This window comes from Pinus tabuliformis, chromosome 2_2 (assembly GCF_031772625.1).
Source record: "Pinus tabuliformis cultivar Carrire ecotype Pingquan chromosome 2_2, CPIR1, whole genome shotgun sequence".
Classification (NCBI taxonomy): Eukaryota; Viridiplantae; Streptophyta; class Pinopsida; order Pinales; family Pinaceae; genus Pinus; species Pinus tabuliformis.
This window is the reverse complement of record NC_142300.1, coordinates 917,294,276-917,366,364: the sequence shown is the minus strand read 5'-3', so window position 1 is coordinate 917,366,364 and position 72,089 is coordinate 917,294,276. Positions and strand designations below refer to the sequence as shown.

Sequence of the window (72,089 nt, the reverse complement as noted above, 5' to 3'; positions counted from 1 at the left end):
CATCCTCTTGATCTCATCAAGATCAACTTGTTTTGTTTCCTTAGTAAAAAGAGCCTTATCATAACCTTCCATGAATCAACTCAGCATATGTCATATCTCCAAGTAGTAGCACATCATCATATGTATGTAAAAACACCATAGTCATCATACAAGAACCTTCAATATATCAATCATGTATCATCACTAGGGAACATTCAACATTTGATAAGCATCAACCATGATAATCATACGTGAGTATCAACCTATCATCATAAGGTAAGAACTCATCATCATTATGTGGTTAAGTAAGCCACGTCTTCGAATATTCATGTCTTCAAATAGCTATGTCTTCATGCGACCTGCAATAACACCATTCTCTTGGCCAACCAACAATATGCAACTTAAGTAATCATCCATGTATCCATCATACTGTATATCCATCAAGCAAATCATGAGCTCATGGTCATATGTCAAGATTTCTTGATCTCATCAATAGCAACACTCCTCATCCATGTGAGAGCCAAGAACTATAGGAATCCTGCATCATAACTGCACCATATGAACTTTATGCATCTTTGAAGGCATGATGACAATAACATAAAGGAAATGAGTGGCTCATCATCAATGAAGTTGTGTACTCAAGCTTTTTACTTCTCCTTGTCCTTATGAGGATCATCATGTAAGCAACATATATGTACTATATGCATCATCAAAGGGTCATCCACAATAATAAAAAATCTGATCTGAATACCAACTATGTGACCCCAAGTATCATCTAAGATTTTATCATGGGCAACTCATAACCGTAACATAGCAAGATGTATCATTTAGCCATATAAGCAGCATCATCATTGATTAGGTACCAAAGACTTCTAATCATAATGCCAACAATGCTTTATTAGAAGCATAACATGTTCTCCCCCTGAACGTGTTCCACCTGTTCACTGTTACATTTGATCATTGCATATATCAGTAAGAAGTATCAAGGCATAATCATTAATCAAATATACATCAAGTTATCAACAACTTGTGAGGGTCAAAAAAATTTCTAAATAACATCCACAGACTATAGTCGTCTCTCATCATGACAGAAAAGATAACATATAATTGTTTGAATCATATCAAACCAGTTTTTTTTTTTTTTTTTTGAGTTTGCCCCATTGCATTTTTCTCAAACCACATATACACGACTGTGTAGCTTCGAACTCACATATATACACGACTTGTCTTCATGAAACTTGTGTATGAGATTTAGAACATTGAAGTTTCACACTTTCAGCTCCCCCTGAGTTTATTATGTCGGTACACTGTGCCATGCCACATTTTCTGACTGTGCTTCCTTCTTCTTCCATATCTTCGAGTGTGATGATGTTTTCTCCTTTTGGTATGGTGCTCGTAATTTCCTCTTGCATTCCTTTTCTATATGTCCAAACTTGTTACATGCATAACATCTTACATGTTTCATATTTCTTCTATAATAGTCAATGGCTTTGTGACCAAACATATTGCAAGAAAAACAATATCCCTTAAAGTACTTGGAAGCTGATGATCTTTCTGCGTGATAGTCTTGAACCGTTCTACTTCCGCATCTTGCTGCAACATGTCCAAGATTATGACATATAAAACATTCAACATTCTTCATTTGAGGAAATGACTGACTATCACTTACACATTTAGGAGTAAAATATTTTCTTTGAAGAATTTCTTTCCTTGGTTGTTGATGGGGTTGACCTCTAATCTTCTTGTTGAGAATTTCAGGTTTTACATTAGAGTTCCTTGCCTTAGCTTGTGAGCTAGATTCACCTTCAACAGATTCATGGAAACCAAGACTAGATTTGATGGTGGGAGACCTTTGACTACTAAGAATATCATCCAAAATCTTAGTACTACCTTGAAATCGTAAGAGCTTATCCTTTTCTTCTAATTTACCTTTTAGTATATTTACCTCAACCTGATATTGCTCTTCCTTTTCAAGATACTACCCCTTCATGATTTCTTTAGCTTTTCTTCCTTCTTCCATCTGTTGCCTTAATTCAAGAAATTCGTTTTCTTGTTTTTCAAGAGCTTGGAGTAGTTCTTCATTCTGATTATTTGATTTTTTAAGATATTCTTTTAGAGAGAGGATCTTAGCTTCAAGACTTTCATAGTAACTGGATCTATCTTTGAGTTTCTTGATTGTTGTGCTCCTTTCATTTACTTCAATTCTTAATGATGTCACTTCATCTTGTAGCTTTTGACATTGATCTTCCTTTTCCTTGAATTGCTTCCTTACTTTGTTTCCTTCCTCTAGTTGAGCTTTTAGTTTGGTAGCTTCTTCTTTGAAGGCACACTCCCTTTTGTCCAATAGATCTTGTTGATCTCTAATTTTGTCTGTGAGCCTTTTAAATTCTGCCTCTATTTGATATCTTTCTCTCTCACCCATAAAAGCAAATTCATTTGTTTCGCTATCACTTTCATCATCTTCAAATGGACAGAGAAATGCATCACCAGAGGATAACACGTTCATACCTAATAGTTATTTTGCTTGTTCATCTTCATTCTAAGGTGATTATGAATCTGATGAGTTGCTTCCATATAATCCCCAATCAACTTTCCCACTGTCATAGTTCCTTTGAGATGTCTTCTTCTTCCGATGCGCTTTCTTCTTTAGCTTCTTTCCCATTGTTCTACGGATCTTCTTCAAGCGATCAAGCTTCTACCAAAGGACCTGATCTGATACCAATTGTTGGAAATAATACTGAGAGGGGGGGGGGAGTTTGAATCAGTATTAGTCAAGTCAATATCTTTTTCTTTTCATACTCAAACTTATATATGCTACTTCCATGTGAGTAACCCGTGTGTACACGAAACTGTGCTTAAGGAAACAAGAGTATGTCCAACAAACTAATGATTCAGTTAATTCATCATATGTTGATCTTTAATCTATGCATCAATTCTTTATTTAAACATTAAACAGTAACCATGTGCAGTTAATAATAGAATGAACCATCACACATAAGAAACACACATGAACACCAAGATTTAAGGTGGAAACCCAATGTGGGTGAAAACCACCTGCTGTTGTCGTCTTTGTCTTCTTTTAATAATAAGAAAATCTGTTTACAACATTGTACTGGTGCAGACTCATACCAGTATGCAGGCTTCTACCTGCAGAAGGCTACAACCTTCTCTCGTTCTCCAGCTTCTACTGGAAGGGAGATACAACCCCCTAGCTCTTGTACTAGCCGATATGTTTACTAGTATGTAGGCGCTGACCTATAGAAGGCTACAACCTTCTCTCTTCCTCCAGGGACCACATTTCACAAATTTTCAGACTGGATGCTCCAGGTACACAACAATACACATGAAGGCCTCGTTTCATCTAATTTTCATACTGGACCCATCAACAACATTGAAGCTCAAAATCAATCACCACTGCAATAAAACCATCAACTATATCTGCATCAACCAATCACTGAAACTCAATCATTACTTTCTGAATCAACAAAACTCAGTCAATAACTGACAACCTCTGAACCTCTTACACAACTGAAATAACCATTCATTCATACTTAATCAACTTCAACAAATCTATTGGAACAGATAGATCATTGTAACTAATACAAAGATCTGAACCCAAAATACTACATCATCATGCAGAACCAATTGTGACCGCAAAAACATACATCAGAGTGTATACGCAACTTGGAACAGCTAAACCAACATATATACACAACTTTATCAAAGTGAACCAGCGTATAGAAATACTTACTTAAAACTTCGCTGCACTTCCCGACTTTAGACATACCCAGATCATCACATATAAAGGATAATTCGTGTGTTAGCAACCAAATCTAACCCATCAAATCACATAATGATAAGTCATTATGATCTTGATCCATTATTAGATCACATCCATCATCACTGAAGCAAATCACAATCATTCATTCTGAACACTGTTACCAGAATGTAGTCACTAGAACATAAATCAAAACCTAGAACTCTGCATCAACAACCAGAACCAACTGTAACTTCAAACATCATAGTTCATAAGGCATACGCTACTTAGATGTGTCGAACCTGCGTGTATACGTGCTTTTCTCAAAGTCAACTAGTGTATACATCTATAAATATTCATTCATAATTTTGCAGCTATTCCAAACTTCAGTTATACCCAGATCATAATATTTACAGTACAACACATGCATTAGCATACAAATATAAAATGAACATGATCAAACCATATAAAGATAATTCATTCCAAGCCTTAATATCCCGATCCATCATTAGATCTTGTCCTCGATCACCTGCTGAGGTTCCTCCTTGGTTTAGATCAAGCAGAGCATCATAAACCCATAACCTACATACTGGATCTCACACTTTATCAAATATTCGATGCTTGTCTGCCTTGGCCTAATGATCTTCTCCTCCTTATATAGTTTTAGGCCTTTCTCAATACCATGGACCAAAACCACTTAGGAGCAATACCTTGGATCAAATACCTAGGGTCAATACCTTAGACCAAATACCATGGACCAATACCATAGATCAAAATACCATGGACCAAACACTTCGGACCAGAAACTTAGTTTTCCAAGGTATATGCGTTTTTACTTTTGTGAAGGTGCGTGTGTATGTATATGCGACTTGTATACAGTGAACTCGCGTGTATACACAGCTTGGTCAATGGTGAAGTTGCGTATACCTCTATTTCTTCATTCTGTGAACACTGATATGCAATTCTTTTCTATTTACCTACTATACCGCGATCTTTCATTTGAGTGAGTTGCCTTCTGAACTGATTCCTTGAAGTTGCCCTGCATTTCATCACATCTATAAATACTACTGCCATGCATTCTGTCACATCTGATATCTCTTCTGTAGATTCATCTAGTTACCATGTACAAGTGAGTTGTTCTGCTACAAGTGGGTTTCCATCAAGTACAACACATGCATCATAATGCTAACAGAAACACCAAAGCTAAAGGATCAAATAATCAAACCATATGGCCCCAAAATGCATGGAGAAATCAAAACCTTCAATTTGTTTGATCCCTTGACCAAATTTGATCTGATTTTCTCATTATGCTACAATAATGGACACTATGAACAAAACCTCCCACTCAAAAGAGAAAAAGCATGTAGTGAGAATCCCAACATGGATAAATGTGGCCTGGCTCTATATGATGAAAATAATGAAAATCATTGGTTTGTGGATAGTGGGTGCTCTAGACACAGGATAGGGGACAAAGGAATTTTGTCTCATTGAGCAAAAAGGAAGGAAATGTATCCTTTGGAAGTGGATCTGGCAGAATTACGAGAAAATGAACTGTTACTCTCATCAATGGAAAAGGAAAAGCTCAAGATGCTCTGCTAGTAGATGGGCTCAAACACAACCTCCTGAGTGTCAGCCAAATCTATGATCAAGGACATAATGTTGTCTTTAGCACCAAAGACTGTGAAATAAGGAACTCTTCGTCAAGGGAACTTGTGGCAAAAGGGGTTAGAACACTAGACAACATTTACATTTTGAACAAGATTTAAGAAAATAAATGCTACCTGAGTCAAACAGATGAAATTTGGTTGTGGCACAAGCAACTTGGACATACAAGCTTCGAAACTCTGATCAATATCAACAATATTAAAGATGTACAAGACATCCCAAGGCTATTCAAACCAAAGCAAGGAGTATGTGGTCCCTGTCAACATGGAAAGCAAACCAGAACCAGTCATAAGATCAAGGAGCTCTCTACATCAAAGCCCTTGGAGATCATCCATGCTGATTTATGTGGACCAACTAGAAATCAGGCACTCTAAGGAGAAAGGTACTTTGTTTTATTTGTTGATGACTATACTAGAATGATGTGGATATATTTTATAAAATATAAATATGAAACATTTGAGTGTTTTAAGAATCTAAAAGCACTTGTAGAAAATGAAAAGGACTAAAAAATTAAGTGCCTCAGAATAGATAGAGGGGGAGAATTCACATCAAAAGAATTTAATGAGTTCTATAACATACATGGAATTAAAAGAGAATTCTCAGCTGCCAGAACACCCCAACAAAATGGGGTAGTCGAAAGAAGAAACCGACTAGTTTAAGAAATGGAAAGAACAATTTTATTAGCAGCAGCCTTGTAGCCAAAATTCTGGAGAGAAGCAGTTAAGACAACTGTCTATACCTTGAATCGAACTCAATTAAGACCAAATTGTGAAAAAACTCCTTATGAATTATGGAAAGGAAGACATGCTTCAGTAAAGTACTTCAAGATCTTTGGAAGCAAGTGCTTCATAAAAATCAATGATGGCTCACCAGGAAAGTTTGATTCTCGGGTTGATGAAGGGATATTCCTTGGATACTCTACACAGAGCAAAGCCTACAAGTGCTACAAATTTTGACTAAAGAAAATAGTGGAAAGCATTGATGTAAATATTGATGAAGATATTCCAGAAAAGGAAATTGAAGAACATGAAGATGATCCTCTCATTGAAGAAGAAGAAATAGATCAGGAAGAAGAAGAAGGGGAAAAAGAACCACCTCATACCCCTTCAAAGATGAAGTTTCTCTAGAAATATCATCTAGAAGAGTAGATTATTAGCAATAGAGATGAAGGGATGCAAACCCGAAGAAGGATGATAGTTACACCAAAGAGAAATGTTATTGCTCTTCTATCCATGATAGAACCAAAAACATTTGCACAAGCAAGGATCCTCATTGGGTAAAAGCCATGGAAGAAGAAATGTCCCAAATTGAGAAGAACGAGACATGAGAGCTGGTACCTAGTCCAAAGGACAAAACCATAATAAGAACCAAGTGGGCATTCAAAAATAAAATGAATGAAGATGGACAAGTTATCAGAAACAAGGCAAGGCTTGTTTGCAAAGGCTATTCACAAATTGAAGGAATTGACTTTGAAGAAACATTTGCACCAATAGCTCGTATGGAATCTATCATGATGTTCTTGGAATTTTCTCGCTCAAAGGATCTAAAATCTATCAAATGGACATAAAATCAACATTTATGAATGGAGAACTCAAGAAAGAAGTCTACATGGAGCAACCAGAAGGGTTTGATCTAACGGAAGGAAAAGACTTCATCTATAAGTTGAAAAAGGAATTATATGGGTTGAAACAAGCTCCCAGAGCTTGGTGTGCAAGATTGGATCACTATCTACAACAACAAGGCTTCAAGAAGGGAGTGGCAAGAAGTAATCTCTACATAAAGATGGATGAAGGTAATTTACTAGTCACACTTGTTTATGTTAATGATCTGATTTTTGCTTGTAATAATGATGAAATGAGCCATGAATTTTCTCAAAACATGTCAAGAGAATTCGAGATGTCAATGATAGGAGATTTATCTCACTTCCTTGGACTACAATTATCTCAAACCAGAGCAGGATTGCTTATATCTCAAGCCAAATATCTTAAAGACATGCTTAAAAGATATGGAATGGAAGATTGTGCACCCATGAGCACACCTATGACCACAAATTGCGAATTGAGCAAAAATGATGGATCCACTCTAGCAGATGAAACTCATTACAGGTAAATAATTGGATCCCTTCTGTACTTAATTGCTATAATACCTGACATAATGCAGGCAGTAGGAATGGTGGGAAGATTTCAATCTGCTCCTAAACAATCCCATTTGTTAGCTGTAAAAAGAATTCTCAGATATCTGAAAGGAACTCCTAATTTCGGTCTTTGGTACCCTAAGAGCTCAACACTAACTATAACTACATACAATGATGCTGATTGGGCCGGAAGTGTAGATGATCGGAAAAGTACTAGTGGAAATGCATTCTTCTTGGGAGACTGTTTAGTATCTTGGCTCAGCAAAAAACAGACATCCATATCATTATCCACAGCCAAAGCCGAGTATATAGCTGCAATAGACTGTTGTACTCAAATACTATGGATGAAGGAAGCTCTAAAAGATGTCAATATAGGTACAAATCAATCAATTACCATCTATTGTGATAACACAAGTGCTATCAGTCTCAGCAAAAATCCAGTGATGCACTCAAAGACCAAACATATACCAATCAAGTATCATTTCCTTCATGAACAATTAGCTGAACAACACAACATCTTGGAATATATCAATACTAAGGAGCAGATAGCTGATATTTTCAAAAAACCTATTCCTTGAGAAGCATTTGAACATCTTCGTCAAAATATGGGGGTTATCTCTTTAACATCACTCAAGTTCATTCATAAAGATGGTGCAGGACAGGGGGAGCAGTTCAACAAGGGGAGTCTGTATGCATTCCTTTGCAATTAATGTCAAAGGGGGAGAGAAGAAGAATATTGCCATCAATAACAATGGGGGAGATTGTTGACATAGATTGTCATTGATGGCAATATGGAAATATTCGCGGAGCCAGGGGCAGCAAACAGAGCCATCAGAGGAGCAAACAGAGCTATCAGAGGAGCAAAGAGAAGACAAAGCCATCAGAGGAAGCAAATGGAGCTATCGGAGCAAACAAAGCTATCTGAGGAGCAAAGAACAAACAAAGCCATCGGAGGAAGAAAACATAGCTATCGGAGCAATGAATTCCAAAGAATACACTGTCGGGACCTATTGGGAACAATATAGTGTACATGCATACAAATACACTATCGGAGGATAAAATACACTATCGGGAGCTATTAGGAACAATATAGTTTATATGCATAAAAATACACTATCGGAGGCAGAAAACACATATATGGATGCATTTACACTATCGAAGGTGGAAGAATTAGTTATATTAGAATACACTATCGGAGCGGAGAAAGATATATATATCGGTGTATAGAGGTGGGGTATATATATATCAGTGATATGATAATCGGTGGTTCGGTTATGTACCATCACCCCAAACCCCTGACAGTGACATATATGTGCGAACCTGACGGAACATATAAGTTCAGGTGCATAAACAATGAAGTCCGCCAAAAGTGTTCCGAAGCATGTTTTTAGTGTATTTCAGCTTTTTGGGCTCTAAGCCTTGGCACGTTAAAACATGCAAATTTGCATTATATATATAAATATCATATAACTGCGATACATGCAGACCCGCTAAAACACTAAAATATGATTTAATACCATATCGCATCTGCCCTATCGGTAATCGCATATCGCAATACACAAAGGGCTGTCCTCCTGTAAGTGCCGATTGCGATGAATGTTGTGGAACTGATGCAACATTACAGTTTGGTCTATTGTTATGTGGTATCTGACATATTGCAATTGCTTAAGGCCTTGCACCTCTGAAAGCGCCTATTGCGATATACACTACGGACCCGATAAAGTTATAAATGCGGGCGTAATAAATTTGAAGTCCGCCCTTTAGTGTTTTTCATATATTCTAGTGTATTACATTTGTGACCATAAAAAGGCGGGCCCGCATTACCTGAGCATCCAACCCTCCACCATTGATCATCCCTTCGTAGATCCAACAGTCTACATATATTTCGGGTGGACATGTAGCTCAAGGAATACCTACCCGAAAAGCAGTATCCTCTTCCTTCCCGCTGCTACGTGTCGCTTGTCGAGTGGAATCGGAAGCCATCCACTGAATACCAGTTCCCGCTTATGCCCCTTACAAAATACCACTTGAGGTAGAAGAATAATTGTATTCTGTGGGGTTTTTTAGGCCAAAAGGCTTATGATAACGGTTCCCATAGTTCAGGAGGCTTGAACGAAAGTCGATTGCAATTGTGATTGGGACGTGGCATGTGGGTCCATCCTGATTGGTATAGTCTCTCCGTTAAACAATAAAGTCCTGTGTATGCCTATTATCATTAAAAGAAAAGAGGGGTTCTGTTACAATTTTAACATGCAACAGTGAGCACGAAGAGGTAGAGGAAGCTATAGCGACCGAAAATCCAGGATGCCAAAGGGTAAGCCAGTGCAGAGGAAACCAAAAAGCCAAAGAAATGAATAAGAGGGAAGCCAAAGGACAAGCCATCGTAGAGGAAGCTGAAGCGAGCGTTGAAGAAGTTGAAGAGCCAGTGGAAAGTGAAAACGAATAGTCAGAGGCATTAGGAATACAAAGACAGGAAAAACAAGGAAGTGTGTGAATAATCAGTGTGAGAGGAAGTTGAATTTCAGGCAGAGGCAGCAGAGGCAAGAGAGGCAGGAGAAGCAGGAGAACATGAGTGAAGTAGAAGCTCAACAATTTTGGGAGCAGAGAACTACAACAAAATAGTTTATACCAGGTTAGGGTTGTAGCCCACGGGATTGGAGCCTCAGTACTAAAAGGATTGGAATCCTTGGGAGTTGGTGCTCCTAAGTGCAGAACTATTTCCTTGGCAAAACAGAGTTGGTGCTCTGGAAGTTGGAGCCTCACAAAAGTCCAAGTTGGTGCTTGGCAACTGATTGCAACTATTTATATATTGTATCTATTTCATTGCGCTAATTGTGTTAATAAAAGCATTTATTCCATCTATCTATATTTGTGTTCCATATATACATGTTTCGGTGATAAAAAGAAAAATTAAAAAGAAATACTAATTCACCCCCCCTCTCAGTATTTCCAACATTAGAAATATTTCTTGTGGATGTAGCCCCACATTGGGGTGAACCATGGTAGAATTGGTGTCTTCATGTGTATATTTTCTTATTATATGTTGTAGTGTAGCAGTTTATTACAATTTCACTTTATTTTAGTACGGTGATGATTTATGGATTTTTATGAAATGTTTAAGTGATTAAATGAATGCGGTGAAGTGATTTATGAATGTTAGGAATAAGAAAACATAAAAACACCACATCGCATCATCCTTCAAGGCTGTAGAAACCTGGTTCTACATCCTCCCATAGTCACTTCGGGTGAGACTACGATCTGCTTGCAGGTTGTTGCCGAAAGGGCCAATGATTGAGGGTTTTGTTGGTGTGCAGTATAGATCGAACCTGGATCAGCCCAACTATAACCAACAAAGCCCTAGGGGCTTGCTTTAGTCCATAAAGAGCTTTCTTTAATCTGCATAAATTGTATTCATTTTCTGATATTTGAAATACTTCTAGTTGTTCAAAATAGGCCTCTTCTAAGTCTCCATTTAGAAACACTGTCTTGATATCCATTTGAAATGCTTTGAACATTCTGAAGCATTCAAATGTCAGGAACATTATGATTACTTCAATTCTGGAAACTAGAGAAAAACTTTCTTCAAGTCAACACCCTCAACTAGCATATATCCTTTACAAACCAATCTAACTTTATTTCTTACAACTTGTCCATTCTCATTCAACTTGTTCCTCAATACCTATTTGGTGTTAATACATATCATTGATTTAATGATCATCTTCACTGGATTGTGAAAAATTATTGGGTTCTATTTTGGAAAATAGGGTAAAGTTTGCATGCTTTGATGTGATTATTAGTATCCTTATTTTCTAAACCCTTGAATCTTTATCACCAAAATATTGATTTATAGATGATTATTATGAACATATCTAGATGTAGTCTTTGAGTGTTGATGCTCTATCTCCTCCTCTTCTTCCTCTTGTTCTTTATATTATTCCACTTCTTCTTCTTCCTCTTCTTCTTCCCTTTCATGCTCTAGATTGATGATCCCCTTTGAATGTTTATTTGCTTATGGCTTATCCTTTTGATGTAATGCTTCGTCTACTCTCACACCAATTATTTCTACTACTTTGTGCAATATTTTATTCTAACATTTGTAGCCCTTGCTTCTAAATGAATAACCAAGGAAAATTCCTTCATCTGTCCCATAATCAAACTTCCCTAAATTGTCATTTTATCTTGATGTAGCATTTTCTTCCAAACACTTTGAAGAAATTGACTATGGTTGTTTTTTATTAACATATTCATAAGGTTTCTTGCTATTATTCACTATGATTTGAGCTATATTAAAATTGTAACTACTGTATTAAATACTTCTCCCCAAAAGGTGTCTGGGAGATTTGCTTCATTGAGTATAGTTCTTTCCATCTCTTGCATAGTTTTATTCTTTCTTCCAACAACAACATTTTGCTAAGGAGTATTTGTGACTAAGAAATGTCTTCTATATGACACATGTTTTTCACAAAATTCAATGAATTCATCATAGTTAAACACACCTCCTCTGTCTAATCTAAATCATTTGATATTTACATGATTTTCATTTCAATAAGAGCTTTGAAGGTCCTAAAATTATCAAATGCTTCAAAGTTTTCTTTAAGGAAAGTGATCCATGTCATTCTTGCATAGTCGTTAATCAGAAGCATAAAATATCTCGTACATGTTAATGTTTATGCTCTTATTGGTCCCTAGAAGTCTATATGATTCATTTCCAATGGATTTGTTGATGAGTACCTTTTTGTATTGAAGTTTATTCTGGTCTTCTTTCCATGCCATTATGGTTTGCAAAAAGTTTGACTCAATTTTGAAATGTTTGGCATGTATCTCATTGTCTATGATTTGCTGAGCTTTAATATATTATCAAAACTAATATGACCCATCCTTCTATGTCATAACTAAATTTCATCTAATTTCCCCCTACACCATTTTTCTCCCTTTACTTCATACATGATATATAAATTGCTTGAGATTCTAGTTGCATTTTCCACAAATATTCCTAATCTTGCTTTCCTTATTTCACATCCTTTAGGCTGAGAATTTGTGAGATTGTATACTTGATTAGAAATTTAACTAACACTTAGAATATTTCTTTTTAATCCCTCATAATTTTTTTTGGTTTTAATCCTTCTATTATCAAGAATAATTGTGCCCTTTTCCAACTATCCTTCTCGATTCATTATTTCCAAGAACCATACTGGCTCCTTTTTCTTCTTTTAGATTAAGAAATTTACGATGATCTCCTGTCATGTGCCTTGAGCATCCACTGTTAACATGCCATTGGATTTCTTTATTTGGAGCATAAAATGCAAAGCCACATTCTTCCTGTTTTTCTTGCTTCCTTTTCCATACCTTTATGTATTCATTCTTCTTGTTTTGTTGAGGAAACCTTATCATGCTTCTTCTAAATTCACTTGCCTCGTGACCATAATTATTGCAATTATAAAATTCAACATGATCCAATAGAGGTTTACAAAATTTGTAGTTTCTAAACACATTCCCATTAGAACTTCTAGGTTTTCTATTCACATAACCATTCCTTGGATTCTTATAGGATTTTCTATATTTATCTCTCATACAATCATTCCTTACATAATCTTTACAATTCATTTCTTTATGGACAAAATTATTACATGAAAATAAATAGCCCAAGAAGAGGTTTTCATACCTAGATGTGAAAGGCCTTCTTGAAGAAATTGTTTTTTAAAACCCATTCTGAATATCTTTGTGAAAAAATCAAGTCTCTACTAATCCTTAACTCAATTTTCGGTGTTTCTTGTATTTTTGAAAGGATCATGTATCTAATGGTCCTTAACTTCATTTCTGATAATGTTTGTGTTGTTGATAGAGCCTTTTTACAAGTCATGTTTTTTTTGGCCTTCACCTCCTTTTCTGGAACTACTTTCATTATAAATGACAAAAATCCTAAGCACATTAGAAAAGCCTTTTGGCTCTTCTTTACATTCCTTCCCCAATGCCTTTATGCTTCATTCTACCTTGGAGCATCCACTGTTAACATGCCATTGGATTTCTTTATTTGGCGCATAAAATGCAAAGCCACATTCTTCCTGTTTTTCTTACTTCCTTTTCCATACCTTTATGTATTCATTCTTCTTGTTTTGTTGAGGAAACCTTATCATGCTTCTTCTAAATTCACTTGCCTCATGACCATAATTATTGCACTTATAACATTCAACATGATCTAATATAGGTTTACAAAATTTGTAGTTTCTAAACACATTCTCATTAAAACTTCTAGGTTTTATATTCACATAACCATTCCTTGGATTCTTATAGGATTTTCTATATTTATATCTCATACAATCATTCCTTACATAATCTTTAAAATTCATTTCTTTATGGCCAAAATTATTACATGAAAATAAATAGCCCAAGAAGAGCTTTTCATACCTAGATGTGAAAGGCCTTCTTGAAGAAATTATTTTTTAAAACCCATTCTGATTATCTTTGTGAAAAAATCAAGTCTCTACTAATCCTTAACTCCATTTTCGGTGTTTCTGGTATTTTTGAAAGGATCATGTATCTAATGGTCCTTAACTTCATTTCTGATAATGTTTATGTTTTTGATAGAGCCTTTTTACAAGTCATGTTTTTTTTGGCCTTCACCTCCTTTTCTGGAACTACTTTCATTGTAAATGACAAAACTCCTAAGCACATTAGAAAAGCCTTTTGGCTCTTCTTTGCATTCCTTCCCATTGCCTTTATGCTTCATTCTACCTTGGAACTATATTATTTTCTTTATATCCAAGACTTGTTTTAATGAAAGGAGACCTTCGACACCTAAGAAATTCAAATAAGATTTCAATACTTTTTCGAAATTCAATCTCTAATTCAGCTTAGCATTTTCCTCTTCTAGGTCGTTCCTTAAAGAGACGACTTATACTTTAGCTTCTCTTAATTTCCTTTCTTTTCTTTTTAGTTGTCTTATCAATACTTCTATTATTTTTGCCTCTTCTAGTTTTGTATTTAGGAAGATGATTGTTGCTTCATTCGAATTATGGTCTTTCTTTTCATATTTTTGGAATAATTCAATCTATTTTTTAATATTGACTTCTCCTTTTCTATCCTCATTTCATATGTAATGAGGATCTCATGCAATTCATTCATCTTCATGATTCTAGATCTTTCACTTATTTAATAGCTGAAACCTTTGCATTAAGTGTCCAAGGAAGGGATCTTAACACATTTTGTACAATCACTAATTCCTCAACATTTCACCAAGTCCTCTAATAATATTGGAAATATCATCTACACGAAGGAATAAACATGCAATATATTCTTCTTCTTTCATATTCAAACTCTCAAAATGTCTTCTATGATTTTAATTTTTTCCCTCTTTACCTTTTCACCTCCTTCATTGTTGTTTTGATGCTTGTCTTAAATTTCTTTCACAATTCCACACTGCATTACCCTAACAAATTTTGATTTTTATAGGTCACACATAATGGAATTCATTGTTTTTTGATTATTTACAAATGCTTTTTACCATCTTGATAAGATGGAGGAATTATAGGAACTTTATAACCATCCATTGCAGATATTCCAATGTCAAGACCAAGAGACATTAGATAGGTCCTCATCCTCATCTTCCCGAAAGCATAATTTGTTCATCAAATTGTAGAACTATTTTTGAGAAAGAGTCATCCTGACTAGCCATTGGTCCCTAGATCTTCCTTCTAGTGGTTAGGGTACTTCCAAAGGAACCCGCTATTATACTAATTGTTGAATTCACACTTATACTAAGATATTGGGGGAGAGGGTGTGGGGGGTGCTGAATCAATATAAGACAATTTTTACTTATTTAAACAATAAAGAACCATAATAAAATAATATCATAAGCCGTTGGATAGAAAATAGACACAAGATATACATGGAAACATTTTAAGGGGGGAAACCCACAAAACTTCCTTATATGATAGTTTTTTGTAGGCACCAACCTATAAGAGACACCAATCCCCTAAATTTTATAAGTTTGTAGGAACCAACCTCTGTGAGACACCAATCCACTCAAATTCAAGAATTTGTAGGCAGTAGACTACAAGAGACATCAATCCCCTCTGTTACAAGTATTTGTGGGCACCAACCTATAAGAGACACCAATACCCTCTACTATATTCTTTGTAATGTTCTATGCAATGGTCTACTCTGCTTCTGTATATCTATGCATTCACCTTTTTTTGTCTTTGTCTTTGAAATAGGTGCTTCCTTCAACCCAAATGTTTTTGAACATCACTTTACCAATGCAACATTATGATAGTTGACATCTTCTTATTCCCAAATTTCAAAAGTACGCATTATCAATGTAACACTATTATAACTTGGTGCTTCCTTCAACCCACATTTTAGACTTGGAACACGTAACAAAAACATATTATATTATATGCCCTCAATGCATCCTTTATATAGTCAAAACACTGAATTTCTAGACAAACACCAAATTTGGCCTTTGCATCGGTATATCAAAAATTCCCCCAAAAGGATTAACATTGAAAATACCTACAAAGCTAGGTATTTTTGGTCCTCAAGTCGGGAATTATTTCTATCAATTATCTCCAAATTCTTCATCATTTAATAGATGACTACCAAAATATTTGATACCAAATGGTTTGCAGGAGCTCTACTTCATAATCTCTTGATATGGGATTGTCTTGAGTGATAATCCTTCACTTTTTGGCAACCTTTTCATTTATTGTCATTACCGAGGGTGTTGGGTCACATAAACCAAATTTCACTTTTCATCAGGATATCTACAAATTCTCAAAATTGTTTGATAGTAAGACTCCTCCCAAAACCTGTACTTTTTAATCCTTTAGATGACAAATCCTTTTGTTAGTTGTCAAAAAATTTTCTATCTATCAGGCTTGTCAGTTGACAGATACCGAGATATCAAAACATTGATGGAACTAAAAATGGTTGTTATGAATATCTATAGTAAGGCAAGGATTTGGTATAATGGGGTTCACTTGACGGCAATGTTTCTGTCATCTAGTCTTGTTAACTAACAATACTAGGGAATCATGATATCAATTTATACTAAAATCTTCCTTTTTTAATGCAATTCCAATATGGCGATATGTCAAGGGGCTTAAACCCTTAGGTGCTACACCTTAGCACCCTTGCAACTAGGGCCTGTGACCTGAGGCTTATTGAATATTGAGATATGATGAATCTGCAAAGGAATGAACTTTAATGTAAGTTTTGATACACAATATGGCAAGGGATCTAGCCTTCGGGAGTTGCAACTTAAACACCTTGCAACCAAGGTTGTATCCAAGAGCTATAATATACTAGATACTAGATAAACCACATAAGCTTCCTTCTATAAAAGCTCTGATGTGCTGAGGGTTCCATACATAGACTAATAATTGATAGAAATACGTCCATCATGTTAATTGATGGACACAACACAAAAAATTGGATTCTATAAATAATTCATTTATAAGAAAATCAAGGTTTTTGGTTAATTTCAATTGTTTACCTCATAGTTTCTTTTGTGATATAACCACCTACTCAGCTCTCTGTTCCTTCCTTAAGATATTTTACTCCTCGACCTTACTCCTCTTCTCCTCTCCTCTATGTCTTAGATCACATTGCTTCGACTTGATACATATCTTTAATGTGCTTCACCAATGAATTTATAGAGCATTGACTCTGAAAATTTCTTAGGCCAACTTGAGCATTGATAAGTTCAATTCAATCACGTGCACCCTTAAACATTGCTAGGCCTTAGAATTTGGATTATAGACATCTAAAAGGGTCCTCCATTAATATGATTTCCATATCCACATTAGGGTGTCCCCCTAAACTTGACATCAATGATAACATTTCAATAGCTTCATCAAAAGAAACTATATCATAAGAATGAACAACTTCACCCGTCAAAGCAATATTTACCTTATATGGTTATTTTTACCTTGTTCTTCTCTTTCCTTGTTTTATTTCATCTAGATTTTCATCTGGAAGAGGCCAATAGAACCATTTTGATCCTTTATGAGACTAACTTGTATCATTCAAATATTGACTACCATCCTTTTCTTTCAACTCCAACTCTACATTTTCTTTTTCCACTTCTTTGTCCTTTTCTCTTCAGGGCGTCCTATATGTAATTGAAGTTCTGAATTCATGTTCATCATTATCACCCTTCAAAGATCATTCACCATTCAATTTGGATGTATGGACATGTGGGATCCTTTCATAAAAAATTACACCGCTACTTATAAAAACAATTTTGTTTACTTGATCATATAACTTATATACATTTGATTCAATACTATACCTAATAAATATGCATTTTCTACTCTTAGTCTCCAACTTATGTTTATCTAACTTAGAAATATGTGCATATGCTAAACAACCAAACAATTTGATATTGGTTACCTATGGTTTCCTTCCTAACAAAGCTTCATAAGATATATGTCCATGACCTGCCTTTGTTGGACTACTATTTAACAAAAAAATTGTTGTTTACGTTGCTTCAACCCAAAATTGATCACTAAGATGACACCCTTTCAGCACACACCTAGTAATCTCCATAATGGATCTAGTTTTCCAAACTATTACCCCATTTTGTTAAAGGTTTTTGCAAAAAAAAATTTGTTTTTGAATGTCACGATGATAAAAAAAAATCACAAGAATCATTTGATTCATACTCATCTCCTTTATCACTTTAGAACATCTTAATGTTTTTACCACTTTCATTTTCAAACATAGCCTAAATTGCTTAAAAATGGAATTGATATTGCATTTGCTTTTCAAATAATACACCCATGTTTTTCTTTAGAAATCACCAATTAAAATGACAAACTATTTAGCACCTCCAAGTGATTGGGTTTGCATTGGACCACACACATCAACATGGATTAATTGAAATACTTGATTTGTCTTGGTTTTTGTTGTTATCAAATTTGAATCGATGTTTCTTTCCTACCAGACAGGCTTTAAATAAACCTCTATCTTTTTCAATGTTCGACAATCCATTCACTAAGTTATGCTTATGTGTCAACTTTAAATTTAAGTAATTAAGATGACTATATCTCTCATGCCATAACTGATTTTATGAAGTGGAACGTGTCCAAAAGGAATGTTGTTTCTTTGGAACACCATCAAATCTATACATATCATTACACTGCAATCCTCTAGAAATAATATTATTGTTATGATCTTTAATCAAACATCACTTCTTATCAAACACAATATTTCAATTTTAATTAGTAAGTTTACTAACTGAAAGAATATTTGTTTTTAAGACAAGAACATACAAAACATTCTCTATAACTTTGATGCAAACTCCCAAAACTCTCATACGTACATCACCTCTACCTTGTACTTCATGAGAATTGTGATCACTAGGAATAATAATAACATTATCACAGGAACAAGTTTTGAAAAAATTCTTGATTATGGGTCATATTCTTTGTGGCTCCCAAATTGATATACCATACACATTAATAAGTGGAGGTATCAGTATGAGAAGCCATAAACAAATAACCAGAGGCAAATTCTTGAGGAACAACTATATTGTTTTCAACAAAAAGACTATGATGCCTCCCCCCTCTAATTATTCCTCTATGATATCCTCTACCTTTAGTCCTTTTAGCTTCATGCTTTTGTTTAAGATAACACTCTTTTTCACTATGATTAATTTTTCTACATCAAGTCCCACTAGTAAAACCAATCGAGGATGGGCCTCATCAGCAAGGTGACCCAAGATCAAACCTCATAAGGCGATGGTTGTGCCTTGTGCTAGGGGGAGGAGACATGCTAAAAAAAATCCAGTCAGCTAAGGGTTGATGTGGCCCAGGCCGGGTGCGATCCACGGGTGAATTTGATGGCTTAGATGCCCATGGGTCGTGACTCCTCAAACCACAGGTCAAGCCTGGAGGATCACAAACAACTTGACAAACAAAATTAAATGATTATTTTTTCTACAATAATTGTAATGCTTAGAATTTTGGGAAGTACTTATCTAATTTGAAGAATTTGACTTCTAATTCTGATTTTGTTGCCAATTAGATCTTCTTCTTCGACGACCTTTGTCACAACCTCTTCTTCTATGTCTTCATGTAAAATGTAAAATATTGATATGGTAGAAGTTCATTATTTTTGAGTCTTTTCTCTTCCTAAAGGAGTGAGCCTAAATCTTTTTAAATGTGGGGGTTTCATTTTGAAAAGAGATACAAAGTGTTGATACTCATCAAATAAGCTATTAAACAAAATGGTGATAAATTCTTTATCTTTAATATCTAAGCCAATTGTTTACAATTCATTTTTCAATTTTTTCAACTTTTGAACATGTCCTGTAATGAAATTTCATGCTACCATCTTTATACTAGTCAATTTGTTTCTCAACAATAAAATTCAAAGTTCATTCAAAGTTTCATATAAATTCTTTAATTTTTTCCAAAACTAAAAAGCATTGGTAATACTACTAATGTGAAAAAGAATATTATATTTAAAAGCATTGGTAATACTACTCATGTGCAAAAGAATATTATATTTCAAAGGCATAAGTAAGAGGAAGTAATGCATTTTTGTTTCTATTCTATTGTCATTGCTCATAAGTTTTTGTTTTGAAGTTGTCTCCATAACGATTTCCTAGAAGTCATGATATGACAAAATTTGCTCCATTTTTTGTTTTCAAGTAGGAAAGTTTTTACAATTTAGCTTATGAGACTAAGAGATTATAAAATGATCAAAACTGACCATTTCTTGAAAAGAATTGTTTATAACTCCAAGATATCACAAACCCTTACAGCTAATTTTTTAAATTAAAAAAAAACTCACCTATTGTTCTCAACCAGTTGTTGATTTCTGAATGAACCAATGAGCCATTGTATGAATTGATTTATAGTCATTGTTCATACAAATTTATTTATACCTGTATTCTATACAAATTTATGCACTGCAACCATATGAATTATTCGACCACCGTTAATTTTCGGTTTTCAACTGTCATAAAATGTGTTCCACCTATTCGTCGTACAGTTCCAACAATCTATCCATCGTGTAGTTTTGTATGAGATTTGATACCATGCTAAACTATAGATAGTATGAGACCTAGGTAAGAGAATGAAAATGAATAATACATATTTATTATTTCAGTGTATCATTCGTTAAACAAGATAGCTATTGTCGTAGCGGTAGTCCCTGCCGGGGTTGAAAACCTGGGCTCTGCGCGTAATTATCTTGGCAGCAATGCGATGGGCTCTGCGCGTAATTATCTTGGGTTCTTTCTTTGCTCGTTGCCCTTCTTGCATGCAACCTAATCTTGTGATCCCTTTCCATTTTGTAATACCTAACCTTGTGATCCCTTTCCATTTTGTAATACATTTGAGCTTGTAACATCATCCCACCCTCACTATGCTAATTTGCTTCGAATGACAGATACTGATTATTTCATACATCGATTACAGCCAAACCACTATTTATTTAGCCGATCCACGGATGTCTTCCTGTGCCAGCATGACCAGCAGCGACAGCTTCGGCCTTGAATCCACTGCGCCTTTCAAGTTCAAGAACTACATTTTCATCCTCCTCAACTGCTCTCTTTCCTCCTGCCTTTACAGACCTGCAAACTATATGTGCGACACTGGAAGCTCCAAATCTGTACTGGTCTCTACAGCTGCCCTGGGGTGGTAGGCCTTGGTTTACAACCATATTCCCCAATTTCCTCCTGCTGTGTATAGTACGGTTATGCTTGTTTTATTCAGTATTGATCTAGGGTTTTTTGGCTTGAGTGCAGGACTCGTACTGGCGATTGCAAGTCTTTCCTATGTCTGACTTAATAATAATGTGTAATGGAGAACTGTGAGATTTGATTTGGAGAAACTTTGGCAGAAGCAAGCATTGCACTGCACTGCTGAATGACAGTCCCAACAGTGTTTGGAATGCTGTTCGAAAAGACAAATCCAAATAGTGAAATAATTTTGAGTTTATTTATGAATGTATGTATATTTTTACCAATAAGTTCATTCTTTTCACTAAATTTTTGTTGGGTTTCATATTCCATGGGGAAAAAGCACTGTAATTTCAAGGCTGGGCTCCTCTTCTTCTTAATGTAATGAATGTTTTACTTTAATTTTTCAGAATGTTATGAAAATGAAAAATGCATGCATCTGTTTTCATTGTTGTGCATTGGATACCTCTAGAAAGAATAAAGATATGAAATAAAATAACAAATCTTTTGAAATAAAGTGGACATGTTCTGCAACAGACAGTTGGAAATTGTCTGAAATGGACAGGCTTTTGATTTTTTTCAGAGGCCAAAGCTAGATCTTGAAAGGCAATAAAATCACAGATATTTAATTATAAGTAATATTTTAACAATTTAAAGATCACATGAAACTTCACAATTTATTGAAGTAGCAAAACCTTGGCAAGCATTCGGACACGCACATACCATGGACCCATGTGCACCCAACTACCATGCACCCACTTGCATGTATTACACGCGTTGATGTAACAATCAGAATCAGGAAGGCGGGGAAGTTGAGGAAGGGGCGGGCATTCGAATTATTACGCTCGCGGGGCAGAACAACAGAGCCACCATGAACTCGGAGCCATCGTGAATTTGCCGGGATCGCTTTATGTGATCGATTTTAACATAAAGAATCCCACTGGAACTTCAAGAGAAAATTTGCAGAACAAAACATAAAATTTTCTAGCAATTGAATGATAGCACGATAGACATACTTTCCTTTATAGACCTTTCCATAGGCACCTTCTCCAATTTTAGAGCCAACATATATCAGTTGTGGCTCGATTAGGAATCTTTCGTCAGCCGGAATTCGCAGGGAGGCGAAGGCGAAACGCTTTCTTTGAGAAGCAGAGGTAAAGAATTTAGCGCTGATATTTCTGCAATTCTGCTTGTTTTCAGCAAGGGCAGCCCAATAATTTCCTTCTATTTTCATTAGCCATAGGTTAGGAGATTGGAACCTGCTGTGTTCAATCAAAATCATTTCGAGTAGCTACAATGCATTACATAATGCTTGGTGGTATTCCATTCCTCTGTTTCAACTATGTACAAAGATATCAGACCTTGTAGACTGAGCTTTCTCCAGTGCTAAGCATCCATTTAAGTTGAGGAATTTAAGGTTTATGAGACTTGAAACTGTCTAATTCCTGGAAATTTTATTCTTGCTACTGTTTATGGCAAGGCAATATTTTGTGAAATGTCAATAGTTTGGAACCAAGGGTAAACACATTCAACCATCCCCATCTCTGATATGGATGCTTTCTTCAATGTGAGATCTCTTAAAACAGCCACCGATTCTTTGTATATGAAAATTCCAAATGACTTTGTTATTGCTATGTATATGTAATTAATGAATTAAGATCTCATTTTTATACAGCTTTATCTTTTAAGCTCAGATATAACACCATCTAGATTCTAAATCATATTCAACGGGTAGATTATATTCATTCTTAGCCATGGGTGTAATGGTCTGAAATTTATTATTATGCTGTTGTTTATACTTGGCCATTAATTTTTATAATCCTGTTTTGTATATATTATTTTGGCGCATTGTTTTCCCAGGGATTGTTTGCTTCAGCACTGTATTTTCACTTAAAATTGTTCAATGAATATTCGCGTGCCTGATATTAGCTATATATGAGTGAGTGGAGGGGTTGTGTCGCGCTACTAAAGAGTTTACAATTTTTTTGGTTAGTATTACAAAGTTTAAGAGGTCTGGTCAATTCCTATCCCGGTACTGGACCCAGGGCCGACAATGCAAATTCTGAAACTGCCTTGACTGGTTCCTCTACCATTTCTGATAAACCGATGGGAAAAGATGATGAAAATGTACGGCTGAGAGATAACGGCCAGGGACCTGATCATGCACAACAACAAAAGTCGTCAGATACAGGACAAGGCCAGGACGAGGATTTCATGGCTCAACCAGCCAGCGATGCAGAGTATTTTTCATCTCCAATCCCCTGAATTCTGCCTGCAAAATCCAATTCTGAAGCATTCACTGAATTCTGAAGCATTTAGTAAAGGTATACTTGCATTTCATTTCATAATTCAACTGTATGAATGAAAGTATAATTATTATTGCTTTTTTTTTAATAAGCCTATGACATTGTGGTTCGAGAGGCGGTATTGCAGGGCAGACCATAGCCATTCCCTCCCAACATTGTGGTTCCAAGAATCTCACGCAAATTCATATGGAGAATGTCACTTTCATTAGAAGCTATGTGCAGCTTTTTTAACAGAGGTATGAGCATAAATTTTTTGAGACAGTTATGAGCAGAACTAAGACTGCAATCGAAGGAGATGCAATACCTCAAGTATTTTGCTAATGATTTATTTTGCAGTGTTGAAAAGATTATCGATCACTCCAAAGGCAGCCCAGGGAACACGAGCCAGGTGAAGTGTCGTTGTCCCTATGATTTTAGCTATTAGCTGTAACCATACCAGGTATGTATGTTAGTTCCTTGCTTAACCTACAAATTTAAAAAACCCTTTTGCTCTTATGTTATCTTCCCCACTTGAACATCTCAAAAAAACTAAAATATCAAATTTGATTTAATAATGGAAAGCTATAGGTTCATTTCAAATCCCAGTCGACCTCGGCTCAGGGGCGCAAGAACTAAAAAGACAACTAGTACGAATGAAATTTGGGAAAAATTACAAAAAGTACTAGCCTGCATCGAATGAACGAACCTGGCGTCGGCCGCCCTCCGCTTGCAGAATCAGTTATGCACACCTAATCTATCTTTTTTATTTCAGTGTCCCCGTCTCTGCTTCTGCTGACATGGTGGCTCCTGGTGTAGTTGCTGCTGATGTAGCTGCTGCTGAGTCTACATCTTCAGAACCTCGATGCAGGGTAGTTCATGCCTCCAAAGTCTGCTTAAGGAAAGCAGCTTGGGATGAAGGGAACAAGCGCCATTGTAGGACCTCAAACACTACAAAGAATGCAGAAATGTTTTCATTGTAGTTACCCAAATAAGATAATAATCACAGCGAGCCCTGGACACTTACCACATTTGTAAGTGACACTTGTGGTCCATGCAAATGTGTTGGCATGTCGGCATGTCGCAATATCTGCCAGAAATAAAATGTGTTATCAGGAAAACATTGGTTAAATGGATCAGTACGGCGTATTAATATGAAATCAACCGATGTCTCTGCAATAAGACCTCCAAAACAAAACTTTGGATAAAACAAAAAAACCATGACATGTTTTTTTAAAACATTGGTTAAATATAACGGTACGCTTGAATTAATATGAAATATATCGAAATATATCGAGGATCGATCACTATAGTCCCTGCTATGCCGGAGGCAGGGACTAATAAGATGGTGTCATATATCTAGGAGATTCCATTGTCTCGTTAGGAAAGGATCACCTAATTTATAATTAGGTAAGTAATAAATATTATTTATTACTTACAACTATGCTAATTAATTATATGAAATACCTAATAAATATTATTTATTACTTACAATTATATTAATTAATTATATGAAATTAGTATAGCAATGCTTAATACTTATTTTTTATGTAAAAAGTAATGGATAGTTAAATTAAAATAAAAACAATAAAGAACTAAAATTGCATATAGATAAATGTTTTCATTAATTAAAAATATAAATATTAAAAATGAAATTGCTTTATTTACATATTTATTTGTTGTTTGAATTGACAACCATTTTATTTATTACTAATATTTTTTATTGATATTAAGTAAAACTATACAATTAAGTTTGCACATTTACATTTTTACTCCTCATTATTAAGGTGTTGAAAAAAACATAAATAATGGTGGGTAATAACAACTGTATTTATCTTATGATCCATTTTTTATGCAAATACTTGCTTAAATTATGGTGGGTAATAATTGATGGTGAATATGTTATTTATGTGAGTATGAACTATTTTCAAGGATTTTAATTTTTGGTCGTTTACTATGCTTAACAATGGAAAATGTAAAGAACATATTTCGATGACTTTCTCTACTCTTTGATATTTGTGGCTAGGGTTTCTGTCATCCTGCATGGTTCAGAGCATGGAAAAGACTGGAGGGGGCTTTGTAGTCCCCTCCTTTCGGGATACTGTCACAGGCAAGAACAAGGAGCTTGAAATCTCATTCTTCACTAGGATTACTACCTACAATACCTTTCACTCTTCTTGTATTCCTAAATTTGTAGGAGCAAACAAGCAAGAAAATAGAAATGCAACAAAAGGAAAGTATGGAAATTTAAATGTCTCACAAGAAGCTTTGACTTCACAAGAAGGAACAGAAGTCAAACTTGACCATTCCCATCCGGAAATCCCCCAAGGGGCCTAGTCAAAATCCAGTAATAACTGCAAACCTAAGGAAAAAAAGATTCCAGTGATGGAAATTCAGGACCCAGATGTGGCGGCCTATAAAGACTACATGCAAGAGCATGTAGTTATCTATAAATTCATGGGAATCTAGCCCACAAAAAAAGCATTGAATTCATGGATTTAGACAAAATGACAACCTAAAGGAGAGAACAATCTACACCTTGGATCGAAGGGATTCTTCATGGTCCTTTTTGACTTCTGGGAAGACAAAGATTGTATATTCAAAGGAACCCCATATTTCTTCAACTCGGATGGGCTCTATATGCGTTATTGGAAGGGGAATTTTACTTCCGAAAAGGAGGAATTCACTAGAGTCCCGGTCTGGGTAAGTTTCTATTTGTTGCCCATGGACTACTGGTCACCATCAGTGCTAAAGGGAATATGAGTTGAGATAGGGGAATACATAAAAATGTCATAGGGAACCAGGAATAGTTATTATGTCTCCTATGCAAGAATTTGTGTTTACATGGATGTTTCATATGCTCTACCAGAGGCAATCAAGTTAGTCTTTCGATATGAATCTTGGCTCCAAAGTATTGACCATGAGCATATACCATTTAGATGCTAAAATGCCATGAACACAAGAACCTATTCAGAGACTGCCCCTTGAACAAGGCACAACAAAGAAACACTCAAGCCCAAAATAAATCATATGAACAAGGTTTCACCAAGGTGGGACCCAAAAATAGGAACAACAAAAATACTCAAGGGAAACAAGGTCAATATCAAGTAACCAACAAAAACAAATATGAAGCCCTACAGGAAGACCAAGAAGAACCAATCTCAAGTGGCAAAGATGAGGAAGAAAACAAAAGGATAGTCCAAAACTCGGTGAACCAAACACAACTAGAGGATCATTCTGAGCATTTTCAAGCAGAGGAAGATCACATTCCACAAGACACTGATATAGAACCTATAATGATAGAAAATACCCCTAAAGACCACGCAATCGAGGAATCTCTCGAAGGAGTTGATCTCATCTCCATAACATAAGAATGGAAAAAAATGGCCTGGTAGTTATACCCGATGAACACATACAGAGAATAGAGGGAGATTACCTTTTACAAGAAGAACTAAAACAAGGTATGCTCAAGAAGTTCCCAAAGGACCTGACACACAAAGGAATATTGGAAAACATGACAGTCAAGCAGTACAACCCCAAAAGGACCTAGCATGAAAAGAGGAAAGAAAAGCACAAGCCAACTCCTCTAGGAAATTGAAGCAAGACTTCTCAACGAGGGAAAGGTAAAAGCTCTCACTCTAACCCCCCATATTTATCAATGAATTGTATCTCATGGAATATAAGAGGCATAAATGGTCTAGGAAAAAGAAGAGTCCTAAAACACAGACTCATCACAAACAAACTATACATTGTTCTCATTCAAGAAACTAAGATTTCCATGGAGAACCTTAATACTCTTAAAAAACTACAACTACACCGCCAATTCAACAATTAGCGTTGCAGGAGGGCAACTGATTCTATGGAAAAGCTCTCTTTATGAGCTAACCTCATCTATTGCAACGAGAAGCTCCATCAATATAGTTCTAAATATCATTGGTTCCAATGATAATATATGTGTAACAAACATATACGCTCCCCACAAAGCTACTGAGAGAATCCAAATGTTACACACGGTCATGAAGATCATTGATACCATACCTTTTCCCTACAAAATTATCGCATGGGATTTCAATATGGTCCTAAATCTAGATGAAAATAAAGGAGGGATTCACAAGTTAGACAAGGACTCAAAATTCTTCCAAGCAACCATTGAAAGGCTTAATCTTATTGACATCCTAACTATAAATGGCACCTTTGTCTTAAACAACAAAAGAGGCGGAGTAAGACAAATCGCCTCTAGGCTAGATCATTTTATGCTCTCATAAGCCATTTATATGACCTCTTGGGAGACTGAAGCTCACATCCTCCCCCAAATGGGTTCGTATCATTAGCCTATAGCACTGAAAGTGCACATCTCATCTGGTCCCAAAAATCGTCCCTTCTGTTTTGAGACATTCTAGCTTGAGCAACTAGATTTTATTGTAAACTTGAAGGATTGGTGGGAAGGTCTACCACCCCAATAAGGTAAAAAAATGTACCAATTCCAACAAAAAATAAAGTTCATCAAAAATAAAATCAAATTCTATAATAAAGAGGTCTTTGGCGACATCTTCAAAGACAAAAAAGAACAGGAATAGAGAATGGAATATCTTCAACAAAGAATCATTCATGAGGGCATCACTAACCAAAAGAAATAGAAATAAATGAGCCTCCACAAGAGGTGGGAAGATATAGTCTTACAAGAGGAAAAAATTGGCAACAAAAGTCTCGAATATGATGGCTCAAATGTGGTGAATGCAAATCTTCCTTCTTCCATCGCTCCATGATTCAGAAAAAGAGACATAATACAATCCTTGGCCTCAAATCTAAAGAAGGAAGCATTGTCCATACCTAAGAGGACATATCGAATGAGCTATGAATACTGCAACAAACTTCTAGAGGAGCCTAGGGTTGACAGAACCTAAGTATTCAGGGAAATCACTCACAACATGTTGGGTCCCTATAATACTAGTGATTACCCCATTACTATTGTAGTTATACCCCTTATTAATATTGTTGTGCCTCTATTGCCCCCATATTGTTATTACTGTGCCCCATAGAATCCCTCTATTGTTATTTTTGTGGCTTTATATTATTATTGTTAGGTCGGCTGGATTATTTTGTGACTCCTTAGACTCCTATATATAGAAAGGAGGTTTTGTCATTTGAATCATCTAAGAATTGTTCATTTATGTAATGTAAAGGACGTTTCCCCCTCGAAGAGGCTGAATTCTAAGGCGTTGATCTATCTTTTCTATATTTTTTTGAGTTGGTTTCATAACATTTGGTATCAGAGCTTTGGATTCTAGGGTTTCGTTGCTCCAAACAGGTCATCGTGGCATTTTCATTATAACTTTTTTCTGTGACGTTTCAGAAGTCGCAAAAAAAACCCATTTGAGAAGAAATCACGTTGAACCTTGGGTCCGAATTTTAGAGCTTTTCGTGTGATATTTGCGGAGATATGATCTAAGGAAGTTGGTCTTTTTGCAGACTCCTGAATTACACTCAAAACAGGTGACCTTGGGAAAATCGTCATAACTTTCTCTCTGGGGATCAGATTGAAATTTCATAAGAAGGTGCAGAAAGCGGACGAACTGTAGTTTCTTGTATGCATTTTTTAGATCCAAAGGTCAAAACAATGACTCGTGGCACGCCGTACAAGTTCGCTCTACTGAACTAGTCTATAATCAAGTCATTGTGGGAGATTTCACATAACTCTTCCTTGGAGAATCCAATTTGGGTCAGACTTGTGGCATTGGAAAGAGGAAGCAGAAGGCTACTATAGGTCGCAATTTCAGAATTGGAGGATTTAGAATTACAGAGATACATCAGATTCAATATCAGGCTTCTACAAAGTGAAAAAAGGTGTGTAGTTTTTTTTAAATTTTTTAGTAAGCTGGGTTTGAAGGAATTCAAAGGGCATAGTAAAGAATTATTATCGATAACTGATGCCCCGAGGAAAGAAAATGCAAACACCTAGTAAGGAACCTGAAAGCTCTAGCATGACTCATGAAGAAGAGGAAGAAATGCTACATGATATATCAAAATTACAAGAACACGTGCAACAAATGTCACGCTCACAAAAGCTAACAGAAGCTAAGATAAATGGCATGGAATCTAAGATAAAGGGCGTGGAAGCTAAGATGGATGATTGGAAGACAGATTTGAAGACAGACATGGAAGAATTGAAGATAGATTTGAACAAAAACTTGAAGACATGCATGACAAATATGAAGACAGATTTGACAAATTTTCTAAAAAGAAATACTTACTAATGGTGAAAAGGTAGTAAAGAAAACTCATGATGCAAACAAAAGAAATGTTAATCATGATATCATAGACTCTAATGTTGGATCGAAGACCCACCATATTCTGAAAATCGATATGAGAAAGTTTGATGGCAAGGATCCCGCAACATGGATATTACAGATGGAGCAATTTTTCGATCTCAATAATGTGCAAAACACACAAAAGGTACGTATGGCAACTTTATATTTGGAACCAAATCAGTTTGTATGGTATCAATGGATTTGCTCTCGTAAACAATTTATCACTTGGGCAATTTTCACGGAAGAATTGATAGCACATTATGAGGATACAAAAAGCAACACTTTTTTTAGCCAATTGATAAGTCTCAAACAAAAGGGTTCAATAATTGGGCACATTGAGGAGTTCCAAAAATTGAACATAAGGGTAAAAGATATTCCAGAGGAGCATAGGATTGATGTGTTCATAGGGTCTTTAAAGGATAATATCCAACATGATGTTCACCTTTGGGAACCTGATTCATTAGAGAAGGCATTCAGGTTAGCAAGAAAAATGGAAAGCAAAATTATGGCAACCGGGAAGCATACCACTCACAACTATAAAGACGGAAGTGTTTTTGCCCCTAGTCTTCCACAACCTATAAGGTTGACACCACAACAATTGGAAGAAAAAAGGGAAAAAGGGCTTTGTTACAATTGTGATAGCAAATACACTAAAGGTCATAAGTGTGCTGAGAAGAAATTATTCTACATAGATTGTGAAGAGGAAGAAGAAAAGGAGCAAGAAAGGTCAAAGGAAGAGGATATACTCCAGGAACAAAGCCTAGATGAAGAACAAATAAATCCGATCATATCTTGTAATGCATTGGTGGGAATTACCACTCAAACCATCAAGATAGAAGGAAAAATCAAGAAGAAAAAGGTAATAGTGTTGATTGATTCAGGAAGTACCCACAATTTTAATCATTGTAGGGTAGCAAAAGAATTGAATTGCTTCCTATATCCAGCACCAGAGTGTCAAGTGATGATTGCAAATGGAGGAACAATAAATTACTCTGGAAAGTGCCATAATATCAAGCTATCCATGGGAGAATATGTATTGACTAGCCCAATGCTTTCCATTCCAATGGGAGGTGCTGATGTTGTACTAGGAGTCCAATGGCTACAATAGCTTTTAATTTTCAAGAGCTTTTCATCAAATTGTCTGTGGAAGGAAAGGAAGTTGAATTAAGGGGTATTGCAGGGAAACCAGGAAAGATAATCAGCTCTAATGGTATGACAAAGCTTCTAAAAAAGGAGAAAAGAGGTGTAATTGCACAATTATGTTCACTAGATGTTTCCACATCAGAATCATCTATTTCTCCAGATCTCCAAAAAGTCCTAGACAATCATTCCAAGGTATTTGAGACTCCCAAAGGTCTCCCACCTATGTGTGATCATGATCATGCTATTCATCTGATTCCAGGAAGTGTTCCTCCAAAAATCAGGCCGTACAGATATCCCTATGTCCAAAAGAGTGAAATTGAACGTATGGTTGCAGAAATGCTAGAGGTTGGTATAATTCAACCGAGTCAAAGTTCTTTCTCTGCTCCAGTAGTATTGGTGCACAAAAAGGATGGATTATGGTGCATGTGTCTGGATTATAGGGAGCTCAACAAGCTCACTATTAAAGATAAGTTCCCCATTCTTGTCATTGATGAATTACTGGATGAATTGCATGGATCAATTTACTTCACCAAGTTGGATCTTTGTTTAGGATATCATCAAATCAGAATGAAGATTGAAGACATTCCGAAAACAACATTTAGAACTCATGAGGGTCATTATGAATTTTTGGTCATGCCTTTTGGCCTTACCAATGCACCTTCAACATTTCAAGGTTTGATGAATTCAATTTTCAAACCATTCCTTAGAAAATTTGTGTTGGTATTTTTTGATGATATACTAATCTACAGCAAGTCTTGGAAGGATCATGTTGAACATGTTGATAGGGTGTTACAACTATTGGAGGAGAAACAATTATATGCAAAAAGATCCAAATGTTTCTTTGGAGTCCAGGAGGAGGAATATTTGGGTCATATTGTATCTCATGAAGGAGTTAAGGTAGACCCTAGCAAAATTAAAGCCATTAAGGAATGGAAAATCCCCACATCCATAAAGCATCTGCGAGGATTTCTTGGGTTGACAGGGTATTATCACAAGTTTGTTAAGAATTATGGGAGAATAGCAGCACCTCTAACAACATTATTGAAGAAAGATGCATTTTCATGGACTCCGGAAGCAACAAAGGCCTTTGAACATCTTAAAGAGGCAATGTGCCAAGCACCAGTCTTAGCTACACCGGACTTCACAAAAACCTTTATTGTGGAATGTGATGCTTCAGGAAATGGAATTGGTGTCGTTCTAATGCGAGATGAAAGACCCATTGCTTTTGAAAGTCATCCAATCAAGGGAATGTTTTTAAGCAAAGCTATTTATGAGAAGGAAATGTTGGCAATACTCCATGCACTTAAGAAATGGCGACCCTACCTAATGGGAAGACACTTCAAGGTAAAAACGGATCATGATAGCCTTAAATACTTTTTAGAACAAAGATTATCCTCTGAAGAGCAACAAAAGTGGGTCACAAAGATGTTGGGTTATGACTTTGAAATCATCTACAAAAAAGGGAAGCAAAATGTGGTGGCAGATGCACTCTCAAGAAAGGATGAGGATGTGGAAGCATTGTTGTGCGCCATTTCTATTATCCAACCAGATTGGATAAACGAAGCAAGGGAGGAATGGAAGAATGACGAAGAAGTGTGGGCACTTATTCGAAAGCTACAACAAGATTCCAGTACGTCTGATACATTTAGCTGGAAAAATGATTCGTTATGGTACAAAGATCGCTTATACCTCTGTAAGAATTCCCAGCTAAAACAAAAGATTCTTATGGAATTGCACACTTCTCCCTTAGGAGGGAACTCAGGATTTCTAAAAACTTACCACAGGGTTAAGAAGGAATTTTTTTGGGATGGCCTTAAATCAGATATTCAAAAGTTTGTGGCGGAATGTTTGGTTTGCCAACAAAATAAAGTGGAAACAATTAAGACACCGGGTCTATTACAACCTTTATCCATTCCAAGCCAACGTTGGGAGGAGGTTTCAATGGATTTTATCACAGGTTTACCCAAGTCTGAGGGAAAAAGTGTCATCATGGTGGTAGTTGACAGACTTACCAAGTATGCACACTTTTGTGCATTATCACATCCATTTAAAGCCAGTACAGTTTCTACTGCATTTATGGAAACAATTCAAAAGCTACATGGAAACCCAAAGATTATTGTAAGTGACAGAGATCCCATTTTCACTGGAAATTTTTGGACAGAATTATTTTTTTGTCTTGGTACTCAGTTAGCTCATAGCTCATCTTATCATCTAGTTCGTCCTCTTTCTAGTACCTTCTTACGAAATTTAAGAGAAAATTCTAAGGTTCAGGCAGTGGAACATCACATCGAACATCAACAACAAGTCCTCCAACTCTTAAAGGATAACCTCGTGTTGGCATAGAATAGAATGAAACAACAGGCAAATCAACATCGCAGTGAAAGAAGTTTTGATGTAGGTGATTGGGTATTCCTACGGCTACAACCATATAAACAAATGTCCCTCAAGCAAGCTAAGAAGGATAATAAATTATCACCAAAGTATTATGGTCCGTACAAGGTGTTGCAAAATATTGGTACTATGGCATACAAATTGGAGCTTCCTGCAGCCTCTCGATTGCACCCAGTTTTCCATGTTTCATGTTTAAATAAGGTTATAGGCGACAAGCTCCCAGTTCAAACAATATTGCCAGAACTTGATGAGGAAGGAAAAATTATATTGGAACCGGAAGCAGTCATAGAAACAAGAACTCGACAGCTACGAAATCGATCAATTTCAGAGTATCTTATCAAGTGGAAGAACTTATCTGCTGAAGATTCCACATGGGAGGATGAGAATTTTATGCAGAAGTACTCAGAACTACTCAAGTGTTGAGGACAACACTTTTTTGAAGGCGAGGGGCATGTTGGGTCCCTATAATACTAGTGATTACCCCATTACTATTGTAGTTATACCCCTTAATTATATTGTTGTGCCCCTATTGCCCCCATATTGTTATTACTGTGCCCCATAGAATCCCTCTATTGTTATTTTTGTGGCTTTATATTATTATTGTTAGGTCAGATGGATTATTTTATGACTCCTTGGACTCATATATATAGAAAGGAGGTTTTGTCATTTGAATCATCTAAGAATTGTTCATTTATGTAATGTAAAGGAGGTTGCCCCCTCGAAGAGGCTGAATTCTAAGGCGTTGATCTATCTTTTCTATCTTTTCTTGAGCTGGTTTCATAACACAACATCCTTGCCATCCTCAACCATGATCATAATAAAATGATTCTGAGGGAAGTAACTATGCAAGAAGTGGAGGAGGATGTAATGTCTATGCCCAAAAGGAAAGCCTTGGGACATGATGGATTCACTATTGGTTTTTATAAAGCCTGCTGGCCTTTTTGAAAAGAGGAAGTTCATGCTTTGGTGGAAGACTCCATAATCAACAAAACTATTTTAAAATCTCTTAATGCCACCTTCCTCACTCTCATTCCTAAAGAGGAAGGTGTTGATTCTAGGGATTGCTTCCATCCCATCGCCCTCTGCAATGTAATCTACAAAATCATATCTAAGGTCCTAACCAACAGAATCAAATATGTCCTTCCCCTCCTTATATGTTCAAACCAATATGGCTATGTGGAGGGTAGACAAATAATGAACAACATTATTCTATCTCATGAATTGATTCACTCTCTCAAAGTTCAAAAGAAACCTAGCATGATGATGTAACTCAACATGTCGAAGGCCTTTGATAAAATAAGATGGAATTACATGCCGGAGTTCCTAAAGGCCTTTGGATTCAATCAAGACTATATAAATTGGATCATGGTCATGGTTTCTGGATCCTTCTACTCCATCCTGATCAATGGCTCCCCCCTCCAAGCCTTTCTGCCCCTCCAGAGGTATAAGATAGGGAGACCCCCTGTCTCCCTTCCTATTCTTCATTATGGCCGAAGGCCTAAGTAGAACTCTAAGGGAAACCAAACTTAATATAACTCTCTTGTTGGCCTCAAACTTCATAATAATGCCCCCTCCTCAACCCATCAGAAATTTGTAGATGATACCCTGTTAATGGGCATCCCCATAGTCAAGGAAGCTCTTACTTTCAAAGAAATTCTCAAATGTTTTTCGAATGCCTCAGGAACATCTATCAACCTCAAAAAATATAAATTATTCTTCTTCAACACTCCCATTGCCATTCAAAGAAACATCACTAGAACTCTGGGCTATCAAAAGTGTTCTCTCCCTTTCAAATATCTAGGTGTCCCTCTAACTGACAAATCCCTCAAAAAATCCAATTGGGAGGACCTTCTCAATAGACTTCGCAAAAGACTTTCCAATTAGACCTTTCACTCACTTAATCTAGTGGGTAGACTGGTCCTGGTTAAATCAATGTTGCAAGCCATGCCTCTATATCTATTTTCTGCTCTAGCTTTCCCCAAGTTAGTCATAAATTCCATCAGATGCATTCAAAGGAACTTTTTATGGAGGGGCTCAGACACTAAGGAAAAATGGGCTCTTGTAGCCTGGGAGAATGTTTGCAAACCAAAATATGCAGGAGGATTAGGTTTGAGGGATCTAGATACTCTTGGGAAAGCCCTAGGGGCAAGACATGGTTGCATTGGCTAGACAACTTGCAAACACCTTGATGTCTCATCTAGAGGGAAAAATATGCACCTACTCACTCAAATGCCAATCTCATTAGGATCACAGGTGACATCAAAGGTTCTGCGATCTAGAATCAAGCTTGGGAGAATAAATCTATCATTCAAAAGCATCAATTTTATGAGATTGGTAATGGGGAAAAAGCCCTCTTTTGGGAGGATGCATGGCAACATCTTCCAGACTTAAACAAGGACCAATTTGCCTCACTTCACACTATTATGAAAGACAAAGACAAGCACAAGGTTGCTCATTACTGGAAGCCCGATACCAAAATGGACAGATGACAAGAATGGATGGAAGCCAATGACTGGGAACCTATGCCCACCGACTACGATTGGAACACCTTTGCTAGCACCATTCAAGAAAGACAAATCCAATTCGACAAAGGAGAAGAAAAGATTAGATGGGGTAAAAATTCAATAGGGAATTTCAATCTCAAAGAAGCCTATGGCTATATGGAAAACCATGACCAAATTCAGCCTAAAAAAAATTGGAAAACTATATGGAGTAAACAATTATGGCCCAAAATTACTCTGTTCCTTTGGCTAACCATGCAGAGGAATAATATAACATGGGAAAATTTATGGAGAAGAGGATTCAAGGGTCCCTCAAGATGCCCTCTTTGTGAAGTGCATGAGGAAACAATTAACTATCTTTTGAACATTTGTGATACTTTTGGGTTGAGGTTGTTTTCAGAACTTCTGACAGGGACAGGGCTTCCATCCTCAACGCTTTGGACAATTGGAGACCCTCAATTTCCCAACACCCAATGGTTTACAGGGCCTGGAACATTATCCCGAGTACTATATGTTGGGAAGTTTGGAAAGAGAGAAATGCTATAATATTTAGAGATGAAAAAAGTCAGAAGAGTGTCTACTTACCTCAATTAAACAACTGATTTGTGAATTGGTTGTTGTCTCTAGATTTCCGAAATTTAGTGACCCCCCTCATCCTGCTGATCAAAGAATCTTGCAACTCCTTGGGTTTCACCCTCCCCCTCAGAACAGCAAGACTCTGGTGATGGAAAACCCGGATGCTCCTAGTCACTAACATCCTCTCGAAAAAGACATCCTCAAACTGAATTATGAAGGAGCTGTTAAAGGAAATCCTGGAGCAATTGGTTTTGGGGAAATTTTCAGAAACTCAAAAGGAGAGATAATTTGGATACACGCGGGCAACCTGGGCATCACTACCAACCATGCAGATGAACTCCAAGATTTGAAACATGTAATGACATTTCCAAAGTCTAGGGATTTTTGCCTCTCATTGTAGAAGGAGACTTGAGTCTAGCTACCCAGGCCTGTCAGAAGCTTCAACAAGGCACGTCTGTCACCAAAGCGATAGACAACTAGAGGCTTAGAAAGACCCTTCATCACATCCACTGACACGTCGGAGAGCTGAGTGGGCTTCACTTCCAAGCCGTTAGATAGAAGGCTAACCATTGGCTAACAGGTTGGCCAATGAAGTAAAGCTGGCAGCACAAGAATCTTCTCCCTTGCATGGAGGTTCCTAGAGGAAGGACCTCTCTGTCGGGATTGTGAAGGCTTAAATAATACAAACAAAGGGGTACAGAAACTCTCAATACTGAGATCACCTATCAATCTATAGGAGCAAAATGGTACAATCGCCACATACCCTCATGCTTAATCCCTCAAAGAGAAACATTCCCAATTCTCTGAACGAGGTAAGAAAATCCCGGATCGAAACGATCTTTCAGAATCGACACCTAAATGATCCCTCAACTAGTACCATTTCTTTCTCTCTCATGACTGCTTTGTACCTCACTTTGGCCGTAATTAATGGCACATTCATGGCTGCGTCTTCCCCTCCTCCCTTAGTCGTTCACTCTTCCTATGAATACCCTGACCGCTCGCTTCTCCCCACATCTCTTTTTTCCCTCGAGCCTTTGCGTTCATCACCTCTGTTCTGGTTTTTCCCTTGATTCCTCTCCCATCCTTTTCATGGCTCCTCGTCGTGGCTCAACCCCTGCCCCCCATCGCGGTCATGCCCACAACAATGAAAGATGGGACAATCCCAGCATGCAGCCCCGCACCAGATTTGAGACTTCAATGAGGAGAGAAACCCTCAATTATGCGGTCTCCTTCACCCCTAAAACACAAGACCACATTCATAATCTGGAGCTCTAGGCACACAATATCAGAAGGCGGGTGACCACCGAAGAGGTGGACGCTCAATTTGAATGGATACTCGACTCAGGCCTCATCAAGGCCAGGGAGAATTTATACAGTCGCACCATCGAGCTCTCCTAGCAACTCAAAACCATGCTCGACCTAGTACTACAAGAAAAATCTAAAAATTCCAAAGGACTAGAGGCCAAGTTAGACATGTCGAATGAAAAATTTACAGTCTATATGGAATCGGTCCACCATAGGAATTTTGTTACAAGGGATTCACCCCACTATGCCTTACTCAAATAATGCATCGCCACCATGCAGATCAGCGACGGAGGCTCCACTAGTCACCAGGCCAATGCAGACACCCCTGTAGGTAGTTTTATCGAGAAGCCCATAAGGTTGGAGGATGATCTCTCGAACGACATTGATTCATGCCTCTCTGCGTTTATGGTACTCTTTGGATGTCTATGGAACTATCTACTTGTCTATGGAACTCTCCATGTTTATGATTTTCTCTACGGTTTGGATTTTCCAGTCACTTCCAATTCTCGCCTTCTCAGGATATCGAGCTATTTTTGTAATTTTTGTAAAATTGGCAAGCAAAACTTCCATATCTCCCTTCAACCCAGAGGAAGGGGCTCTTTTTGTAACTATTGTATGAATTGTAAGAGGAATGTCTGTATCTGGTGTAAGAGCCTCATGCTTGAGACACCCCACTCTGAATGTAATTACCACCTTTTGAATTAATAGAATCTTTCTTACTTAAAAAAAAACAATAAAAATGTAAACATATCTAAAAATCATGACATAAATATTGCAACTACATCAAAAACTTATGGCAAAAAAATCAAATGTAGTTGTCCACATAGCATTGTGTTATGCAAATGCTGCAATAACACGAATACAAACTTTTTATTTTTTATATTTTCTATCTTTTAACATAATTTTTATATCTAACAATTCAATATAAAACCCCATAAAAATAATCATCAATCAATTAAAAAAAATAAATTATATTTTAATTCTCAAAATATTTATTTTACTATTTTTTTAACTTTAATAAATTTCATAAAATCTATTTAAAAATTTCAAAACTAATTAAAAATTAAAAATCAAAATGGTATAACCAAAATAAAAAACAATATACCCTCTTTTAATAAATATAAAATAACTAACCATTTATATCTTATATAACATAATACATTATATTCATACCAATTATATAGTTTAAAATAATTAGTATCCCCAAGTTGGATATGGAAGATGTGTCATTTTATAATTATAATTATTTATGGGTGATTATTTATTTTCAAAAACATGCTAGTTGTTGGTTAACATAAAAAGGTAATTTGCATTTTACATTTCAAAAATGTGTGCTACTAATGATGGTGGTGAAAGTGGCTTGGAGGCGTGTAAGATATTCAATGTACATATAGATTGTAGAATTTGGTGTGCATATGTTATATGGTTGGTTTTGGGTTATTATTCCAAATCTTATAGTACTAGATTTTGGGTTGTTATTCCAAATTTTATAGTACTAGATTTTGGGTTATTATTTTAAATGTATTGTTTTTTAATATTATATATTAAAAATAACAAAGAATTATTGTAGATTTAACTTTTTTGAAATTTAAGAAAAAATACTACTTTTTATAAATATTTTTTTTTTTAAATGGTGAAGGTTTAGTTGTTTCATTTTTTCAAAACAAAACAATATTATCTAGAGATTCACTTCATGCTACTAGTCTTTTCCAAAGGAAAGTAGACTGGCAGCACAAGTTTAAGATCTTGAGATTATATTATCTTGTTTTAACCATGGCTTCTGACATTATAAAAAGTTTAAAAAAACTATGAGACAAATAACAGTCATGAAGACCTATCCTATCTAAGCAAAAACTACAAGATTTGGGTATACCCACACTATCCAAGGGAATCATTCTTAGAATCTGTAAGGAGTGACAAACTGCCACCATATAATTTGAATTGACTAAGCCAAATATGCATGCAAAAGATCGTTGAATACTTGGAGCCTAACACACTGGGTCAATTTATTCCTATAGGGCTAATCTAGTCACAAGCCATTCCTCTGAATTGATGTTAGTGCACAACAAGTCCATAATGCACCAGCCGAGAGACACTTCCATCGAGACCACAACTCTCTAGTGCCACACATATAGATAATTTCAAGGCCTACCCACCCACGAATTATGTAGCCACGAACATTGAAACTTATTAGCAAATCCGAGGGTGGCTTGCCAATGGTCCTTGAAATTGGAATCCAAATCTTCCTTGTCCAATGACCACCCCACCAAGCTTTTCTTTGAGCCAACACCAAGCAAGGGCTAGAAAGCAACTTCCAGTTAATTGACGTTACATGATAGCAGCTAGTGAAATTCTAACAGAGCCTCCAATGAAATGAGAGTGAGAGGAGAAAGGTTAGTGTAGAGAACCACCATGATGTGAGGAAGCATGAGGGAGATTACCATTGTTGAATTGAGGTTGGAGCCAAGCTTCAAAGCATAGAATTGAGCAAAACATTTAAGAGCAACATCATGGTGTAAAAGACCTAACCACCTTCCTCCCTAATTGGACATGGAGCTGAGGGTGATTGGGGTATTTTTAGGAGCATTCTCCTATGACATTCTGTGCGTTGCGATTGTGCAAGATAGCCTCTGTGTTAATTGAATCATTAGTAACAGGTAGACAGGTTGAGTCACACCCTAGAAAATCCATGGAAAAGCGCTTGATGGAAGAGGGCTCAAGGTTAAGTGCAACACAACCCCAATTCACCATGACTATAAAAGCTAATGAACACCTATGGTCAGCCCAAATAATGAGTACATAAATACATAGATAATCACTGACATGGGTGAAATAAACCGGCATAACTAAGCTTTCAGCAAAGGTAGTCATGCTACCTTTCGTTTTAGAAGAATATCTAGGGTAAGCCTACGCTGAGTAATTATGATTAATTCTGCCAGGCACATGGGAGGGAATTTCATGCCATGATTTTGAGCCATCATGAAACAACTAACCAGGAGGTCCTCACATGCCAGACTTAATGCTCACCGCACCTCAAATAAATATTAATAGATGGTATTGTTGATTATACCAACGCTCATGATAGGCCAGATGGAATGCCATTCTAGATTGTTGGATGATAGCATAACATTACTTGGGACCATCCCCTGCAAGGGGGGAGATTCATTAAAAAAATAGAAACTAAAAACTATTTAATTAACAAAGATGAACTTGAAAAATAAACATTCTTTTGTATACCTTAAGCTAAGTATGCATAAAGATATTTGAACAAATGAGAATTGTATTAAAAATACATAAATAAATTTTTAATTTAGATAAATGTTAATAAATTAAATTTATGTGGTTAACAAATTAAAATAAATAAATAAATGAAAAAATTAAAACTAAATGAATATTAAATAACAAAAAATTATAATAAAACAAGTTTAATATGCAGCGTTGCTCAGTACATTCCTCTTATGCGAAAAGTATTTGATAGCAAAATAATCATGTGAGAATAATTATAGAGTAATAAAAAATTGTCTATATTTACTTGTCCATGTGCCAAAATGATTTTCATTATTTATTTCATTCATAAGAGGAAGTAGACAAATTTTTAAATAAAGTTCCTTCTTAATAAGGTGGGAATTGAAAATGAAATAGTTAAATTTCAAGATTTTGATAATTGTATTATTGGTTTAAGATAAATTGTTTTAGTAGATTTTTGCTTTTAGGTCAAATGACATTGTGTTTTGCAAAGGCTGCAATAATAATAATGGGCATGATCACAATATTTGATAGCAAAATAATCATGTGAGAATAATTATAGAGTAATAAAAAATTCTCTATATTTACTTGTCCATGTGCCAAAATAATTTCTATTATTTATTTCATTCATAAGAGGAAATAGACAAATTTTTAAATAAAGTTCCTCAGTAAGGTGGGAATTGAAAATGAAATAGTTGAATTTCAAGATTTTGATAATCGTATTATTGGTTTAAGATAAATTGTTTTGGTAGATTTTTGCAAAGACTGCAATAATAATAATGAGATAAATTGTTTTGGTATATTTTTGCAAAGACTGCAATAATAATAATGGGCATAATCACCGTAAATTTATTTAAAACTTTGCAGATTTCGATGTTCATGTAACTCACATGCTTTTTCATAAAATTAAGGCAAGAAGACACATCTTCATGTATTTCCTAACTTTTTGCTTTTAGTATTAAATATAAGTCTCATTAATATATATTTTTCAATTTAAATATGATATAAATTAATATATGTTTTTCAATTTATCTAAAGGAAAAGTTGTCAATGTCAAAGCAATGAGGAAGGTTATATGTGTATTTACAATGGAAAAATATCTTTTCTTATTACACTTGACAAAACAACTCTAAGTAATTAATATGTGAAAAAAGTGATTATTTATTTATTTAATTTAGTATATTGAATTTTTATATAAATTAAGATAAGGATTAACTTGTATTGATATAAAATTTGTTTTATTGAAATAAATTTTGATTTACTAGAAATTAAGAAGTGTAAATAATTATTTGATTTGCTTTGAAATTTAATTGTTTTATTAAAACTTTAAAGAGTAACATATCACCATAGTTTTGATATGCTAAAGGGTTAAGTAGGTTAATATTGTAATAAATATTTTGAATTTATGATATAATGTAAGTGTAGTAAAGATATTCATAAAAAAAGATCATTTTTTTATAAATGAAAATTTCTTTCTATCCACAATATTTTGGAGATTGTCCAATGCCATATTTTACTATGTAATTAGTGGAGATTTGTTCAAATATTAAAAGTGTTGGAATTCTTCTTTGAGTTAGTAAAAATATATTCTCATGAATGCTATAACTTTAGAATTCATAACTATATAAGATAATAAAAGTAACAAAAATCTCAAATATCCTATAGTCAAAGATATTATTATTAAATCCATAATAAATTTTATGTCTTTTATTTTTTTCTAATATTAAATTTTCAATTTGAAAATCTATTTTGAAATATTTATATAAAAACTACATACTCCTAATTTTCCTTTGCATAAATTAATGTAAATAATCCTTTTAAATTTAATTGCATAACCTTTTTTTATCAATCTTAACAAGAGGTCAACACATGTTAATTGACTAATAGAATGATGTTCATTGGAAACCCATGCAAAATGAATAAATAATTTTTTTAATAGAGAACTGAAAGAATGTCTAGTAAATTTCTTTAATGCAAAAAGCTACACACTTATAATTTTTGAGATTACTAAAAAAATAGTTTATCATAATCATTCATTATTAATTTATGGTTATTAATAAAGACAAAAGAAAACAGTAACACACAATATATAATACTTCAATATTATATGTATGTGAATTAATGTTACACATAATGCGATGATAGGAGAACTATATAATTCAATGTATTTTAGTTTAAATATTATATTATATTAAATATATAAATTTAATTTTAATAAAATAAAAATTTTATTCAATAATAATATTTAAATTAAATACATGAAATTCAATGTTTTAAACCATTTATTTTTTAAATATATATTAGGAAAAGACACAATAATATATTTACCCTACTTGTTTTAAAAGTACTATATATAATGAGAAGATACAATAATGACGCCGTAAGGCGTTTCCTTTTGAAGTGAATTGCCCTAGCCGATGCGGTGTCCTATTGTCGACCATCGATTTGTGGTGTTAGACGATGGGACGAAGTTCGATCGTTGATTCAAAACTGTTTTGAAAATGGTTAATGAAGAAGCGTATTACGTGCTTCTCGGTTCTTGCGATTGAAAGAAAATTATGACAATCGTTGATTAAAAACTGTTATGAAAACGGTTAATGAAGAAGTGTATTACGTGCTGCTCAGTTATTGGGATTCAAAGAAAATTATGAAAACGGTTAATGAAGAAGCGTCTTCCGTGCTTCTCGGTTCTTGCAATTCAAAGATTGTCTGAGTATTTCATAATTCCGTTTGTTTAGAGCTCCGTGCCATTTTTCAAAGTATTTTCTTGTGACAGCAGCAATGGCGCCCAAGGCAGCAGAGAAGAAGCCCGCTGAGAAGAAGCCTGTTGCAGAGAAAACTCCTGCAGAAAAGAAGCCTGCTCCCAAGGCTGAGAAGAAGCTCCCCAAGGAGAGCGGAGACAAGAAGGGGAAGAAGAGGCATAAGAAGAGTGTTGAGACCTACAAGATCTATATCTTCAAGGTTCTCAAACAGGTTCACCCTGACATTGGCATTTCCAGCAAGGACATGGGATCATGAACAGCTTCATCAATGATATCTTCGAAAAAATGGCGAGCGAGGCATCAAAGCTCGCTGTTGAAATCTAATTTCAACGCAGTCGTACGCTCCCCAAAACCGCCAGCAAAAACCACAAACCGGTTTAAAGATTTCTCGGACCGCCTACCTGCAGAGAATGGTTTTCGTACACAAGGGCCCGAGAAAATGTGGAGCTGACACGTGGTTCAGCCCTGACGTAACGCAACGTCATTTTCTCGGAGGATAAAGTTCAACACTTGTTGGTCTTCCGATATTGCCCTCCACCGTCGGATGTGCTCCACCTTCTTCAACCGTTGATTGCCCGAAGCTGCTCCAAACCTGCATACGGCAAATATTAAATTCAATGCATTGCGTGGAGTAAAAGGTTTATGGTTGACCGCCGTAGGTGAGAGAGAGTCATTGAATTTAATGGTGCTACGTAGATTTAGGTGGGCCTTTTTATTATGGGTATGGGCACGTATAATATATGTCTTTTATATATATTTCTTATATACGGCATGTATTAAATGTGAAAACATATGTAATAAGTTTTTATGTTTTTGAGTGTGTTGACTTTTATTATGCATTGCACACGGGAGGTAAAATACATAGGTGTTCACAGCAACGAAAGATTGATGATGGCGCAGTAAAAGGTGAAACACACAGCAGTGTGTAAAAAGATAGAACCAGGTGATGTAATTTCTGGAATAGCAAAAACCATGTGTGGTTTTGCACAAGCAGTGCATAAAGAAAATGGTGAAGCCTAAGTTGTTTTTACACCAGTGAATGTAAATTTTGTTTTACAGCAGTAAGCTCATGTAAACTTTTGTTACAGCAGTAAGTTGTTTTTCACAGCAGTGAATATGAAAATGATTTTACAGTGGTAAATCTTTGTATCAGGTTTTAATGAATAGAAAGTTTTTTTTGTGGTGAAATACTCTGTCTCTCAGTGAATTTTTTTAAGTCTTCTGTGCACAAAAGGATCCTGGAGTAAAGTAAAACAGAGCATTGTCTCTGTGTGTGTTTGAATGTTTGGTTTTTGGTATTTTCCCCATCAAAAATACCCAACAGTGGTATCAGAGCAGGCTCAGGCTCTTTAAAGAAGTTAAAGAAGCTGAAGGGAGAAGGTTGTTGCTGCAGCAAAACTTCTCAGGCAGACAGAAGACTCAGACAACAAAGGATTCAGGTATTCTTCATAGCTATCTTGTTTGTTATTGAAGAGACAGTCAGTGTTTTAAATACACAGTCAAGGAATGGCTAGCACAAGCACTGGTATGGGTTTGTTTAACACCCAGCTCCCACAGTTTAATGGGAAGAACTATGATTATTGGGCAATAACCATGACAGCCCTATTTGCCTCTCAAGATTTATGGGAAATAGTTGAGGAAGGTTTTGAAGAACCAGCAGATGAAACTGAGTTCAATGCACTAACTCAGGGAGAGAGAGATCAGCTGAAGAGCAATAGAAAGAAGGATTCGAAAGCCCGTATGTTGTTGTATCTAGCAGTAGACCAGAGTATGTTTCCAAGGTTAGCAGCAGCTAAGACAGCCAATGAAGCATGGCAAACCCTCAAGACAGCCTATCAAGGCATGGAGAGAGTGAAGACAGCAAAGCTACAATTGCTGAGAAAGGATTTTGAGAACTTGAACATGAAGGAGTCAGATAACATTGACTCATTCTTCACTCATGTGATTGGTGTAATCACACAAATGAGAACTCATGGAGAAACCATTGAAGATAGAAGAATTGTGGAGAAAATATTGAGGGTCTTACCCTCAAGGTTTGATGCCATAGTCACCACCATTGAAGAGACAAAGGATCTCTCAAGCTATTCAGTTGATGAGCTGCATGCATCACTGATAACACATGAGCAGAGGTTGAGTAGGAATGAAAACTCATCTCTTGAGCAAGCCTTCAAGACCCAGATGTCCTTTGGAAGAGGCAGAGGTCAAGGCAGAGGAAACAAAAGAGGAAGAGGCAGAAGCCAGAATAGAGGTGGAAGGAACAACCCATCAAATGCACAAGGAAGAGGCAGCAATCCAAATCAGAACCAAGGTCAAGGCAGCAGCCAACAAGGAGGACAACATCATGCTCAAGGACAAAGGTATGATAAATCTAATGTTCAATGCTATTATTGCAAAAAGTATGGACATTATGCTAGTGATTGTAGAAAGAAACAGCATGATATGAACAACAGCCAAAATGCAAATGTTACAAGAGAAAACAGCAGTCAAGAAAATGTCCTGTTAGCTTGTAACATGGCTGAAACACATAGTGAGGACATATGGTTTTTAGACTCAGGTTGCAGCAACCATATGACCGGAAACATAGCCTTCTTTTCTGCCCTAGATAAAAATGTGAAATCAGAAGTCACACTAGGAACTGATAGTAAAGTGTCTGTTATGGGAAGAGGAGAAATAAAAATACTTTCAAAGCAAGGAGAAAGGAAAACCATAGCAGATGTATACTATGTCCCCGGAATGAGATGTAATCTCTTGAGTATTGGACAGCTTGTCCATAAGGGCTACAATGTTTTCTTTAAAAATGATGTGTGCACCATCATGGATATACCACCCAGCAAAAGATGCATTGCTGAAGTGAAGATGACAAGGAACAGGATGTTCCCTCTCCGGATCAGGGCAGACATGAAGAACAAAAGGGAAATGGCAGCAGTCACCGAAGAGGCCTTCCAAAGCGTGCCAAAGGATGAGAACTGGTTATGGCACTTGAGATTTGGGCATCTAAATTTTGGAGGTCTAAACTTATTGAGCAGAAAAGGAATGGTAAGAGGATTACCATTGATAGAGAAACCGGACAGCCTATGTGAAGGCTGCATTTTGGGAAAACAACATAGAGAAAGTTTTCCATCAGGGAAGAGTATAAGGGCAAAGACACCCTTAGAGATTATCCACTCAGATTTGTGTGGACCAATGCAAGCTCCATCATTAGCAGGCAGCCTATATTTCTTGACATTCATTGATGATTTTACAAGAAAGACTTGGATATATTTCCTCAAGAACAAAAGTGAAGTCTTTGAGAAATTCCAAAACTTCAAAGCATTTGTTGAAAACCAAAGCGGGCTGCACATTAAAGTTTTGAGAACTGATAGAGGAGGTGAATATATCTCCAAGGAATTCCTAAGATTTTGTAGAGAAAATGGAATACATAAACAGTTTACAGCAAGGTACACTCCACAGCAAAATGGAGTTGCTGAAAGGAAGAACAGAACCATCATGGAGATGGCAAGGAGCATGTTGAAGGCAAAGCATTTGCCAAATGAGTATTGGGCTGAAGCTGTACATTGTGCAGTTTATATATTGAACAGGTGTCCTACAAAAGCAGTCATGAACAAAGTGCCAGAAGAGGCATGGAGTGGGAGAAAGCAAGGAGTCACCCACATGAGAGTTTTTGGATGTGTGGCCTATGCACACATTCCAGATCAGCTAAGGAGGAAGTTGGACAGCAAAGGGGAGAAATGCATCTTCATTGGATACAGTGATGAATCCAAAGCCTACAGGCTGTACATTCCATCTACCAAGAAGTTCTTTGTCAGCAGGGATGTTCAATTCATAGAAGAGGAAGCTTGGGATGGAAGCATAGAGAAAACAGTCAATGTCAAGAACTGTTTGTCTCATGATGAAGATGAAGAGGAGGTGGCTGAAATGAATCCCCAAACAACAGCGCCAACACAAGGACAGCAAGGTACACCATTGAGGATCAATGAGAATGTTTCTCCAAGCACACCACAAGGAGGAAACTCAAGTGCATCTTCAAGCACTTGCACACCAAGTGAAAGAGGTAAGAAGTTTAGAAATCTAAGTGACATTTATGAAGAAGGAATGAATTCCTTATTTGCCTTGTATTGTCATGTTGATGATCCTATTCATTTTGAAGAAGCAATTAAAGATAGGAAATGGATAGAAGCTATGGATGAGGAGATGAATGCCATAGAGAGAAACAAAACATGGGATTTGGTTGAGTTACCAAAAGGCAAAGAAGTCATTGGTGTGAAATGGGTCTACAAGACCAAGAGCAATGCTGAAGGCAAGATTGAAAGGCACAAGGCAAGGCTGGTTGTCAAAGGCTACAAGCAGCAGTATGGGAGAGATTATGAGGAGACTTTCGCCCCGGTTGCAAGAATGGAAACCGTGAGAGCAGTGTTGTCCATGGCAGCACAAAACAAATGGAAAGTCTACCAAATGGACGTGAAGTCAGCATTCCTAAATGGAGTGTTAATGGAAGAGGTTTATGTGGAACAGCCTCTCGGATATGAGAAGAAAGGTGAAGAGCACAAAGTGTGCAAATTGAAGAAAGCTCTTTATGGGCTGAAGCAAGCGCCAAGAGCATGGTACAGCAGGATAGATTCATATCTATTGGATAATGAATTTGACAAATGTGAAGGAGAACCCACAGTCTACATCAAAGAAAAGGATGGTAAGATTTTGATTGTGGTCTTATATGTTGATGATGTTATTTTCACAGGTAATGATGATCAGCTCATTAAGAATTTTAAATCAGTCATGAAGGATGAATTTGAAATGACTGACATGGGTTTCTTGAGATACTTCTTAGGCATAGAAGTAGATCAAAATGAAAAAGGAATTTTTATATCTCAAGCAAGATATGTAAATCAAATTTTGAGCAGATTTAAGATGGAAGAATGCAAGGCAGCCATCACTCCCACAGTAATGGGATTAAAGCTCAGCAGAGAGGACAGCAGCAAGGATTTTGATCCTAGTTTGTACAAGAGTATTGTAGGCAGCCTCATGTACTTAACAGCTACTAGGCCTGATTTAATGTATGCTGTTAGTTTAATTTCCAGGTTCATGGAGAGGCCAAAGGAGGCACATTGGCAGGCAGCAAAGAGAATTTTGAGGTATGTCAAAGGCACCAAAATGTTTGGAATTTTATATCATGCCTCAGAACATTCAGATTTGGTTGGGTACACAGATAGCGATTGGGCTGGAAGTGTAGATGATCGGAAGAGCACTTCCGGTTATGTTTTTAATATGGGTTCAGGAGCCATTTCATGGGCTTCTAAGAAGCAGTCCATTGTAGCATTGTCTACAGCAGAGGCTGAATATGTGGCAGCGACAGCAGCAGCTTGTCAGGCAGTGTGGATGAGAAGAATGTTGAGAAGCTTAGGCCAAGAGCAGGCAAAAGCGACAGTGATCTTTTGTGACAATAGCTCAGCTATTGCACTGTCAAAGAATTCAGTGTTTCATAAGAGAACGAAACACATTGATACAAGGTTTCACTACATCAGAGAATTAGTGAACAATGGAGAAATTGTCCTAGAACATTGCAGGACTCAAGAGCAGGTAGCAGACATCTTGACAAAGCCACTTGATCAGAAGAGCTTTGAATTTTTGAGAAAGTGTCTCGGTATGACCGAATGCCCAGCTGTTGAAATTAAAGGGGAGTGTTGAAATCTAATTTCAACGCAGTCGTACGCTCCCCAAAACCGCCAGCAAAAACCACAAACCGGTTTAAAGATTTCTCGGACCGCCTACCTGCAGAGAATGGTTTTCGTACACAAGGGCCCGAGAAAATGTGGAGCTGACACGTGGTTCAGCCCTGACGTAACGCAACGTCATTTTCTCGGAGGATAAAGTTCAACACTTGTTGGTCTTCCGATATTGCCCTCCACCGTCGGATGTGCTCCACCTTCTTCAACCGTTGATTGCCCGAAGCTGCTCCAAACCTGCATACGGCAAATATTAAATTCAATGCATTGCGTGGAGTAAAAGGTTTATGGTTGACCGCCGTAGGTGAGAGAGAGTCATTGAATTTAATGGTGCTACGTAGATTTAGGTGGGCCTTTTTATTATGGGTATGGGCACGTATAATATATGTCTTTTATATATATTTCTTATATACGGCATGTATTAAATGTGAAAACATATGTAATAAGTTTTTATGTTTTTGAGTGTGTTGACTTTTATTATGCATTGCACACGGGAGGTAAAATACATAGGTGTTCACAGCAACGAAAGATTGATGATGGCGCAGTAAAAGGTGAAACACACAGCAGTGTGTAAAAAGATAGAACCAGGTGATGTAATTTCTGGAATAGCAAAAACCATGTGTGGTTTTGCACAAGCAGTGCATAAAGAAAATGGTGAAGCCTAAGTTGTTTTTACACCAGTGAATGTAAATTTTGTTTTACAGCAGTAAGCTCATGTAAACTTTTGTTACAGCAGTAAGTTGTTTTTCACAGCAGTGAATATGAAAATGATTTTACAGTGGTAAATCTTTGTATCAGGTTTTAATGAATAGAAAGTTTTTTTTGTGGTGAAATACTCTGTCTCTCAGTGAATTTTTTTAAGTCTTCTGTGCACAAAAGGATCCTGGAGTAAAGTAAAACAGAGCATTGTCTCTGTGTGTGTTTGAATGTTTGGTTTTTGGTATTTTCCCCATCAAAAATACCCAACAGTGGTATCAGAGCAGGCTCAGGCTCTTTAAAGAAGTTAAAGAAGCTGAAGGGAGAAGGTTGTTGCTGCAGCAAAACTTCTCAGGCAGACAGAAGACTCAGACAACAAAGGATTCAGGTATTCTTCATAGCTATCTTGTTTGTTATTGAAGAGACAGTCAGTGTTTTAAATACACAGTCAAGGAATGGCTAGCACAAGCACTGGTATGGGTTTGTTTAACACCCAGCTCCCACAGTTTAATGGGAAGAACTATGATTATTGGGCAATAACCATGACAGCCCTATTTGCCTCTCAAGATTTATGGGAAATAGTTGAGGAAGGTTTTGAAGAACCAGCAGATGAAACTGAGTTCAATGCACTAACTCAGGGAGAGAGAGATCAGCTGAAGAGCAATAGAAAGAAGGATTCGAAAGCCCGTATGTTGTTGTATCTAGCAGTAGACCAGAGTATGTTTCCAAGGTTAGCAGCAGCTAAGACAGCCAATGAAGCATGGCAAACCCTCAAGACAGCCTATCAAGGCATGGAGAGAGTGAAGACAGCAAAGCTACAATTGCTGAGAAAGGATTTTGAGAACTTGAACATGAAGGAGTCAGATAACATTGACTCATTCTTCACTCATGTGATTGGTGTAATCACACAAATGAGAACTCATGGAGAAACCATTGAAGATAGAAGAATTGTGGAGAAAATATTGAGGGTCTTACCCTCAAGGTTTGATGCCATAGTCACCACCATTGAAGAGACAAAGGATCTCTCAAGCTATTCAGTTGATGAGCTGCATGCATCACTGATAACACATGAGCAGAGGTTGAGTAGGAATGAAAACTCATCTCTTGAGCAAGCCTTCAAGACCCAGATGTCCTTTGGAAGAGGCAGAGGTCAAGGCAGAGGAAACAAAAGAGGAAGAGGCAGAAGCCAGAATAGAGGTGGAAGGAACAACCCATCAAATGCACAAGGAAGAGGCAGCAATCCAAATCAGAACCAAGGTCAAGGCAGCAGCCAACAAGGAGGACAACATCATGCTCAAGGACAAAGGTATGATAAATCTAATGTTCAATGCTATTATTGCAAAAAGTATGGACATTATGCTAGTGATTGTAGAAAGAAACAGCATGATATGAACAACAGCCAAAATGCAAATGTTACAAGAGAAAACAGCAGTCAAGAAAATGTCCTGTTAGCTTGTAACATGGCTGAAACACATAGTGAGGACATATGGTTTTTAGACTCAGGTTGCAGCAACCATATGACCGGAAACATAGCCTTCTTTTCTGCCCTAGATAAAAATGTGAAATCAGAAGTCACACTAGGAACTGATAGTAAAGTGTCTGTTATGGGAAGAGGAGAAATAAAAATACTTTCAAAGCAAGGAGAAAGGAAAACCATAGCAGATGTATACTATGTCCCCGGAATGAGATGTAATCTCTTGAGTATTGGACAGCTTGTCCATAAGGGCTACAATGTTTTCTTTAAAAATGATGTGTGCACCATCATGGATATACCACCCAGCAAAAGATGCATTGCTGAAGTGAAGATGACAAGGAACAGGATGTTCCCTCTCCGGATCAGGGCAGACATGAAGAACAAAAGGGAAATGGCAGCAGTCACCGAAGAGGCCTTCCAAAGCGTGCCAAAGGATGAGAACTGGTTATGGCACTTGAGATTTGGGCATCTAAATTTTGGAGGTCTAAACTTATTGAGCAGAAAAGGAATGGTAAGAGGATTACCATTGATAGAGAAACCGGACAGCCTATGTGAAGGCTGCATTTTGGGAAAACAACATAGAGAAAGTTTTCCATCAGGGAAGAGTATAAGGGCAAAGACACCCTTAGAGATTATCCACTCAGATTTGTGTGGACCAATGCAAGCTCCATCATTAGCAGGCAGCCTATATTTCTTGACATTCATTGATGATTTTACAAGAAAGACTTGGATATATTTCCTCAAGAACAAAAGTGAAGTCTTTGAGAAATTCCAAAACTTCAAAGCATTTGTTGAAAACCAAAGCGGGCTGCACATTAAAGTTTTGAGAACTGATAGAGGAGGTGAATATATCTCCAAGGAATTCCTAAGATTTTGTAGAGAAAATGGAATACATAAACAGTTTACAGCAAGGTACACTCCACAGCAAAATGGAGTTGCTGAAAGGAAGAACAGAACCATCATGGAGATGGCAAGGAGCATGTTGAAGGCAAAGCATTTGCCAAATGAGTATTGGGCTGAAGCTGTACATTGTGCAGTTTATATATTGAACAGGTGTCCTACAAAAGCAGTCATGAACAAAGTGCCAGAAGAGGCATGGAGTGGGAGAAAGCAAGGAGTCACCCACATGAGAGTTTTTGGATGTGTGGCCTATGCACACATTCCAGATCAGCTAAGGAGGAAGTTGGACAGCAAAGGGGAGAAATGCATCTTCATTGGATACAGTGATGAATCCAAAGCCTACAGGCTGTACATTCCATCTACCAAGAAGTTCTTTGTCAGCAGGGATGTTCAATTCATAGAAGAGGAAGCTTGGGATGGAAGCATAGAGAAAACAGTCAATGTCAAGAACTGTTTGTCTCATGATGAAGATGAAGAGGAGGTGGCTGAAATGAATCCCCAAACAACAGCGCCAACACAAGGACAGCAAGGTACACCATTGAGGATCAATGAGAATGTTTCTCCAAGCACACCACAAGGAGGAAACTCAAGTGCATCTTCAAGCACTTGCACACCAAGTGAAAGAGGTAAGAAGTTTAGAAATCTAAGTGACATTTATGAAGAAGGAATGAATTCCTTATTTGCCTTGTATTGTCATGTTGATGATCCTATTCATTTTGAAGAAGCAATTAAAGATAGGAAATGGATAGAAGCTATGGATGAGGAGATGAATGCCATAGAGAGAAACAAAACATGGGATTTGGTTGAGTTACCAAAAGGCAAAGAAGTCATTGGTGTGAAATGGGTCTACAAGACCAAGAGCAATGCTGAAGGCAAGATTGAAAGGCACAAGGCAAGGCTGGTTGTCAAAGGCTACAAGCAGCAGTATGGGAGAGATTATGAGGAGACTTTCGCCCCGGTTGCAAGAATGGAAACCGTGAGAGCAGTGTTGTCCATGGCAGCACAAAACAAATGGAAAGTCTACCAAATGGACGTGAAGTCAGCATTCCTAAATGGAGTGTTAATGGAAGAGGTTTATGTGGAACAGCCTCTCGGATATGAGAAGAAAGGTGAAGAGCACAAAGTGTGCAAATTGAAGAAAGCTCTTTATGGGCTGAAGCAAGCGCCAAGAGCATGGTACAGCAGGATAGATTCATATCTATTGGATAATGAATTTGACAAATGTGAAGGAGAACCCACAGTCTACATCAAAGAAAAGGATGGTAAGATTTTGATTGTGGTCTTATATGTTGATGATGTTATTTTCACAGGTAATGATGATCAGCTCATTAAGAATTTTAAATCAGTCATGAAGGATGAATTTGAAATGACTGACATGGGTTTCTTGAGATACTTCTTAGGCATAGAAGTAGATCAAAATGAAAAAGGAATTTTTATATCTCAAGCAAGATATGTAAATCAAATTTTGAGCAGATTTAAGATGGAAGAATGCAAGGCAGCCATCACTCCCACAGTAATGGGATTAAAGCTCAGCAGAGAGGACAGCAGCAAGGATTTTGATCCTAGTTTGTACAAGAGTATTGTAGGCAGCCTCATGTACTTAACAGCTACTAGGCCTGATTTAATGTATGCTGTTAGTTTAATTTCCAGGTTCATGGAGAGGCCAAAGGAGGCACATTGGCAGGCAGCAAAGAGAATTTTGAGGTATGTCAAAGGCACCAAAATGTTTGGAATTTTATATCATGCCTCAGAACATTCAGATTTGGTTGGGTACACAGATAGCGATTGGGCTGGAAGTGTAGATGATCGGAAGAGCACTTCCGGTTATGTTTTTAATATGGGTTCAGGAGCCATTTCATGGGCTTCTAAGAAGCAGTCCATTGTAGCATTGTCTACAGCAGAGGCTGAATATGTGGCAGCGACAGCAGCAGCTTGTCAGGCAGTGTGGATGAGAAGAATGTTGAGAAGCTTAGGCCAAGAGCAGGCAAAAGCGACAGTGATCTTTTGTGACAATAGCTCAGCTATTGCACTGTCAAAGAATTCAGTGTTTCATAAGAGAACGAAACACATTGATACAAGGTTTCACTACATCAGAGAATTAGTGAACAATGGAGAAATTGTCCTAGAACATTGCAGGACTCAAGAGCAGGTAGCAGACATCTTGACAAAGCCACTTGATCAGAAGAGCTTTGAATTTTTGAGAAAGTGTCTCGGTATGACCGAATGCCCAGCTGTTGAAATTAAAGGGGAGTGTTGAAATCTAATTTCAACGCAGTCGTACGCTCCCCAAAACCGCCAGCAAAAACCACAAACCGGTTTAAAGATTTCTCGGACCGCCTACTTGCAGAGAATGGTTTTCGTACACAAGGGCCCGAGAAAATGTGGAGCTGACACGTGGTTCAGCCCTGACGTAACGCAACGTCATTTTCTCGGAGGATAAAGTTCAACACTTGTTGGTCTTCCGATATTGCCCTCCACCGTCGGATGTGCTCCACCTTCTTCAACCGTTGATTGCCCGAAGCTGCTCCAAACCTGCATACGGCAAATATTAAATTCAATGCATTGCGTGGAGTAAAAGGTTTATGGTTGACCGCCGTAGGTGAGAGAGAGTCATTGAATTTAATGGTGCTACGTAGATTTAGGTGGGCCTTTTTATTATGGGTATGGGCACGTATAATATATGTCTTTTATATATATTTCTTATATACGGCATGTATTAAATGTGAAAACATATGTAATAAGTTTTTATGTTTTTGAGTGTGTTGACTTTTATTATGCATTGCACACGGGAGGTAAAATACATAGGTGTTCACAGCAACGAAAGATTGATGATGGCGCAGTAAAAGGTGAAACACACAGCAGTGTGTAAAAAGATAGAACCAGGTGATGTAATTTCTGGAATAGCAAAAACCATGTGTGGTTTTGCACAAGCAGTGCATAAAGAAAATGGTGAAGCCTAAGTTGTTTTTACACCAGTGAATGTAAATTTTGTTTTACAGCAGTAAGCTCATGTAAACTTTTGTTACAGCAGTAAGTTGTTTTTCACAGCAGTGAATATGAAAATGATTTTACAGTGGTAAATCTTTGTATCAGGTTTTAATGAATAGAAAGTTTTTTTTGTGGTGAAATACTCTGTCTCTCAGTGAATTTTTTTAAGTCTTCTGTGCACAAAAGGATCCTGGAGTAAAGTAAAACAGAGCATTGTCTCTGTGTGTGTTTGAATGTTTGGTTTTTGGTATTTTCCCCATCAAAAATACCCAACACTCGCCCGGTACAACAAGAAGCCCACCATTACTTCCCGGGAGATTCAGACCGCTGTAAGGCTTGCTCTTCCAGGGGAGCTCGCAAAGCACGCTGTATCAGAGGGAACCAAGGCCGTCACCAAGTTCACCAGCGCTTGAGCGGGGTGTTTTCTTTGAATCGATTTCAATGGTGTCTTTTGACGCCACCAGTGCTATGGAGCTTTGAATGTGGCCTTTGAGCTTTTCTCTGCCGTTTTTAGTTTCACTGCGGTGGTAAATCTTTCTATTTTGGAACTCATGATTGCTTCTTGTATCTGCTTTTTAGATTCATGGAGTCTACCAGCATTTCAGGTTTTATTTTATTTCATTTTATTTTTCTTTGTTTGGTGGATAGCTCGTTATTTTGTAAGGCAGCGAATCGGTAGCTGCAATTGCTGATCTTCTCAACGGCAAGGGTCTGGATTCTGGTGCTCCTATTATACAACCAGCCTTAACCCTGCGTGGAGTTGGTGCTTTGGAGTGATTTAAGGTTTCTCACGATAGTGGAGTCGGCGTCTTCAACTGGTGAACACTCTGCTGGTTTCCTACTGGCCTCTTTTCATTGATTGCTGTGAGCTGCTTTTAAGGGCTGGTCTAACCATGAACGGCCATTTTCTTATGGACTGTGTTTTGCTGCGTTTGGATTGTTTTTTAATGCTGAAAATGGTTTTCAACACTCTACAAATTCCTGGAGCATTCAAACTCTGGAGCATTCATTACAGATTAAATGAATGATGGTTGTAACTTAAATGAAAAAAAATTAGATTTAAGGAAAAATAAAAGAAACAGGCAAATTCAAAACTGAAATTTTAATTTTTTTATTATAAAAAATAGCCTTCGTTATTTGTTTTTTTATTATCTTTTTGTTTATAATATGTGAAATTACACAAATAAATATTTTCTAAATATAATTATAGTTGTCTTTTATAAGTACTTTTTGGTCTGTTTAATTTGGTAATATTGTGTGTCAAATTCTAAATTAGGGTAATTTTGGTTGAATTTTAAAATAGAATTGAATAGAGAAAAAATGTTTGAAATGGTAGAAGATTTTCTCATTTAAAAGAAAAATTGCATCTTACAAAATTTGATTAGTCACAATTTTAGGTAGATTTGAAATAGAGTTGTCTATAGTGTGACTTTTTTTGGTTTTTCTAGTGTTGGTATTTGGTAATTTTTTTGATGTTAAATCTTATTTGTTATTTAAACTAGTTTTTTGAATGTATATATGGTTTTAGAACCATGAAAAACCCTGATGGTACTTCTATTTTGCAGGGTTTATCTATCAATTTTTTGGTTTCAATGAATCCCTGTTGATTTTAGAAAAATTAAATTAGAAAAATCTACCAAAAAAGCTTCCAAAAAATTGTAGTAAAGACAACTCCATTTAAAATTATAATGAATTTAAATTTGTTTAATTATTAATAGATTTGTAATTAAAATAAATTTAAATTTATTTAATTATTAATAAATTTGAAATTAAAATGAATTTAAATTTGTTTAATTATTAATTACGCTGTAAGGTGTTCCCTCTGAGAAAGACATCCCTAAAATGTGATGTGTGGGATTCTGAGCCATTGATTCTTGTGTTAGACGATTGGGGTGTTTTCTGCCGTTGATTTAATCTGCTTTTTCATAGAATGATTTAATCTGTTTTTTTCCACCAGCTGGAAGACAGAGAGGGAGGATCTGGCAATGGGCCATGAAACGTCAGGCCTCCTGGCGATGAGACCAGCTGGAAGACAGAGAGGGAGGATCTGGCAATGGGCCATGAAACGTCAGGCCTCTTGGCGATGAGACTCTTCGCAGTGACTGAACCGAAACTCTTCGCAGTCACTGAACCGAAACGTGTCTTCGCAGTGATGAAACGTGTCTTTCTTCTTGGTTTCGTGTCTTTCTTCCTGCCTGAGGGCCGCGTAGCCAGCGCAACCTTGTGCTGTTATATCACTATTTCTACTGTCTGCTTCACACATGGGATTTTTGCTCTTCTGGTTGCAAAATTCTTAGCGGTCAGTGTTTCTTGCCCTTCTTTCTTTATGCTTTCTGATTTATGTAAGCCATTCTTCCTCTTATGGTTTCTGATTTATTCTTTTAAAGCTGTTATGGTTTGATTTGTTCTTTGCTCTGCTTTCAGTAAGCCCTGTACTATGTTTTCTATATGTGCAAATAGCTTGAATCATGAAGACAATATGTACGTTTAACCAGTGGTGTCAGCCTCGCTGCAAACAGTGCTTTAAATCTCAATCATGCAATCGGTGCATTGAATATAGGTCTCGACACAGATCCATCTGCTGAGGTTGTTGAGCACCCTGTGCTCTACAATCTGGATGCACGTGGAGGATCAATCAACAATTCCTTTGGATATTAGTGCATTGGAATTAAATGACGAATTGGGTGGACGGAATAAAGACCTCAGCACAGTCCCATCTAAACCCTGATTTGATATGAGATTATTGGGTGCACTGATTATGGACCTTAACGCAAACCCATCTAAACCTCGCTTGGATATAAGTTACTGGATAAATTTAATATAGACGTTGGCACACACCCATCTAAACACTGATCTGATCAGAGGTTGCGAAACTAAATGATGCATAACTCAATTTTCACATAAATGGCCGATGCAACTGTAGATGGGTCGTTGCTTTAGTCTAGAGATTATTGCTACTACAATCACTCTTTTTACAAATGTAACACAATCACCAATCTGATACTACAATTGAGTGGCCAACAATTGGTTTATCGCCAGTCAATGAATACAACACAGAAGGTCTACTCTCTATGGCTTTCCCCGCCCTTTTCCCGACAGGCGCTGCAATGCCAAATCAGCCAAGAATGAAAGCAGTGCAGTTACATGAATATGCACTTCAGCTCATACGTTACTACGATAACAGATTTGGAAGCCACCCACTCTATGGCTTTCCCCGCCCTTTTCCCGACAGGCGCTACAATGCCAAATCAACCAAGAATGAAAGCAGTGCAGTTACATGAATATGCACTTCATCTCATACGTTACTATGATAACAGATTTGGAAGCCACCCACGCTTTCGTTATTACATATATAATCTCATGATGCGGCATCGCAGTCAAGCAACAACGTCGATTTTTGTGAAAAAAAACATCACAGATAACTTTCCAATATCTATTCAAGATCTGAACATTCGATTAGAACAATTTCCAGATGAGCAATTGGCAGAGCAAGTCATGCGATTCGGTAGCTCTTTACGTGGAACAAGGTCATTTTGGCACAAAGTTAAAAATGAACTAATGGACATGATATCTCAACTCGGTTGCGCGGCGTTCTTCTTCACATTAAGTGCAGTTGATACAAAATGGCCTGATCTTCATGCAGTCATGCCCGGATGTCTTCCTACTGATATTGGAAAACAACAAAAGTGGAGAAATGATAACATTATCTCTAACCCACATTTAACATCACTATATATGCACCATAGATTCACAGCATTTTGTGATATTATCTTAGAGAAACACTTGAATACAAAAGATTACTGGTACAGGTACGCATTCTACCGCATTTTTTTCCTCCAAGAACTCTAAACAACATTCCTCACCTATTGCAAAATTATCTTACAAAAACGCATACTTGTTAGGTATGAATGGCAACATAGGGGATCTGCGCACATCCATGGTTTCCTTTGGATAGAAAATGCACCTGATATGGAGAATCTCAACTGGGAAGACACAGAAGCAGTCGATATTGCAAGGCAGTTCTTCGACAAATATATTTCCGCTTGGAACCCTCGTGCTCCTTCGACTTCAAACCAACCAAATGCTTGGACAAATCCCGAAGACCATTGCCTGTTGTCCACACCGCAAATCTTCAGAACCAATCCTTTTAGTGACTATGAACAGCTCGTCAATTGTGTTGAACGTCACACAAAATGCTCAGAAAGCACGTGCCTAAGAAAAAATGGATCCTCACTCCAATGTCGTTATAAAGCACTGTGCGAATTACATCCAAAATCGGCCTTATTCATTGATTCCAATGGCCAAAAAACATACACCCCTGCTCGGAACGACGATCAACTCAATAGCCATAACCCTACCATCCTATCTATTTGGCGTGCAAATGTTGACTGCCAACCAATACTCTCCATACACGCTGTACAAAAATATATTGCCAAATATGCATCCAAAGCAGAAAAAAAATCTGAAAGCTTCCACGACATGCTACGTAGAATTGTCCTGGCTTCACCCATTGCTGACCCAGCAACATCCGCGTTTCGAAAATTTCTTGCAGAAACCCTTGTTGATCGTGACATTGGAGCACAAGAAACCTGCCATATGCTGCAAAAATTACCATTAACATTATATAGTCGGCCATTCATTTCTTTAAATGTAAACCAAAAAATTCTTATGTGCCTTCCACAAACGGACACCACCTCCACTACATCCCCGCACTTCATAGATACATATATCCAGCGCCCTTCTGCCCTAGAGTCCACATCACTAATAGAGTTGGCAAGATCCTGGTCATATGATCCTCGTCGCAAAACAAACAAATGGAAACAAAGGCCTACAAAAGCAATTGTTCGGGTCATACCACGTTACTCCTCCATACCATCCACAACAGAACCTTGCTACGCTGACTTTTGCAGGGTTGAACTTATGCTATACAAACCTTTTTTCCGTATCGTACAAGATATAGGAGATTCTGCTGCAGAATTCATCGCAAATTGGCAAACATTTCGCCCATTCTACAATCCTTGGCATCAACACCGCACACTATCTGATATTGAATCTGTCACAAATGATACCTCAACTATGAATGAAGCCAATCCAACAGACACCATGGAAATAAATGAATGGGAATTACTTTCCCAATTACACCCTACAAATGAGCTTCTCATAAATGACCTTGACATGCTTGGTCTTCGTGGCTTTGATGACACCCATAACTGGAATCATACCACTATCCCATTGGATCTACAAAATAATGCAATACAATTCATTGAGAATAGCCTCTCCATCCACCGCATTCTTCAAACACATCAACATACCCTGCTGACCCTTACTACATTATCTCCAATGCAAAGAAAAGCTCTAAATATTATTTTTAATCATTTTGCTAGGAAGGATTATTTACCCACTCTCAGAATGATAATACAAGGCACTGCTGGTATGGGAAAATCCCTCCTTATTAATTGCATCAAAGATATGCTCATAGGCCTTGCAAGCCTGGAACCTTCACCGATCATGCTCCTCGCCCCTACAGGGGTTGCTGCCTTCAACATACAAGCATCGACAATCCATTCTGCTTTGCACCTTCCTATAAAGGATCTTATGCCGTTAGAAGGTAGTGCTCTTGCAAAATTCCAAGAAGAACTCAAGCATATAAGATACATACTAATCGATGAAATGAGCTTCATTGGGCCAAAGCTTCTCAGCCATATTGATGAATGTCTTTGCGAGGCATTTCCCCACCAAAGAAACACTCCTTTCGGTGGTTGTTCCATAATATTGGTTGGTGATCTCGGTCAGCTACCACCCATCAAAGACATACCTCTATATGCAGGGACGAGCCACGAAAGCGCATTGTGGAACACCTTCAACACAGTCATCACATTAGACACAATATTTCGTCAACAAGGCGACGACATCGCACAGGTTACTTTCAGGAACATTCTCCAGAACATTAGAGATGCAAATCCAACAATCGACGACTACAACGTACTCATGTCGCACACAGATTCCTTTTTATCAGAAGAAGAAATATGTTCATTCCATGATTCCATGCATCTATTTCCAACAAATGCTCAAACAATGGTCCATAATAAGCAAATGATGAAATCTCTAAACACTCCTATTGCACGATCCATTGCTGAAGATGACAACACATATTCCAGTCTTTCCTCTGAAGATGAGCAACTTCAGCGAATTGTATTGCTATGCAATGGCGAAAAAGTTATGTTGACTTCTAACCTTTGGGTTTCAGCCGGTCTTGTTAATGGTTCCCTTGGAAAAATTGTGTCAGGCCAGGGTAACTCTAGAATGAATGAGCGGAAGAAAACTGAGATAATATTATTCATTAGCTAACTATTATTTATATACATACATATGACGGATCAGTTCATCTTCTAGATGACTGTCCGGTTCACCCATCCGTTTCGGATTAGGTGTCAACATTCCCCCCCTTAATCTGAAGGGATGTTGATGAGTCCAAGCATCGTTCTGAATCTTTCAAGCTTTTCTCTTCCAAGCGCTTTGGTGAAGATGTCTGCAATTTGCTCGTTTGTGGAACAATGACGGAGATGGATTGTTTTGGCCTCAACATGATGTCGGATCAGATGATATTTAGTATTGATGTGCTTAGTACGATCATGGAACTTTGGGTTCTTGGCCAACTTTATTGCAGAGGTGTTATCAATCATGAGTGGAGTTGATTGTATTTGTTTTACCTGCAAATCTTCAAGAATTTTCCTGAGCCACACAATTTCTTTCGTTGCTTCAGCTGCTACCACATATTCTGCTTCTGTTGTAGAATCTGCTGGTACTGATTGTTTGCGTGATCTCCAGGAGACAGCTCCTGATCCAAGACTCATAGCATATCCTGAAGTAGATACCCCAGTTTCTTTGTCTCCATCGAAGTCTGAATCAGAGTATCCAATCAAGTTGAAGTCGTCCACCTGTGTATACTTGATTCCAAGGTCTTGAGTTCCCTTCAAGTACGTTAGAACTCTTTTTGCAGCAGACCAATGTCCCTCACAAGGCTTTTGCATAAACCTGGAGAGGATTCCAACGGCAAATGAAATGCCTAGTCTGGTAGTAGTGAGGTAGATGAGACTTCCTACAAGCTGTCTATACTTTGTTGCATCCTCAAATTCCTTTCCTTCAATAGATGTGAGCTTCAAGTTTTGTTCCATTGGAGTACAAAGGGGATTGCACTCTGTCATGCCAAATCTGTTTAACAAATCTCCAATGTATTTCTTTTGAGAAAGAAATATGGACTTTGGATGTTGGGTTACTTCAATGCCAAGATAGTAATGAACATAGCCCAAATCAGTCATTTCAAAAAAAATTCCTAATTCTTTCTTTATGGATGCAATATAGCTTTCATTGTTCCCTGTCATTAAAAGATCATCTACATATACCACAAGATATACAACTGTTTTGCCAACTTTCTTGACAAATAAAGTTGCATCATCAAGATCAAAATGATTGAAGTTGAGTTTCAGAAGATGCTCAGTTAGTTTTTCATACCAGGCTCGTGGTGCTTGTTTGAGGCCATACAAGGACATCACAAGTTTGCATACTTTGTGTTCATGTCCTTTCACAGCAAATCCTTCAGGCTGGGACATAAAAACATTCTCTTTTAGATCTCCATTCAAGAATGCAGTTTTTACATCCATTTGATGGACTTTCCACCCGTTCTGAGCAGCTAGTGCAAAGAGTGTCCGAATGGTTGCCCATTTTGCCGTGGGGGCAAAAGTTTCCTCATAATCGACCCCTTCCTTCTGTGCAAAACCTTTTTCCACAAGCCTAGCTTTGTGCTTGTCAAGTGAGCCATCAGCTTTGTACTTGTTCTTGTAGACCCACTTGCAGCCAATTGGTTTGGTTCCAAATGGAGGATCAACCAGCTTCCAAGTGCCATTCTTTATGAGGGCATCATACTCCTTCTGCATCGCTTCTTTCCATTCATCATGAGAAGCAGCTTCTTTGAAGGAAGTTGGTTCAAAATCTGTAGACAAGTTCAATTCACAATCATAAGTAACATCCATATCAACAGGTGAATTAGAGTTATCTACATCACCTCCATCTTGTCGGTTTGTATTTTTGGTTCCTGTTTTTCCAATTTCATCAGGATGAACACTTTCAAGTGTCTTTGTCAACCATTTTGGGGGACCTTTCTGAGATGGTCCAGGTTGCTCTGTTGATTGAGTTGGGTCTGAATCAAGATTGAGTCTCCCAATTTTATCAATTACATCACTTAAAGCATCATCCGTTTTTGGAGTGTCATGCAGGGGAGATTGTTCTTCAGAAGAAGATTCCACATGTTGATCTAGTATAGGAATCCCCCCTTCAAGATGTGGAATCTGATTATCAAACTCTTGAAATGATTTTGGTTTTGTGAATCTATCCAAGCGATCAAGTTGCCGCTCAACAACACTGTCAGATTTGGATGATTCAAGAAAAATGACATCTCTAGATAAAACAAACTTTTTATTTACTTCATCATAGAGGCGGTATGCTTTAGATGTGTTTGAATACCCCAGGAAGATACACTTACGACTTCTAGCACCAAGTTTGTTTCTATGTACCTTTGGTATTAAAGCATAACAGGTGGAACCAAAAATCCTGAGATGTTTTACCAAAGGAACATGTCCATACCACAATTCATAAGGAGTCTTGTTTCTTATAGCACTAGATGGACATCTATTCTTTATATATGCAGCACATAGAACAGCATCAGCCCAAAACATTGTCTTTACATTTTTGAAGAAAAGCATGGATCGTACCATATTCAAAATTGTTCTGTTCATTCTTTCAGCTACACCATTCTGTTGAGGATTATAAGGCACAGTTGTTTGATGTTTAATCCCATGTTGGTGAAGATAGTGTTCAAATTCATTTGATGTATATTCGTTTCCATTATCAGTGCGAATAGACCCAATATGAGATTGTGCATCATTTTCAATCCACTTATGAAAATTCTTGAATGTTTGAAAAGCATCAGATTTGTTCTTCAATAAGTAAACCCAACACATTCTGGTGTAATCATCAATAAATGTCATGATATATTTATTTCCATTTGCAGAAGGAACAGGCATTGGACCACATAAATCTGAATGAATAAGTTCAAGCTTCCTATGTGCTCTTGAATGTGAATCATGAAAAGATTGTTTGCTATGCTTTCCTAGAATGCAAGCATCACATTGTTTATGTTTTCTAGGAATTGTAGGCAAACCAGCAACACCATTTTTCTTCAACAAGCGGAGACTATCATAGTTTAAATGTCCAAATCTAGCATGCCATAATAAACTTGATGGAAGTGTACCTTCTTCATGATGAGAAATATATGAAAAATGTTGTGCATGAGCAGAGGTTCCTTGCAGTTTAAGAAGTCTTTCTTCTTCTATAGCCCTCATGACAAGTGAGTGGTCAGGTGCCTTTCTTACCTCAAGCTTTCCATCAAACATATGAATGGAGTGACCTTGCTGGCGGATGTGGACCAGGGACAGCAAGTTTCTCTTGAGCTGTGGGAGATATAGAACATGATCCAGAAGAAAGTCTGGAAGACCAGGCAGTTTAAGCCTGATTGTGCCAAGCCCTGATGGCTTGATTTTTGACTGATCTGCAAAGTATACTGCTCCATCAACATTGTCAGTGAACTCTTCAAAACAATCTTTCCTATGAGTCATATGACAGGTTGCTCCTGAATCAAGCAACCAGTCATTTTTCGAATAGGCAAGTGAAGCATTAAACAAGTCTTCATTTACTCCAATGTTACATTGTGCCTCAATATAGTGAGCGGATTCAGGTGCTTTACCTTTGTCTGTGTCATCAGTTTTACCTTTCTGCTGATTTCTTTTCTGCTCAATCTTTTCCCATGGTAGCTTGCATGTAGAAGCATCATGTGATCCATTTCGTTTGCAGCGAATGCAATGCAGATCTGCCTTTTCTGCTTGAGAATGTCTGCCCCCCCTGCCTCTGAAATATCTTTCTCTTTCTCTTGAATGCATACTGTAACAAAAATTATTTCTGCTGATAGAAAAATAATTTTGCTGATAAAAATTACTTCTGCTAAAAAATCCTCACTTTACAGCCTTTAAATCCCTCTAATATGTGACAAAAGGCATCAGAATTTCATTGAAATATTATATCACTTTATGCTTCAATACAACATTACCAAAAATAAAAAACTGTGCAATATCACTATATCACCTCTCACAACTGCTTTGATATATAAAATGCTCTGACTGATATGACTTTGAATGCTTTTGAAAACTGCTTATATAAACGCCTTGAATGATATATATAAGCTGCTCAATACAATTTGAACTACTATACGCAGCAATGTTCACTCTACCATTCAAGTATCAATCATTGATAATAAAACAAATAGCTGCATTTTCCAGTTCAAAAAACTTATCAAGAAACACAAGCAACAACACAAAATCGTGTTTCCATTGGAGACACTGCCTTCTGAAGGGGCCGGTACAACTCACTGCCCTTCACGGTCATTTACTTCTGTGGAAAAAAAAAAACCATTCACAGCGGGAAGGCTGTTACACATGCTATAACTTTAGTTCCCGCCTCACAATTAAAAGAAGAGTGTATATCCCCAGCCAATAGTAGCAAAAATAGATCTTCTACCGCCAAATTATGGCCCGGCTCCACTCATAGAGAGTCTACGGATAAATAGTTCATTCAGTACCTCACATTACATTAGAGAACCATACAAACATAACTAAGCCGTAAAATATTTAAGCCAGACATACCCAAAACTGGAGCAGGCTTACAAAAGCCACAAACCACGAAATCTTGGGGAAGGCGTAAGTAGCGGCAGCGGGCACATCATTCAAAACGCTGAAGTAGAACGAGAAGATAGGAAGGGCAGGCTTCCGATATGCCTTATCATGTCCAGCTATACACACCCTATATATACCCACAAAGCCCCCTTTCATTTATGAACTCTTGATCAACACCGGCAGGATGGGGAGAGCCTTCAATTATGTGATCTTGGGTGGTGGCGTCTGCGCTGGCTATGCAGCTCGTGAATTTGTTAAACACGGCATTAACCATGGTGAACTGTGTATTATCTCTGCAGAGACTGTTGCACCCTATGAACGACCTGCACTAAGCAAAGGATTTTGATTACCTGAGGGTGCTCGGCTACCATCATTCCATACTTGCATTGGTGCCAATCAGGAGAGGCTCACACCAAAGTGGTACAAGGAGGAGATAACGATATAGGTGGAAGATGACCGGATTTTGAAGATAAGCGGAGAACGCAACAAACAGGAACGTGAGGGTGAGAAATGGCACGGGTATCACAGCAAATGAAAAGCGGCTATGGCGCAACGCTCGGTGATCTTCCTCTGAGAGGGTCTCCGGCTTTTCAACAAAAAACAATGTATATACGCAGATGTCAAGCCAAAAGACGAGAGTCACCCAAAAACGTTTCTATGCATTCAATAACAAAAAAACGCACATTCAGTATCAATTACTCATGATCTGAGAGGGCGCAGTCTCTGGCAGTCAGAGGCATTCAATATTAAATCAAAAAATCAGAAACGCATCAACGCTTATAGTGTAGTAGCGTTCAGGATGTCAGAGCAGAGCAGCGCTCAGGAGAGAGCAGCACTCAGGTATGAGCAGCTCTCAGAACAGCAGGAGTTACAACAATTTCAGGGACTGGGACCTGTGCTCTGATACCATGTCAGGCCAGGGTAACTCCAGAATGAATGAGCGGAAGAAAACTAAGATAATATTATTCATTAGCTAACTATTATTTATATACATACATATGACGGATCAGTTCATCTTCTAGATGACTGTCCGGTTCACCCATCCGTTTCGGATTAGGTGTCAACAAATTGTAACCATCTTTTACAAAGAATCAATTGCACCACCACAAATTCCAACATTTGTTGTCGTAGATTTCCCCAAGTACATTGGGCCTCCTTGGGATGAAAGAAACCCCACTCACTTGCCTATTCCAGCAGTAAAAATAAATGGTCGTGCACAAATTCCACTGAAGATGGCTTGGCCTTTAACCATACATAAATCTCAAGGTATGACACTTCCAAAAGCAACAATTGACATTGGAAAAACAGAACGTCAAGGTCTCACATTCACAGCTATTTCAAGAGTGCCTTCTCTACAAGATCTCCGGATTAACCCCGCATTCAGTTTCGATCGTTACAGTAAAATGAAGGACAACAAAAACATTGCTCGCAGAAAACACGCAGAAGAAATTCTCCGTTCAATGCTGCCTCCAGATAATCTGCTCCAACCCGTACTTTGACATCACCAAAAGGTTTCCTCCATTTATTTACCTCATTCTATTTCATAACATACTTTTCATATCTTTCAACAACAACAAACTTTAATCAATATTAGTAAATAAGCAAATATTAGAATGTCTTTATATTATCTGTACATCTCATTCTAACCTTTTCTTTCTTTTGCAGCAGGCCACATGGGCTCAGAAATAACATACCTGCACAACTACATGTAGATTGGCAAGCAAAAAAACTGCATCTCCAGCTGTGCATTAACCTCCAATGGTGTTCAATATGCCGTTATTCACCATGCATCTTCCACTAACAATATATGGATCCCCATAGCAAAGGTAACTTCATTACCATTCATTCCAGATTCATTTTAACACAACTCACCTGCAGAGTATTACTAATAAATTTCTGCAACTGATTTACATATTACTAATTCTAACAAAATATAAATTTTGCAGGTCCATTGCTGCTTCTTCAGGCCTTCGCTACCTCCACCATGTTTTCGTACAAATTCAAATATGGAATGACAAGAACAATGTTCTTTAGACTATTATATTCCTTCTCGAACCTCTTTTGTTACAATTCACTATTTGTATTTTCCATTTCAAACTTGAAAAAGGATGTTTCAAGATCAAATACCGTTTTCATTGTTTGTTTCCTCACAACTATTTGTGTTTTCCATTTCAATCTTTAAAAAGGATGTTACAACACACTATTTGTATTTTCCATTTCAAACTTTAAAAAGGATGTTACAATACACTATTTGTATTTTCCATTTCACACTTAAAAAAGGATGTTTCAACATCAAATACCATTTTGATAGTTCATGTCCTCACAACTATTTGTGTTTCCCGTTTCAAACTTAAAAAGGGATGTTTCAAGATCAATGCCATTTTGATAGTTTATGTCCTCACAACCATTTCATTGTCAATGGGTTTTAACATATTTTGTTTACAAAATCAATTGACTTTAATGATTATAATACATGTTTTCAATATATCTTCATATTAATTTAATTTTCAATTTGAGTAATGGTTTCTTAAATAGCCCTTTCCAAGTCAATATGGTTGCCCGGTTGTTGTTCGCATATTAATTTAATTTCCCATTTGAATAATGATTTCTTAAATAGCCCTTTCCAAATCAATATGGTTGCCCGGTTGTTGTTCGCATGGATTCATTCATTTATCTTCACCTTTAACTCCACAATTTTTACCAACTACAAACAAAGGTCTCTAAACAGGTTCAATGCATATTTATGGCTGCTTGCATTCCATTTCAACGGTTTTAGGCATCGCTCACTCAAATTAAAACTCGAATTCATCGACCCTTGCTTCCAAAAAAGCCCACAAAAGCCTATTCACGTTTCAATATTCTTCCACACACTATGCCTTACGGCGTTTCCTTTGCAACACTAGGTGCAAATGCTAGTATATTCATTAGGCTTGTTTTAAAATAATTATTTTTTAGTTATGTGTGGTAGCTTAATTGACGATGGTTATGATGAAGTCTTTGATTAAAATCTTATACTGCCCTCACAATTAGTCGCTTTATATATATAAAACCAATAAAAAATCAAAAATAAAAATTTAAAAATCTATTTAGTTTTCAATTTTTTCAAAATTTATGTTGAAGTGGTTAGATTCTTTTAGTAAAAGTCTTATCACGTGTGAAGGCGATTTTATTGGATAACGTGACAAGGTACTTTGAAAAGTGGTGCACTTTCGCGAGCGTTCTTATTTGCATTGTAACGCATAAAATTTCCATATTGTATTTTTCCATTTAATGTTTATTTCACATATATTAATTTTATATATAAATAAAATTATGATATGACGGGAATAAATCAATAACTACCTTCCTAGCAATTGCAGCCTTAAAATAACATCAAAATAAGGCATAGAATATAATTTATTTAATAATAATAATGGTACATGATATTTAGTAGATATGTATATAGTATAATTGAAGTTTCATTTGAAATTATAATAAAATATTTAAATTTTATTTTTTAATTAATTTTTAGTTTTGATAAATGTATTTTAAACTATATAAAATTAATCATTCAATCAGAAAAATGAGATATTGAAATATATTTTTCAAAAAATAGAAATTAATTTTATAATTATCAACTATTTGATTTAATATACAAATATTTCAAAATTATTGTAAAACCATATAAAAATTTACAAATTAGTTAAAAGTCAAATATAGTTTGACAAATTGATTGAAATATAACTTGTCTTTCAATAGTATAAAAATCAGCTGTTTGGTTAAAGGGAAGCAAAGAGTAAGTGAAAATTGGAAACCAAAAAACTATAACTAAGACCCATAGAGCAAGGAAAAGCCCCAAAAACTTTTTAAATAATCATTTTTTCATTAAACTTCCATGGCCTCAATGTTGGTCATTAAAAAATGTGATCAATAGATTAGTTACTACTCACAAACTAGATATCCTATATTTGCAGGAGACTATGATTTTGGGATATGCAATAATTGAAATTTTGCAAGAGGTATTAAGATGCTAGGAAATTTACATTGGAATTCATTGGTGGGTTTGGGGAACTTATCACAATGGAACAAACACTACGAAATGATGAGATCTAAAATTCTAATCTACCATGACTTGCAAACCTTAGAGATGGAGAAGACAATTTCCATTTTCAATGTGTATGGACCCTACTCAAATATAAGAGAATAATGGGAAACCTAGTTTAGGATTGTATAAAAGAGCATAATGTAATCATAGGTGGGGACATAAACTTCACTATGAATAAGGGGGAGTGTGAGGATCCTATGACAAAGCTAATTTGTTAAAATATATATATATTTTTATGTAGACTTGATGAGGAAAACCTATGTGATGGCATGCCAATGAGTGTACATCCAACATGGAGAAACGAGGTAAATAAGGGATATATGAAAGATTTGATTGATTTTTTTTATCTCCAATAAAATTATGTTCAATACAACCAAGATTCAATCATAGGTGGGTTCAAGTCGGGGTTCTAACCACCTACCTATTTTCCCGAGAGAAGGAAGATCTCAAACTATGCCATTTAACTTTGAATTTTAATGGCCAAAAGAGAAGTACCAAAGCATAATAATTAATGAATGGAAGCATTTTAGATATGATAGAAAAGGACCAACAATGTTTCATTTTTAGAAAGCATTAACTAAAATGAAAAGGTTAACCATGGACTAGGAAAGGAAAAATTTAATAACCCACAATATGACTATAACATCCCTCACATTACCCGTTATTTATGTAATGTTAAAATTATGATTGTGTAATGTTAACATGGAGGCCATGGTTGGTTGAGACATTATATGTAAACATAAAGGAAATCAATTGTGAATTTTAATTGGCTCCTAAAAAGAGGGACACATAGATCAAAGTTAGAGGGAGAGCATAGAAGTGGGAGATTGGTGTCTAGTGGCATAACAGACCAAGCCACCACCTCACACATGGAAATATGTGATTGGATAAGGAAATTGTAGATGTTTGGCCCCACGACATGAGGTGTGAAGTTGGAAATCTCTTTAGATACAAAGGGCCTCGAGGAAAAACAAGAGGCAAGAAGAAAAAATGAGTGAACATAAGGGAAGACAAAAGAGAAAGAATTATGGGAACACTGAGTAGGAGCATAAGAGCAATGTTGGAGTTGTAGCTAAGAACTATACTCTGAAATTCGGGTTGCTTTCCCCTGTATTGATGTGATGAGGTCATTGAACTATGGTGTCCAAGCCTGAATGACTAGTGGGAGGCTCAGTGGAGGATTGAACTACGAGTGTTTGCTAAGTAAGCTAATAAAACACTAAGTGCTTGCTAAATAAGTTGATAAACTGCTTAGTGCTTACTAAATAATCCTCATTGCTGAAGACACTCGCTTTCATTGCTTAGTTAGCGCCTGGTAGATGAGAATGGGATAACTTACAAGATATCTATCAGAATTTTCCGGCACACTGTTGTTATAACCTTATCACGATTATGGTCTAACTCTGATGCACACCTTTTAAGGTAAGATCAGTAAATACCAAGTGCATGGTAAGGAAGATGATAAACCACTTTGTGATTGTTGAGTATGTTGATAAGCCACTTGGACAATGGGATACATAGAGCTATAGTTCTTTTGTTGAAAATACAGTTTATAAACCACCTAGATTGTGGATTCATACTCATGGAAGTGAGCAATACCTCAACTGAACCTTGGCTGAATTCCCTGAGCAACCATCCCCTAAGACTTTGGATTTGGCTCATGGGTGATCGTCTGCAAGAAATATTGTGGTGTAAATGGCCTATGGC

At 36.8% G+C, this 72,089-nt stretch overlaps 1 protein-coding gene and 1 long non-coding RNA gene across 2 annotated transcripts; one reads left to right on the top strand and one right to left on the bottom strand.

Annotated features, from left to right (window-relative positions):
- Nucleotides 1–21,355: 21,355 nt before the first annotated feature.
- Nucleotides 21,356–24,312, bottom strand: LOC149196026 (uncharacterized). The gene is made up of 2 exons (XR_016255202.1): nucleotides 24,217–24,312; nucleotides 21,356–21,439 (listed from the first exon to the last, which is right to left on the bottom strand). It is a non-coding gene; the product is annotated as an uncharacterized LOC149196026 (long non-coding RNA).
- A 19,415-nt stretch (nucleotides 24,313–43,727) lies between these two features.
- On the top strand, nucleotides 43,728–43,995 carry LOC149196025 (histone H2B.8-like). Its single transcript, XM_089408118.1, has one exon. It carries the CDS (start codon nucleotides 43,759–43,761, stop codon nucleotides 43,993–43,995), a length of 237 nt encoding a protein of 78 aa, XP_089264244.1. The 5' UTR covers nucleotides 43,728–43,758.
- Nucleotides 43,996–72,089: the final 28,094 nt, after the last annotated feature.

Bases quoted from the DNA above. Each gene is read 5' to 3' on its own strand.
- LOC149196025 (XM_089408118.1), top strand. From the start codon at position 43,759: ATGGCGCCCAAGGCAGCAGAGAAGAAGCCCGCTGAGAAGAAGCCTGTT.